The sequence below is a fragment of the Carassius carassius genome, chromosome 40 (assembly GCF_963082965.1).
Source record: "Carassius carassius chromosome 40, fCarCar2.1, whole genome shotgun sequence".
Classification (NCBI taxonomy): Eukaryota; Metazoa; Chordata; class Actinopteri; order Cypriniformes; family Cyprinidae; genus Carassius; species Carassius carassius.
The window spans coordinates 7,051,310-7,123,398 of record NC_081794.1 but is presented as its reverse complement, the minus strand read 5'-3'; the positions used below and the strand labels follow the sequence as shown (position 1 = coordinate 7,123,398).

At 36.5% G+C, this 72,089-nt stretch overlaps 5 protein-coding genes across 8 annotated transcripts in view; 3 read left to right on the top strand and 2 right to left on the bottom strand.

The window, feature by feature from the left end:
* Positions 1–23,076, bottom strand: part of kcnh6b (potassium voltage-gated channel, subfamily H (eag-related), member 6b) — a 24,816-nt gene extending 1,740 nt beyond the window's left edge. Inside the window, exons 1-11 of one of the 3 annotated variants that reach the window (XM_059531913.1) lie at positions 22,582–23,076; positions 21,238–21,419; positions 19,309–19,734; positions 14,629–15,025; positions 9,626–9,825; positions 9,241–9,493; positions 8,932–9,125; positions 8,301–8,397; positions 7,734–8,012; positions 6,886–7,057; positions 6,458–6,665 (exon numbers count right to left, since the gene is read on the bottom strand). In XM_059531913.1, the coding sequence (XP_059387896.1) occupies positions 6,458–6,665; positions 6,886–7,057; positions 7,734–8,012; positions 8,301–8,397; positions 8,932–9,125; positions 9,241–9,493; positions 9,626–9,825; positions 14,629–15,025; positions 19,309–19,734; positions 21,238–21,375 (2,364 nt within the window). In that variant the 5' untranslated portion in view covers positions 21,376–21,419; positions 22,582–23,076. Of the gene's footprint in view, positions 1–6,457; positions 6,761–6,885; positions 7,058–7,733; positions 8,013–8,300; positions 8,398–8,931; positions 9,126–9,240; positions 9,494–9,625; positions 9,826–14,628; positions 15,026–19,308; positions 19,735–21,237; positions 21,420–22,581 lie in introns of those variants that run through there. The other 2 variants (XM_059531912.1, XM_059531914.1) reach the window with 2 other exon arrangements.
* A 1,169-nt stretch (positions 23,077–24,245) lies between these two features.
* Positions 24,246–30,963, bottom strand: LOC132122050 (translational activator of cytochrome c oxidase 1). Its single transcript, XM_059531911.1, has 5 exons — positions 30,430–30,963; positions 30,160–30,266; positions 26,059–26,189; positions 25,808–25,970; positions 24,246–24,654 (listed from the first exon to the last, which is right to left on the bottom strand). The coding sequence occupies exons 1-5, from the start codon at positions 30,650–30,652 to the stop codon at positions 24,445–24,447; spliced, it is 834 nt and encodes a 277-aa protein (XP_059387894.1). The 5' UTR covers positions 30,653–30,963; the 3' UTR covers positions 24,246–24,444.
* A 2,824-nt stretch (positions 30,964–33,787) lies between these two features.
* LOC132122048 (parathyroid hormone/parathyroid hormone-related peptide receptor-like) lies at positions 33,788–51,271 on the top strand. Its single transcript, XM_059531907.1, has 14 exons — positions 33,788–33,928; positions 34,100–34,341; positions 41,655–41,760; positions 42,483–42,593; positions 45,654–45,775; positions 46,244–46,338; positions 46,813–46,966; positions 47,054–47,207; positions 47,350–47,410; positions 48,556–48,622; positions 48,821–48,915; positions 49,023–49,164; positions 49,689–49,730; positions 50,430–51,271. Exons 2-14 carry the CDS (start codon positions 34,276–34,278, stop codon positions 50,862–50,864), a joined length of 1,650 nt encoding a protein of 549 aa, XP_059387890.1. The 5' UTR covers positions 33,788–33,928; positions 34,100–34,275; the 3' UTR covers positions 50,865–51,271.
* Positions 51,272–54,977: 3,706 nt separating this feature from the next.
* On the top strand, positions 54,978–69,838 carry LOC132122047 (RUN domain-containing protein 3A-like). Its single transcript, XM_059531906.1, has 12 exons — positions 54,978–55,184; positions 55,365–55,487; positions 59,247–59,362; positions 59,461–59,588; positions 60,426–60,511; positions 60,718–60,807; positions 61,000–61,080; positions 62,164–62,326; positions 62,472–62,629; positions 66,305–66,424; positions 66,591–66,685; positions 68,580–69,838. Exons 1-12 carry the CDS (start codon positions 55,177–55,179, stop codon positions 68,720–68,722), a joined length of 1,311 nt encoding a protein of 436 aa, XP_059387889.1. The 5' UTR covers positions 54,978–55,176; the 3' UTR covers positions 68,723–69,838.
* A 1,940-nt stretch (positions 69,839–71,778) lies between these two features.
* LOC132122049 (protein FAM117A-like) overlaps positions 71,779–72,089 on the top strand; it is a 14,338-nt gene continuing 14,027 nt past the window's right edge. Inside the window, exon 1 of one of the 2 annotated variants that reach the window (XM_059531910.1) lies at positions 71,779–72,089. This exon is cut by the window's right edge and continues 37 nt beyond it. In XM_059531910.1, the coding sequence (XP_059387893.1) occupies positions 71,970–72,089 (120 nt within the window). In that variant the 5' untranslated portion in view covers positions 71,779–71,969. The other variant, XM_059531909.1, reaches the window with a different exon arrangement.

Below are 72,089 nucleotides of genomic sequence, written 5' to 3'. Positions count from 1 at the left end.
AATTAAGATATGAAGTACACTACAAAAGCACACTCAGTGTAATAAAACAGGTCTTTTTGTGTGGCATTGAAAAGGTTGGACAGTGTTTTCTCTACTTCCTGTTGGCCTTCTGTAGCAAATTGTAGCTCCGTGTAGCTGTTTTTATTTTATTTTTTCTCTAGAATCTTTATCTTACTATCACTCTCTGTTTTTTAAAGTGGTAAAATATAACTTAATTCACACCATATTTCTGATATTATCGATCAATCTTATCAGATTAACTTTGATCGTTCACTTTTATTTTATATCCGTGAGTGCAGTACACCTGCAAAGCGCTAGCACTCGTTAGCTTGACATTAGCGTTTTCATTCGAACCTATCGCTGTTTTCTTTTCTCCTCTCCCTCGCTCCAGTTTTTCACAAGTTCATCAAACAACCGCAGTAAGAATATTTCAATATTTCAACACGGTGAGTAATGGCTTCTCCCGTCATTGTTACTTGCACCTCTTGCCACATGTACAGTTTCTATCTATCTCTATCTCTGTCGCTGATGAGGGATTCACATGTGATAAATGCAGGGAAATAGTTAGGCTGACAGAGAAGATTTCAGAATTAGAGACACGCATCCAAACTTTAATTGAGGACAGTAAGAATGTTAGGGCTCTAGATACGGCTTTGGATGCGTCTAGCTCAGGGATTCCTGTACATTGTTCGGTTCCTGAAACAGAGCCCCAGCAGCAGGGCAACTGGGTGACGGTGAGGCAGCGTAGTCGTGGGTCAAAACACCGCTCTTCTGTTCCGATCAAAACATTAAACAGGTTCTCCCCACTCAGTGATGCACCCACTGAGAAACCTGATGAAAGTGCTCTAGTTATTGGTGATTCTATTGTACGGAACGTGAATATAGAGACACCAGCCACCATAGTCAAATGTTTACCGGGAGCCAGAGCGCCTGACATCTTGGCAAATTTAAAAGTGCTGGCTAATGCTAAACGTAAATACAGTAAGATTGTTATTCATGCCAGCGCTAATGATGTTCGACTTCGCCAGTCAGAGATCACTAAAAATAACATTAAAGAGGTGTGTGAACTTGCAAGCACGATGTCAGACACTGTAATATGCTCTGGTCCCCTCCCTGCTTACCGTGGTGATGAGATGCATAGCAGATTGTGATCACTCAATGGCTGGATGTCTAAGTGGTGCCCACAGAATAACATAGGTTTCATAGACAATTGGACGAGCTTTTGGGGCAGACCTGACCTGTTGAAAAGAGATGGTCTTCATCCCTCCTGGGGTGGCGCCACTCTTCTCTCTAGAATTATGGCAAATAGTCTTAGTGTTTATACTTGACTAACTGGGGCCCAGGTCAGGAAGCAGATAGACTGGCTAAACCAACCGTCTGCTAGCTGCCTCCCGTCACAGAGGTCAGTTAATTCTCAGCACATAGAGACTTTTTCACCTAGACATCACACTATAGAGACTGTGTCTGTTCCCCGAACTAGAAAAAACAAAAAACGTCCAAACCAAGTTAAGATTAACAATTTAATTGAGGTTCAACAAATAAAAAACAGAAGCAATATGGATAAACAAATGATAAAGCTTGGCTTATTGAATATCAGATCCCTTTCTACGAAAACACTTTTTGTAAATAATATGATCACTGATCATAATATAGATGTACTCTGTTTGACAGAAACCTGGCTAAAACCTGATGATTACATTATTTTAAATGAGTCCACCCCCCAAGATTACTGTTATAAACATGAGCCACGTCTAAAAGGCAAAGGTGGAGGTGTTGCTTCAATTTATAACAACGTTTTCAGGATTTCTCAGAGGGCAGGCTTCAAGTATAACTCGTTTGAAGTAATGGTGCTTCATATAACATTATCCAGAGAAACAAATGCTAATGATAAATCCCCTGTTATGTTTGTACTGGCTACTGTATACAGGCCACCAGGGCACCATACAGACTTTATTAAAGAGTTTGGTGATTTTACATCCGAGTTAGTTCTGGCTGCAGATAAAGTTTTAATAGTTGGTGATTTTAATATCCATGTTGATAATGAAAACGATGCATTGGGATCAGCATTTATAGACATTCTGAACTCTGTTGGTGTTAGACAACACGTTTCAGGACCTACTCATTGTCAAAATCATACTCTAGATTTAATACTGTCACATGGAATTGATGTTGATGGTGTTGAAATTATTCAGCCAAGTGATGATATCTCAGATCATTATTTAGTTCTTTGCAAAATTCATATAGCCAAAATTGTAAATTCTACTTCTTGTTACAAGTATGGAAGAACCATCACTTCTAACACAAAAGACTGCTTTTTAAGTTATCTTCCTGATGTATCCAAATTCCTTAGCATATCCAAAACCTCAGAACAACTTGATGATGTAACAGAAACTATGGACTCTCTCTTTTCTAGCACTTTAAATAAAGTTGCTCCTTTACGCTTAAGGAAGGTTAAGGAAAACAGTATGACTCCATGGTATAATGAGCATACTCGCACCCTAAAGAGAGCAGCCCGAAAAATGGAGCGCAGCTGGAAGAAAACAAAACTAGAGGTATTTCGTATTGCTTGGCGGGAAAGTAACATATCCTACAGAAAAGCATTAAAAACTGCTAGATCCGATTACTTTTCTTCTCTGTTTCGATTCAAGATGAATGGCATGCTCAATTCCATTTAGGTTTGATTTGGGTGCTCTTCGGTCCAAGGTAGAACATTTAAAAAGGCAGTGTAGAGAAAAGAAATCTCTGATAGCCGAGGCACTCCTTAATTAAAATGTCTTTAATGAAAAAATGACATGTCCTAAATGGACAACTTTAAAATGCCCACGCATAGCGGCATGAGGCCTTCTTCAGGGCATAGTGAAGCAGATAAAAAACTGATCTTATAATGATAAAGACACACAGGTAGACGCAAACACACAGGTGCTGACAATCAATGTTGAAGGTCTGCAGGTAATTGCTAGGACACGCCTCTCACACGGTTCTATGAACACAAATACGCAATTCGAGTCAATAACGAAGATTACCCTATGGCCAAACATTATAAAGAAATACACCATAGTGACCCTTCATCTTTGAGAATTCAGGGAATTGAAATTATTAAAAAATCAATACGTGGAGGTGATATTTTAAAACAGTTATTGCAGCGTGAAACCTTTTGGATATGGAGTTTTAAAGCAATGGACTATCCAGGATTAAATGAGGAGATAGATTATAGACCTTTTCTGTGATTTTTGAACATTGTTCTTTCCTGTGATTACTCACTTTTCATATGTATTGTATATGTATATGTGTATGCATTTGTATGCATGAATGTGTATACATGAATATATGCATGCTACCTGTTGCTTGTGTTTTTTCTTACATTGTGACCAACAGCTTTAGTACTGAGAATCAGGTGGGAGGCGTGCCCTAGTAATATATTGCATGAATGTATATGCATGCTGCTGCTTCTTTGTTTAGTATTGTGACCAATAGCTTCTGTGTTGAGAACCATGTGAGAGGTATGCATGAATGTATATGCATGTTATCTGTTGCCTGTGTTTCTGTTTATTATTGTGACTAATAGCTTTAGTGCTGAGAACCGTGTGAGAGGCGTGTCCTAGCAATTACCTGCAGACCTTCAACATTGATTGTCAGCACCTGTGTGTTTGCTTCTACCTGTGTGTCTTTATCATTATAAGATCAGTTTTTTATCTGCTTCACTATGCCCTGAAGAAGGCCTCATGCCGCTACGCGTGGGCATTTTAAAGTTGTCCATTTAGGACATGTCATTTTTTCATTAAAGACATTTTAATTAAGGAGTGCCTCGGCTATCAGAGATTTCTTTTCTCTACACTACTTTTCTTCTCTTTTAGAAGAAAACAAACATAACCCTAGGTATTTATTCAATACAGTGGCTAAATTAACGAAAAATAAAGCCTCAACAAGTGTTGACATTTCCCAACACCACAGCAGTAATGACTTTCTGAACTACTTTACTTCTAAAATCGATACTATTAGAGATTAAATTGCAACCATTCAGCCATCAGCTACAGTATCACATCAGACAGTGCACTATAGACCCCCTGAGGAACAGTTCCACTCATTCTCTACCATAGGAGAGGAAGAATTGTATAAACTTGTTAAATCATCTAAACCAACAACATGTATGTTAGACCCTATACCATCTAAGCTCCTAAAAGAGGTGCTTCCAGAAGTCATAGATCCTCTTCTGACTATTATTAATTCCTCATTGTCACTGGGATATGTCCCCAAAACCTTCAAACTGGCTGTTATTAAGCCTCTCATCAAAAAACCACAACTTGACCCCAAAGAACTAGTTAATTATAGACCAATCTCGAATCTCCCTTTTCTGTCCAAGATACTAGAAAATGTGGTATCCTCACAATTATATTCCTTCTTAGAGAAAAATGGTATATGTGAGGATTTCCAGTCAGGATTTAGACCGTATCATAGTACTGAGACTGCTCTCCTTAGAGTTACAAATGATCTGCTCTTATCATCTGATTGTGGGTGTATCTCTCTATTAGTTTTATTGGATCTTAGTGCTGCGTTTGACACAATTGACCACAACATTCTTTTGCATAGACTTGAACACTTTGTTGGCCTCAGTGGAAGTGCATTAGCATGGTTTAAATCGTACTTATATGACCACCATCAGTTCGTAGCAGTGAATGAAGATGTATCCTATCAATCACAAGTGCAGTATGGAGTACCTCAAGGCTCAGTACTAGGGCCGCTACTCTTCACGCTTTATATGTTACCCTTGGGAGATATCATCAGGAAACATGGTGTTAGCTTTCACTGTTATGCTGATGATACTCAGCTCTATATTTCTTCGCAGCCCGGTGAAACACACCAATTTGAAAAACTAATGGATTGCATAGTCGATATAAAAAACTGGATGACGAGTAATTTCTTACTGCTAAATTCTGAAAAAACAGAGGTGTTAATTATAGGACCTAAAAACTCCGCTTGTAATAACCTAGAACACTGTCTAAGACTTGATGGTTGCTCTGTCAATTCTTCGTCATCAGTTAGGAACCTAGGTGTGCTATTTGATCGCAATCTTTCCTTAGAAAGCCACGTTTCTAGCATTTGTAAAACTGCATTTTTCCATCTCAAAAATATATCTCAATTACGGCCTATGCTCTCAATGTCAAATGCAGAAATGTTAATCCATGCATTTATGACCTCAAGGTTAGATTATTGTAATGCTTTATTGGGTGGTTGTTCTGCACGCTTAGTAAACAAACTACAGCTAGTCCAAAATGCAGCAGCAAGAGTTCTTACTAGAACCAGGAAGTATGACCATATTAGCCCGGTCCTGTCAACACTGCACTGGCTCCCTATCAAGCATCGCATAGATTTTAAAATATTGCTTATTACTTATAAAGCCCTGAATGGTTTAGCACCTCAGTATTTGAATGAGCTCCTTTTACATTATTATCCTCTACGTCCGCTACGTTCTCAAAACTCAGGCAATTTGATAATACCTAGAATATCAAAATCAACTGCAGGCGGCAGATCCTTTTCCTATTTGGCGCCCAAACTCTGGAATAACCTACCTAACATTGTTCGGGAGGCAGACACACTCTTGCAGTTTAAATCTAGATTAAAGACCCATCTCTTTAACCTGGCATACACATAACATACTAATATGCTTTTATTATCCAAATCCGTTAAAGGATTTTTAGGCTGCATTAATTAGGTAAACCGGAACCGGAAACACTTCCCATAACACCCTATGTACTTGCTACATCATTAGAAGAATGGCATCTACGCTAATATTTGTCTGTTTCTCTCTTGTTCCGAGGTCACCGTGGCCACCAGATCCAGTCTGTGTCCAGATCAGAGGGTCACTGCAGTCACCCGGATCCAGTACGTATCCAGACCAGATGCTGGATCAGCACCTAGAAAGGACCTCTACATCCCTGAAAGACAGCGGAGACCAGGACAACTAGAGCCCCAGATACAGATCCCCTGTTAAGACCTTGTCTCAGACGACCACCAGGACAAGACCACAGGAAACAGATGATTCTTCTGCACAATCTGACTTTGCTGCAGCCTGGAATTGAACTACTGGTTTCGTCTGGTCAGAGGAGGACTGGCCCCCCAACTGAGCCTGGTTTCTCCCAAGCTTTTTTTCTGTCACCGATGGAGTTTCGGTTCCTTGCCGCTGTCGCCTCTGGCTTGCTTAGTTGGGGACACTTCATCTACAGCGATATCGTTGACTTGATTGCAAATAAATGCACAGACACTATTTAACTGAACAGAGATGACATAACTGAATCCAATGATGAACTGCCTTTAACTATCATTTTTGCATTATTGACACTGTTTTCCTAATGAATGTTGTTCAGTTGCTTTGACGCAATGTATTTTGTTTAAAGCGCTATATAAATAAAGGTGACTTTGACTTTGATTTAAAAGCACTTTTACTGGACAGCATTTTCACCTGAATAGTGGCATTTCTACTGTCCAGCTGAATGTTTGGGATCAGGTACATGCTGTGAAGTACTGGGCTGCCTCTTCCATACAGTACAGCAGGGTCAGGAGGGTGGTTCTCAGGTAATACAGTGCTATATGCTGGGGCCACTGGAGCAATCTGTCGCTGGAGAAGCTGAAGGATCACACTGATGTCTGCTGTCATTCTGGTCTCCAGTCTGGGAGAAACAGAACAGAACACTGCAGCATTTAAGTAGCTATTTGCTAGATACCTTCATCCATTCAAATATCATCAAGTGACAGCCCCTGGTAACTGTATGTCAATGAAATGAAGGGAGCATCATAGACAAAACGTTCTTCATTCTCGTTTCTTATGATGGGCAATAAATGACAACAGAACTGTCAGTTTTATTTAGTTAAAGTGTTTGCACCATCTACCTATTGAGTTGGGTCTGCAGTAGCTCCAGTCTGGACTCAAGTTCACTGGGTTGATGCTCAAATAGCGGTGGTGGGAATGAGGTCCGGACAGATAGGGGGCGCCGAGTCTGTTCAGTGAAATGAGCTGCCTGGTGGTCAGGCCAGTAATGGTACAATCCAGATGGAGGAGGAGCTTGTGTCAAAAGGAGATATTGAATAATAACAATCCAGCAAATAAAGAAAGACATTTGGATTTACAGTGTGCCAGTTAAAGTTCAGGTCTGTGAGATTTTAAAGATGCACACTTTCATCTGTCAAAATGTTATTACTAAACAGTAGTTGCAGTGACCTAAAATGGCCCAGTTCTCCATTCCAGTGCTGCAGTGATGTATTTTTTAGGCCAACCTGGAAATTTGCATCACCTTGGTTCCCTCAACAAAAGCCTATTAGGATTTTTTTCACCGGCTTTTGAATTATTGTAGAAACTGAGCTCTGTGACCAACAAGAGTTCGATTCGTTTGTTCACCATGAATGTCAAATTTGATGAATTTTGAGGCCTAAATGCAACCGTCAGTGGTAAAAAGCTAAAATAAAGGCTGTAAATGAACTACATGATCACATGACGTCAACATCATCACGATTAAGCTTCCAAAAACTCTTTCAGACGTTATAAAACATTTTCCATGAAAGCAAAAAATGAAATTAACAAGGGTGATTTACTGATATATTTTATGTTGTAGAATAAAATGCAAAGATTTCTTGAGATTGTTTTAACAAATGACCTTTGAGTTCAGGATGACGGAACTGGAAGTACTAAAATGCTTTTGAGCACCTTAATGCTAATATTTAAATAAATACTGTATACCCACCCAAATGCCCCATATGCATGCCAGGCTCTCTCCTGACCCCAGAAGCACCTCGCAGTGGTATTAGTCTCACAACAGAAGAGGGGTAGTCCAGATGATCTGCATCTGAGGTGTACAGCTCACAGGGGCTGATGGGAGATTTGCTGAGGTTTTCACTGGACTGCAGTGTAGAGCTTCCACAGCTCCACAGCTCCTCCCAGTGCATGTGAGCGGTTGGAGAATGATGGTGACCCAGGGCCGAACACATCCGAGATGGGTACGAGTCATTCTGGTCCATTCCATCTTGAAAAGCAAGGCAAGTGCAATTTTTAAGTAAAAAGTTGTGTGCTCTCATGATCTATGAATTCATCCTTTTTCAACTAAATTGACTGCTTTAGCTTTAACATGATCTTTAATATGTTCTCTGCAAATTCAATATCTGTCCTGTAGTGAAGCATCTGGCTCAAAAGCTAAGCTAGATGTGAACTATGGCAAACTGTGCATTAAATTATGCTGAAACATGTAATGTTTCAGTTTTTTGCTACATACAGTTGAGGTCCTTTTACCTTAACAATTGAGTGTTCTACTCACCTGGCCTGTTGCGTCTGTCTATTGAGTTTTGGTGGTGTCGTATGCCATTCATATTGTATCCACAGTCCAGATTTTCACTGGTCATCATCTGTTCAGCCTGATTGCATATCAGTTAAAACAAATATTACTGAACAAAGAGCTTGAACTTGTTTATCACATAAGCTGACATTTGTTATGGTGACTAGAATGTGTGATTCTTGAGATGCAGGACTCTATGGTTTGGATTTTAGAATCAGATTTTACATTTTTGTAATGCTGCATCCACACCAATATATGTCAGTATAATCCAAGACAAGAGCACCATCTAAACAACAAACTACATAGTGCATCTTTAGATAACTTTAAAAGCTTTTGAGCATCCCTTTATGCGAATATTATCATAAATATTGTATAAGCAACCAAGTGATCTGAGATGAACAGTTGAATGCTCTTCATCTGAATGCATTCACTTTATTTGATCAAAACCAACCTATCAGACAATACAGCACCTCTGAACATATTTAGCATTAATTAATTCAAATTAATAATTCATTAAGCCAATTCCTTTATACATAAAGGTCTATTTTATCTCAGTATTCAAGAATAAGTGAGGGATACGTATAAATGTGTGTGGGATGTGAGGTTTACACACGTCTTGTAGGTTAAAGGTGATTTCTAGGTTCCTCCGAAAGCTCTCGCCAAATGCAGGGTACATGTCCAGCACCTCTAGAAGGTCATCTCTTTGGATACGGTGAAGGTCACAGTAGGTGAGTGCAGTAACATCAGCGTTACTGTGACCAGGATCTGTATAAAGATTTATAGGCTCCCCAAAGACATCATTCTTCCCTGTATGTGAAACAGGAAGTCGTTTTTATTCGCCTTTAAAAAAGACAAATCAATCTAAAAAAATAAAATAAAATAAAACAATCAGTGGTTTGCTGAGGTTTAATTTTGATCTCACCCAAGATAGCCAGCACAATGTTATGTTGAGACACTTGAATGGAACCACGGGAGATGAAGTGGAGGGCTTTGATCACGTCGCCGTGGTGATAGAGGGTGTCACCAGGTGGCGAGTGAGTGGTTTTGAAGCGCATGGCAAGAGCTCTCAGACATGCTTTACTCACCCCCCGGAATACCTTACAGTTCTGCAGCAGACTACGATTCAGATGCAAGCAAATATCAGCTTGCAAACACTCAGGAAAACCTTTCAGGACCTGCAATTAGAAAAAAAGAAGTACGACTACACACATACAGTACATTCCTGTTATACAGATCTATCTATAATATAGACAGGAATGATATTGGAGTTATGGCTTGACTCATTTTGGCTCAGGTATGTGACCTACTGCATTCATATCGATGCCACTGGTGTAGGACCAGGCGTGTTGGAAATATTCCTCCAGTCTCTGCCTCAGTTCTCCAGGTATCTGATGGAAGCGGATAAACTCTTTAACCCGCAGCATCTGGGTGTGATAGCGTGTTGTTCCCAAATAAAGCCTCTGAATTATTGCAGAGACATTCCCGAATATGCTGGCATACATAAGAGCTAAGACAAAATCAATAGAAAATATTTTGTCAACAGCAGAATTTTTTGACATAGAGGTAAGAGGATTATTATAATTAATTAAGTCAAATGAAGTCAAACTTTTTTTTTTCAGCTAGTAGCAAAGATATAATTTCTTGTTCACATTTAGTTGAACTTGTACTGAAATACAAACTTGGTGAATACATACTATTGATACAATACAATAAATTATTTGTATTAATACAATAAATACTATAAATAATGAAATGATAATGAAAATAAATTAATTAATGAATACTAATAAAATTACAAAAACACAAAATTATTTAAACTTTAAATTGAAAATATAAAAATATAAAAACTATAATATATGACAATGACACTAAAATAATTTTAATACTAAACTGTGTAAGGTTTAGAAGTGAGGTTAGGGTTAGTTGATCTTCATGTTTGCCTTTTTCTAAAAACATGTTTCATAAACATGAAATTGCCACTTTGCAAAACTGTTAAGTTTCTCAAGAGATCGAGTTGCATATTCATAAATAGTGGGTAACAGACACGTCGTTTTACTGACATTGTAGATCATGTGACATTGTTGACAAGTTGGACGTACAGTCATGGCCAAAAATATCAGCCCGCTTGGTAAATATGAACAAAGAAGGCTGTGAAAATTCATCTGCATTGTTAATCCTTTTGATCTTTTATTAAAAGAATTCACAAAAATGTATCCTTTCATTGGATAATAAGAATTTAAATTGGGGGAAAATATCATTATGAAATAAATGTTTTTCTCTAATACACATTGTCCACAACTAATGGCCCCCTTTTATTGAATACTTTTTGAAACCTCCATTTGCCAGTTTAACAGGTCTAAATTTTCTCCTGTAATGCCTGATGAGGTTAGAGAACACCTCACAAGAGATCAGATACCATTCCTTCATCCAGAATCAGTCTAGACCCTTTAGATTCCCAGCTCCATGTTGGTGCTTCTCCTCTTCAGTTCACCCCACTCATTTTCTGTAGGGTTCAGGTCAGAGGACTGGAATGGCCATAGCAGAAGCTTGTTTTTGAGCTCAGAGGTTTGTGTTATTGTACAGTTGGAAGATCCAAACATGGCCCATTATAAGACTTGTAATAGAGTTAGTCACTTACTGATTTTTTATCTGTTGGTATTTTATAGAAACCACGATGCCATGTGTCTAAACAAGATGTAAAGGACCTCCAGCAGAAATATAGGCCCACGGCATCAAAAAATACAGCTTTATATTTCATTGTACACATGGGGTACTTTTTATATCTGTGTTCACCAAACTCATCTTGAGTGTTTGCTGCTTAAAAGCTCATTTTTAGTTTCATCTGACCATAGAAGCCATTCCCATTTGAAGTTCCAGTCATGTTTGATAACTGAATATGCTGGAGTTTGTTTTTGGACAAGCTAGGAGAATTTTTCTTGTAACCCTCCCAAACAACATGTGGTGATGAAGTTTCTGTTTGACAATTTTTTTAGGTTTTCTGAACCCGAGATTCAACTATTTTCTGCAATTCTCCAGCTGTGATCCTTGGAGAGTCTTTTGCCACCGAAACTCTCCTTCTCACCGTGCATTAGGCCGATATAGACACATGTCCTCTTCCAGGCAGATTCCTAACATTTTATGTTGATTGGAAATTCTAAATTATTGCCCTGATGGTGGAAATGAGAATTTTCACTGCTCTAACACTTTTCTTAAAGCCACTTCACCAATTTGTGAAGCTTAATTATCTTTTGCTGCACATCAGAAATATATTATTTGGTTTTTCTCATTGTGATGGATGATTAAAAGAATTTGGGCTTTGTTGGCTGGATAATTTCATGTTTATAATCAGGCTGGAGTGCTCAAAATTGTGAATATGAATGGGAATATACATCAGTGATTTCTTTACTCATAAGAATTTCTAGGGGGGGGCAATAATTGTGTCCAACGAGTATTTGAGAAAAACCTTTATTTCATAATGGTATCCATCCCCCCACCGTTTTAAATTCTTATTATCCAATGAAATTATACATTTTTGTGAATTTTTTAAATAAAAGATTAAAAGGATTAACAATGCAGATGAATATTCACAGCCTTCTTTGAACATATTTACCAAGGGAGCTGATATTTTTGTCCACGACTGTAACATGTGTGGACTGTGTTCATACATAGAACATAGTACATGTGAACATATTTCAAATATGTAATCATATGTACTACATTTAATGAGCTTGATATTTCAAGCTCTTCATCAAATGTAGTAAATATGATTTTAGATGCAATGTGTTCTACTTTGCTATAAACATCACTATGGCTAAAATAAAAAAAAGTTCACAAAACAGAAACGACTAGGCTAAGATTATACTGTAAGAGAATAGTTCAGATTCTCTTCAGCTCTGGGTAGGTCACCAACATTAGCTTTTTAGATATTTTTAGGTCTAAAATGGCCAGAATGATTAGTGGGAATGTTCAGGACAGTAGCACAAAAACATATTATATATTAGATTTATATTCAATATTATTTCAGCCTATTTCATAAGAAAACATCTCGGTTATGCATGTAACCCTCGTTCCCTGAAGCAGCAAATGGAGATGTTACGTTGACGGATGATATGGGTGTCACTCCCCAATCACCTCTAAACTTTAGAAGAAAAGGCCTATGAGAATTGGCGAGTTGAATTTGCATGCCAAGCCACTCCCCCGTACATACGTATATATAAGATGGCGGTGTGCAGCCACTCATTCAGAATTGTGCTGAGGAGCCAAGACGCATCCCGGCATTTAGCGCAGTTCGAGGTTGTGGCATGATGGATGTAACGTCTTTGTTCCCTCCTTCAGGGAACAAGTGTAACATACGTAACCGAGACGTTCCCTTTCAGTCAGTCACGTTCAACGTTAGGGGTCCCTATGGAAAACTTCATAACCCGATCTCTGTTATGTCATTTGAGGATGCAAATGCTGACGGACATGCATGTCAGTACAAATGTATCTCAAATTGCAACCTTCCCAACGCACTGTCAGCCAGATAAGAGGCCCAACAGGGGTGCCAGAGTTTTAATTGTCAACCGTTGGGGGGAGCACAATGACAAAAAAAGTAAGATCATGTGAAAAACTTGGAAATTAAGGAATTAAAGGGAACATGGTGGAATCCAGCCTTGGCAGAATCTGAAACATCAATGCCAGATACAGAGAGAAGACAACTCTCTTCCGGACGCAGTAACAGACTTCTCTGCCAAGTCTGCAACTGCAGAGCAACGGAGGTCCAAGAGTCCACCGGCGAAGAACAACTGGGAAAAGTGCACGTATCCTAACTAGCAATCGTGCCGCAAGCTAAACACTGAGCCTTCCTCTTTTTGGAAAGAGCAGTCCCCCCTTCTGCTGTTCTCCAAAGCAGACAAAGAGCTGCTTGGAGCGTCTAAAACTCTGGGTGCGTTCTATGTAAATGCACAAGGTGTGGACAGGACACAGCAACGCAAGGGCAATGTCTGCTTCATCCAAGGGCAGCTTTTGTAGGCTCACGACCTAGTCACAAAAGGGAGTGGTGTGAACCTTGACCAAACTCAAGGCACAATTTGTTAACAGAATGCCCAGCTTGAAGGTGGAGAGTTAACCTCCAGCCCGATGCTCTTGGCCACCTGGAGGAGCAAGGCCATCAACTCAGCCTTGAACTCCAACTGAGCATCTGTTGTAGTGGTGGGCTGTTCAGGAGAATCTTCAGCTTCCAAAGACACGTTTACTATTTAAACTGAACTGATCTGGATGATGACCACATCACTGAATTCAATGATGAACTGCCTTTAACTGAAAAATTTTACTATTGTCATTATTTACTATTGTCATTTTGGATTATTGATATAGATCACTATTTTCCTAATTAATGCTGTACAGTTGCTTTGACAAAATCTGTATTGTAAAAAGCGCTATATAAATAAAGGTGACTTGACTTGATAACCCCTCCTCTGATGCAGCGATAGACATCTTATCCTCTTCCCCGGTCCACCGTGGGATTAACCGGCGCCATCTTCCAGGAGCTTAACAGGGCTACACTGAGAGGGGCTGGACTTTCATGGGGGTTGGCCCGATGGACCATTCCTGACCATGATCCTCAGGTCACCCTTGTCCCTAACCAACACAGCCCCAGAATCTTTAGGACCCTACAAACTGGGCTGGGTAGAGCCAGAGGGAAGCCTCATTATGAATGAGAGACGTGACCTTAGTGTAGCCATGAACACGCACTCACAATGTGGGCTTGAGCCATCCACAAATGCCATCTGAACATGCTTATAGCCCAGACACGCGAGACAGGGATTGTGACCATCATCAGAGGTAAGGAAATTGCCGCACTCAGAAGCAGACGGTTGGAAAGACATCTCAAAAGACACTCTCAACAATCATCCATGCTGTAGGAAATTGCTCTTTTATTCGGTGTGCCCAGAGGAGGACCATAGCACTTATCTGTGCTCTAACAGGGCGATCTCTCCACTGAAATGCACGGGGAGGGGGGAAAGCAGAACTCGACAAGAGTAACACCCGCAAGTTCGATGATTTATTTTCTTCTCCTTGAGAAAAGCAGCACTCACAAAGCGATCGGCTCCGAAGCTAAAATCTGAATGACTGGATCCACGCCACCATCTTATATACCCGTATGTATGGCAGACTGACTTGGCATGCAAATTCCACTTGCTAATTCTCACTGGCCTTTTCTTCTTAAGCTCAGCAGTGATTGGGGCTCCCGAGTGAGACCCCTAACGTCAGTCAGAGTAACGTTGAACGTGACTGACTGAAAGAGAACAAGCTTTATGCAGTAACTTACAGCCAATGAGCATGACACAGATTGAAAAAATCTTCTCCGAGTTGGTGTTTGGAGAGATGTTCCCAAAGCCCACGCTGGTCAGACTACTAAAGGTGAAATATAGTGCAGTGACGTATTTATCCTGAATGGAGGGTCCCGAGCTGGCATCACTGTCATTGTAATGCTTCCCCAGTTGGTCGGCCAGGTTATCCAGCCAGCCTGTCTTCATGTAAGGCCTCTCCACATGACCAATGGCATACCAGATACACGCCAACCAATGAGCAATCAGCACAAAGGTGCACATGAGCAAGAAGAGGACTGCAGCTCCATACTCTGAGTATCTATCTAATTTTCTGGCTACCCGGACCAAGCGCAGCAGACGAGCTGTCTTCAGTAGGCCAATGAGAGTGGCCGTTGTCTGCAAATTGGATGATGGGGGACAAGGGAAGAATATTATCAGAGAAGTTTCAGTCTGATATGGTCAGTTTTTAAATTAATATTAAACCCTGTATTAAACAAAAAATGTTTTAAAACATAACAGTCTTAAAGGGGTCATATGAAGTTTAAAAAAAAATAACATAATTTTGTGCATTTGGTGTAATGAAATGTGTTTATGCAGTTTAAGCTTAAAAAAATACAAGGACATTATTTACCACTTAATGTACATTATTGTTTCTCCTCTATGCCCCGCCATTCTGAAACGCATTGTTTTTTCTACAAAGCTCATCGGTCTGAAAAGCGAGGTGTGGTTTGATTGGCCAGCTATCCAGTGCTTTGTGATTTGCCGAATGCCTCAAGCATGTGACAGAAATGTTATGACCCTTGCCTTACTGTGATGTGTGTCTTGGTCAAAACACTGGCGACAAGACAAAAACAATAAAAACCATTACAAACGAGCCATTTGTTGCATCCAGTGGGGACATAATTATGGATTATAATGACTTATACTCTGTTTTTATGCATTGCATCGCGCCTTGTAAACATAAAACCATTTCTGCATTTGTGATCAGACAAAAAAAAAAAAAAAAAAAAAAAAAAAAGCACTACTGCTCAAAACTCGTTTGAATCATCAGTGGCAAATCTACATATGTAAACGTACCTACAGTCAGAACAGCAGGCATTGTAGTCCTCTCTCCCAGGATCAGGAAACGGTCCTCCATAAAATGCGTTGCATACAGTACATCTAAATATTTGGGTTGACCCGTTCTTGGAAGGCCAAAAAAAGTATTTTCACAACGAAACAGCGTCTTCATGACATGGCACTGGTGGCAACAGCGAGAATCAAATATTAAACCTTCTTTCGCTGCGTGAACATTTGGGTGGCATTATGCAAATCTTCCCACATCGTGACGTAGACATGTGGAAGTGCATTTAAACAAGGCGTTTTAGGAGGGCATGGACAAGTCTTAACTTTAATAAAGAATATCTCTTTGGGTTCGAGACTTTAGTCTATGCAACTTTACAAATCTTCTTTATGCACCAACACTCCAAAGAGAAAGAAAAACTTGAAATCACATCGTATGACCACTTTAATAAATTTCATTAAGCAAAATTCATACACTTGAATACATGCAGATTAAAGCTGGACTATAATATAGCTTACATTTTGCGACAATACAAGCAATTAAGATATGCTAAATAGTACTTGTATATACACTGTGTACAGTATATTGCCATGAGTATACTGTATGCAGATAAAGTTGAACATTTATGATACAAATAAAGAGTTCAGATGCAAAAGCCTCTAAGTGCGGTTTGAAATTTTCTAAAATTAGCATTTTTCTCAGGCTCCTACGTTTAGGTTCAGTTATTTCATTTGAAATCACAACGAAGAGAACGTTAATGGCAATACATAGGTTATTTTCATTGTTATTAAAAGCGGTCTGATAAAATGGCTAATTTTAGAAGATATTTAAAACGGCACTTAAAAGGCTTTTGTATCGGAATTCTTCAAATAAAAAAAAAAATAAATAAAAAAAACAGGAAGACACTTTAATTTGTCCTTGAACTCCGTTTTTGAAAGATTCTGGATGATGCCATTATGATGTGGAAGCTTTTCATCACTATTAAGACTTTTTCTTGAAATTCTGATGTAAATTTGCAAATTCTGAGAAAAACTTGGAACTGATAAATAAAAACTTGCAATTGCGGGAAGTCAGAACTCAATTGCGAGATGCTGGCCATTCTAGAGGCCACAGAGGTGCCTTCGTAGGCTTGTCCCAGTTCCCCGGCCCGGCCACTATGGCAATGGATATCTGCACCCCCCACCCCCAAAAAATAAACAAATAAATAATCTTGCGGAAAAATTGTCCTTCAATGCTGGGAGGGATTCTAGAGGGGGCGCGCTAGAGGAGAGGGCGCTGGCTAGCACAGGGGGCTCAGGAGACGAAGCAGGGCTGGACGGGACCAGTGGAGGGGAAGGAGACTCAGACGAAGGGGTGTTTTCTGGAATGGACTCAGGTGAGCGGATAGGAGCTGAAAACTCTAGGGGTAGCGCCATATCCAGGGGTGCTGAGAGGCATGCTGGAGTGGACGGTGAAGGGAGGGCTGGTGCCTCTTTTTCTGGGCTGAGGGCAGGAATGGATCTTGGATGGGCTCAGGAAAGCAGGGGAGGAACGCAGGGAGCGGGCTCATTGGAGCAGTATGTGGAGGATGCTGGTTTATGGTGAGCAGGAGTGCCAACATGCCTCATGATAGGGACTGTACAGTTATCATTAAATTTACTTGAAAGAAAAAAAAAAAAAATCAAACTTAAATTGAGAACGAGATTAAAGACTGCTACACATCTATAACGATCATCAGGAGACAAGAATTGTAATAAATTATCATTGTCCAGTCCCTTCTGGAAGCATGCATTAAGAATATGATCACTCCAGCTCACCAGATGAAAGACATTTAGGAACTCCTCCACATATTGCTCCAAATTCCTTCCATCCTGCTGGATGTTTAGTAAAAAAAAAATCCTCAGCCCAGTCCATCGTCTTGTTGTGGTCCTGGATTCTGTCATGGTATGTGGTTGTAGAACACAAACTACGATGGAGTAAACGTTTATGATGTTTAATCCCAACTTCAACAGAAAGAAAAGGCGAACTAAATAGCATCAACATACGTGTACCATTAAATAAACATCAATCCAGGATGAAGAACAGACAGAAACTGAAGGCTTATAAAGACAGGGAAACAAAGGAGCAAACGAGATGATTAATCAACACAGGTGATCAGGATGAACTAATCAGGGGAACTAAGGGAAACTAGGTCAAAGAAGGTAGAACAGAAACACAGGAAAATCTAAACCAGAACAGAACATAAATGTGACAATATCAAAGCATGTGCGTGAAAAAATGCATGATGTTTCATTAAAGGAATTTTAATATATAACTTAAAAATGTATTTGTGACAAATATTAAGTAATGTAATAATATGGACATTTAGAAACCATGTATGTAGCCTAACCTGAAATATGCTACCACTTTTAATGCTCCGATGCAAAGTAAACCACCATTTCTTTAAGGTAATATAACACATGATTTATATTATATAAATAATGCTGAACACCTGTTAAATGTTTCAAATCTAAAATATGGTGTAATACTTAGCTTAGCGTAAATATAAGCACAGGGTCATATACTTGACATTTATCTCGCTTGAACTTTTTCTAAATGAGAAATGCACATAACTTCATAAGGGCTAAATTTGCTCTGTTGAATATGAAATATTTTATATAGGCCTACAGTTAGGGTGGCCATATGCACCGTTCATACAGCACACGTCCCGAACAGGATTTTAATATTGCCTGCCCTAAATCATCCAAAGCAGTTTGACCAATTACATTATTGTAAATAATCGACCAATCGTGGGGCTGCGCGTGAGAAGGTGAGATCTACAGGGAACGATCAAAGCGATGCAAATATGCGCATGTGTTTGTTCGTTCGTTTAACATAGCGTCACTGTGCACTGATCAAGAAAAGACACCAAAGTACGAGAGCGATTCTAAAGCATAAGGAGCCGTATGCTCTGATCTCATGAATGTCACACAACGATCGACCTGGAGTACATTTCCCAAAAAAAGTATAATAGTGTAATCTTTTTAATTTTTAAACCTTTTATCATCAACATATTTCCATATTATGATGTAATTTTCTTTAAAAAAAATATTATTATTGCAATAGTTCCTTTGTTTAAAAGGAGTAACAACATAGCCATAATTTATATTGCATATTTAGTTGAATTATGTCAACTAAAGTATATACACAGAGATAAAATTAAGACAAATGATAACTATTATTTCGATACATTTCACCAAAATGTGCTAAAATAGCAAGTGACATTCTGGGAAATGTCTGTGTCAAGAATAATAATAATTAAATGTTGGCATCATCTATTTAATGTTTAAGTCACATTTTACACAAGACGAGGCACAAAAATGGCTCTTGCTTTTAGAATGATATTTATATAAAAGAACCTGTTTTCTAGGTGAATACTACAAAATGCCTTAAAAGATCAACCAAACACATCCCTGGAAAGCCTTATGGGTATCACAAATGGAGCAAACATTCAATAAAATTTCATTTTAACTGTATAAATAATTTTTTGTGCTAACATTTTTATAGAACATTATTATATTATGTATATTCCCTGTTTGCAGGGATTACTGGCTTTTTAGTCTAAAGAGTCTAAAGAAGGGTCTGTAGTTCATTATACCTCATCTGATCCAGACCTGAAGATGAGCAGATCAAATGGAATCGCGGCCACCATGTCGATGAGAAACCAGCCTTTGATATAGTGGATGGCGATGAGCTTGGGATGGGTCACCACCTCATCGTTATGATTCACGTATGTCGTCCTGAAGGTAATAACGATGTCTATGATGAACAGAACGTCCACTATCACGTCAACTACATTTAAAGGGTTACAAGTGTAACCACAGATTTTTCTCTTCTCCTGCTCCAGCTCATTGAGGAGGAAAGCAGCAGAGTACGGAGTGAAGACTGCTGTGTAGAGCACTAGCAGAAGAATGATCCAGTCCCACATGGCCTTGAAAGGACTGTAGTGCAGCATGATCCACTTGTGGATGTCTGGAGCCTGGAGCTTGTACTCGGGCAAAACATCTGCACCTAGAGACAGGACCTGGACATGGAAAGAGATGATTAGCAAGAGTTTGTAACAAATGGAGATAGGTCACGTGCTTTTGCTCTAAGCTAAACAAAAAAGAATCAGGTGGGATTTCATGGAGTTTTAAAGGAATATATCAGGTATAGCAACAAGACAGTTAGTTAATACGGTTCTTAGGTTGGAAAAAGCAACTTTATTATTTTCTTACTCTTTCTGTTTAAAGTTATATCCAAAATCCAAACTTTGTTGCTAAACAATGCACAGTAAATGTGCATCACATTTAATGCAGTTCTGCAACATTTAGAGGCGAGTTCCATTCATTTCAATAGGAATCCAAGGACAAATAAAAAAAGCTCCCCATGCAAATTTCACTCAAGTCAGTCATGCAAAATTGCTGCTCTGACCGATAGAAAACTGCTTGGTTTGAAAGTGGTTATTGTGTGAGCAGTGTTTTTATAAATCACTACACTACTGACAATGGAAAAGGAACTGCTTTCTGCCCATGAAATTCCACAAATGTGGCCACACCTTAACACTATTGAACCCTAATGCTTAAAGTTACACCATGTAACTATTATTGTAAAACAATTAATGTCAGAGCAAAAAATCTTCCAAACCATGTCTTCAACCAAATTACACTTTGGTAAACCTATAATAATGGTTTATATAATGGTTTCACTTAAAAATAGATTTGTTAACAGTTTTACAGCTCAAATAATACAGTTTTAACAGATATAAAGTTGGCATGAAACAAAGGTCGTAAAGGGTAATTGTCCAACCCCTGCTCTGATTGATTAAACTCAACTGACATGGAGTAAAATCCCATAAATGAACATTCATTTTATGTGATGTTTTCAATTTTTCAAGAACAGAAGGGAAACTTACTACAATCTATGCATGTGCAGTGACTTTATATTATTATCAGATAAAAGACCAAAAGTTTAAATTGTCAACTGAACACTTGGAAATGTGACCGGTTTATGTTGTTTTTGAAAACATTGAGGAAGATAAGTGATGATTAGGGTAAGGTGCTTAGAGTTTGGGTAGACTGGCACATTAAGCTTTCCCGAAATAACCATCAAAACAACATGTGGTGTGTATAATGACACTCCACAGTTTTGGACCAAGGGCCACAGGGGTTATGGATTTTTGGCATTGCACTGAGGGTTCATGTCTCTGTCTTAACGATCTTTCCATGAGTTTTTGGCCACATTTTTTTTTCCATGTGACACCTGCCATGATTATTCCAACATCCACTTTCAAGCGCACAGTATGATTCTTTTAATATTTTATTTTTTACAACTTTTGGATGTGTGAGGACCTGAATTATTATTTTGTTTTTTAACATTACAATAGCTGGATGTTTTCACAAAAATTAAGGACCAATTTAACACAAACAAAATTATTTGTGGTTATACTTATATTTTTATACTACTTTACATAATATTTAGCTAAACTACCAAACGTAATCCAGCAACAAATCTACATCCAAGATGGAAGCCGAACAATGAATCTTACCTGCGTGACCTTCTCTGTCACGTTCTGTGTGCGCTCCTTCACCCTTGGAGTAACAAGCTCGATGTTGCAGGCTGCTGTTGAGTTATTGGATGGCCTGGGTCGACGCAGGTTTAGTTCGAATGAAGAAAAAGCTTTCATCCGCTCAGATCTGGAGGTAGAGTTCCACAAACTGGACTTCAATTCTTTATGATAAAAGAAAAAAATGGATTAGAAACCAGAGCATTTTTTTTATGGATTACATTTTATTAGGTCAGAACAGAAGACAAAATGAATATACAGTTGTTTCATTTAAGTATCATATTTGTTTCTCCAGAAGTAACAATACAATAGACATATGGGTTAATTGTTATACACCTGTAAAGTACATTAATGTAGATTTCATGGCTCAGATAATATGATCTTTTTAACGATTTGATGAGACATGCTTGAAATCTCTGACTTTTGTTCTTAGGCTTTGGTATCTTGGCAATCTAAGCACATTTTGATGAGTTATTACAACCTTCTGAAAATGTACTGGGTACACATGTGATTACTGGGGTTTTATTCTTCGGGAAAACATCTGAGAAGCAGGAGACTTTTCTGAAAGCAGTTTGCATTCCTTTTAATCTCATTACTGCCTAGGAGAGACAATTAAGATATTATGGAGATATCTTAGTGATTTTTATTTCCTATAGATGACCTGTAGACACATAAATCATTTTCATATGAAGATCCAGACTCTTCAACAAAGAAAATCTGCACTGCTTTGGACCCCAAATAGTTGCTGTTTGTCCAGAACAGTGTTATTTAATAGCACCTTCTCATCTAATAATATTAGAATGATAACATCCTCCTTTTATATTCCTTTGACTCAAGAGGTAGAGCATTGCGTAAGCAGCGCAAGGTTGTGGGTTCGATTCCCAGGGAACACGTTAGGTAAAAAATATTAGCCTGAATGCACTGTAAGTCGCTAAGCGTCTGCTAAATGCATTATTTTAAATTAATCCTCCACTCTTGAAAGCAAATCCTTTAATGCAAATTCCTGATTTCCAAAACATGAAGTAGCTTCCAGCATCCAACCAGAAAAAAAAAATCTAAAAATTACGGACGAAATGAATTAAAAACCGAATATCATATGAATCTTCAACAGTTTCTGTGGCTTGTAACTCCAGGCAAAAATAAGTTTTTTTGTAAATATCCTGCTGTGATTAAAATTCCTTGTGTAGTCTTGATGCAGATCTTTGCCCAAATGAATGTTTGTCGCTTTTATTCACCAATTTTTATGCCAACTTATTGCAGATTTTCTATTTGTGGTCATCGTATCAATGTTCTGCAGATTTCTCGCTATACATTTTCAAAACATACCTAATATCCACTGTAAATCCTTTAAAGAAACATTGTCTTGATGTGTGGAAGCTTCTCTTACGTCACTGTTGATGTCTTCATCCTTGCTTTTGTTCTACATCTGACCTTAACAGAAAGACACTGCACACTACAGTATAAACTCTCTCTTACCATGCAAGTGCTGCATTCTGTCCGTTCCCGCCGAGTTACCGCTGAGTTATGTTACTGGCCCGGCTTTATATGGTACATAATCCAAATGCCCTTCCTGTACAAACACTTTGAAATGTCTGATAGGGTCGTCCTCTAATGACTCGACCCAGAACATTGACAAACAAAGTCTCACGTGGACAAAATCCTGTCAGTGTGAACCAGACAGCTGCCACAGTGAAATAAACTCTTAGAAACAAATCAATTACATGAAGGCACAATTATTTCTTATTGGCGTTTTCAGACTGTTGAATCAACAGAGTGCTTTTGCCCTCAGGACTGACCTTTTAATGAAAAGATTGAATATGTCAGTGGGAAAAGAGTCAGAGGTGGATCAATGTTCACACCACATATAGACTGAACTCCAGGCCTGTACATAGAATTATGATTAATTATCCATAGGTCAGTGATTAATGACAGGAAGTGGGCTTGATCTATGAAACAGGCTTTCATGAGAACTGACTGACCTAAACCCATGACATTGGCTATGTATGGGATGCTAAGTCTGTGTTTATCATAGATACATATAGTACTATATGCATTAATATAGACAAAAGTCATAGTTAATGGTTTGTTAATAGTAAGAATTGGACCTTTAATTTTTTTTACCTTAATTTAATTTAAACATATCTCAATGACATGCTCCTGTTTATGGGCTTAGAATAAGTTCTGAGTTTCCCATTTGTAATTACACATTGTGCTGTTGCATTCAATTTGTAAATACGATCTTTATGACACAACTTGAACAAAGTATTAGCATTGGTGAGTTCTTTTAAAACAAAGCTGGTATGTAAATTTTTATTTTTTTATTTTTTTTAGATAAGGAGCAATATTTGATTGCTAATTACTTAAATTATTTAAAAAAATAAGAACTACTAGAATAATTATGTCTGACTAATAATGAAACTAACATCAAATAAAAAAAGTTGTTGAAAAAAATATATATAATGGTAAGTGATCTGCTAGAATCGAAATAATTGCCTGCTGACAATGTTAGGTTTTTATTTAAATTTAAAAACATTATTCCGAGGTTTTTTTTCTCCCCTACGTTCAATGGTTTTAGAGTTTTTATGTAAAGCTCATCAGAAACCAATTAATATTAATTATAGATGCTAGAAATTACATATTCCTACATTGTCTGGTAAATTCATAACTAGACAGGCCAATAATATAATGTAATATATCAAATGTTTAAAAGAGTAATTCAACCTGGGGACATTTTGCCCCCACACTTATATCCAGCTTTTTTTTCTTTCTCTTTTAACTTTCGGTGTCCTTTTTGCTCTTAAACAATGAATAGCTCACCCTCACTCTCACTGTTCAATAAACATTTGCACTGAGCAGCTATATATTTTTTTCAGATTGTGGGAAAAAGCCCTTGCAAGTTGCCTTTCTATCTCTTTTTATCCAGATCTGCATAAAAAAGGTGTTTATGATCACAACATTCAGTGCAAAATGCTAATCAAGTGATACACATCTATGAATATCTTCTTTATTGCCATGATGAAGATACAGTATATCATTATTTATTTACCATCACACAAAAAATCCAAGTGAAGTCCAAAAAATTTTGGCCAAGCATGACCATTTCTTTTAGTTGCTCTTAAGGCATGTAGATCACTAACTAGTCCATCTATCTGTGTGTTCTTCCATTTGTCAGTTGACTTATTGTGAACTCTAGGTCTGTGCATGGATGTTATCCCATACCCGGACCACATCAGGACAGTCATTGAGAGCCTCCAGCAGTGAGGACGCGGTCTCTAGCTGAGCCTGAGTCAGGAGAGACGGGGTGTGAGAAACAAACTCCAGAGCGGATGAAAGCGTGGGTACCCCCAGACTTTCTAGAGCACTCCGCACAGCCTTCATGGACGCAATGTCACAGATAAACTGAAAGGGAGAGAAGGGTTAACAATTGAGAGAATTTCTTAAAATCGATTCTACAAGTAAAATTAAAAGTAAAAAACACCTTCTTCACTGTTAAGCCTACCTATCTGCCATCTTACCTTAAATATTCTTTCCTCTCTTCTATTCCATAATTGAGCATGTATCCCGTGGTACGTGAGCGTTGTGTATGCCTTAACATCTCTCACTGGCTGCATCCAAAGTCACCCCATACTCTCACTCACTATTCCCTACATTAGTTACTACTTCAGTTCATGTTAAGGAGTGAATGAAAACGATGTGCCACTTATGCCTAATTTGTGCTGTTTAATAATCATTTGAAACTGGCAGCTCCGGTAGGAGGATCTATCTTAAACTCTTTCATGGAAATTATGTATGAGCCCTAGCTAAACCATTTTAATAATACATTTACAATTAATTTATACGTCTATTGCATTACGCTGTGGATGAGCACTTGAACAAATGAATAGGTGGATGATGCAGCTGAGGGAGCCATTTGGTCCAAAATGTAACCCTTCATATGCACTTGTGCTCTTACGGACTTACAATGGCTGCTGCGTGCGCGTGTTTGTTAACGAGACTGTAGTCTGTCCCAATCGTCATTTTAGCTTTCTGAAGGGTGCTCATGAGAGCCCCATTTGCGGCTGCTACATGCCCTCGATCCACACTTCTTGGAGCTCCGCAGCAGATTTCTACCCGACAGTCAAGCGGCATAACGTCACGAAAGTGCGGACTCAGAGGAAGTGCAAATTTTAACTGCAAAATATGGCATTACCTTTTTTTGTATTCTAGAGGGGGCACACACTGTATTTTTTTTTTGCCTGTGAGAAACACATGCTCAGTTGAATGTCATTTAAGAGTGTGATATAATTAAATGAACAGTATATTTCAGTATTTTGAGCATGTACCCCCCTCCGTAAAAAAATCTGCATAATAATTAGTCAAAATCATTGACAATACTTTTTGTCACAAAACTACAAAATATGAAATTTGAGCAAAATTCACTTTAAGTTACATGCTTTCAGAGCATGTTTGCCAAGTCAATTCAAATTCATACTCTGAAAACTAAAAGGCTTAATGAAATGCTTATACAGTATTTGGAATTTTGCATGATCCCACTAAGAGAGAGTGCTCAGACCTGTAGTATGGGTCGCTCCTCCTCATCCTCTATCTCCTGCACATCTTCAGCTCCTGCCTCAATGGCCAGCTCTAGAGCTCTCTCAGAGGAGATCCCATCTCTGGATGCGGCCACAACACCTTTCCTGTCAAAGTTCCGGCGCGCTCCTTCACACAGCCCCCCACTGTGGACAAACAGAGAAAAATGGTACACTAAGTAGTGCCTAAATACTATTACATCTTGACCTTGATCTAGTAAATATCAGTACTAACCCATGTTTCATCAAGATCCGTTTGATTTCTTGATGGGACCGCGTGTTGTTATCAGTCAAAACCTCAATGAGCAGCGTGCACCCGCCAGGTCCCGCGGCCTCATAAACATATTGTACTCCTGGCTTTGACTTCTATTATACATAAAAAAAAAGTGTTATTATTAATAATTATATGTCATCAATAGTCCAAGACTTTTTTCAGTGATGGTTTATAGTGACCTGTCAAGCTGCAAAAATTACATATCAATATTTAAGGATTAACAAAAGTCATATGTCTTCAAACATCTTCTGAAATCATATGATATGAGTGTGCAAGTGGTGAAAAGACATATATATAATAACACACATCTATCTTCCCTCCACTGATATACAATTTGTATGGACTGCATTTACTAAACTTTTATAGAGTCTTTGTGTGATTTATGGAGCTGACAGACATGAACGCTGCAAACTACAGTCGTGGCCAAAGGTTTTGAGAATTACATAAATATTGGAAATTGGAAAAGTTGCTGCTTAAGTTTTTATAATAGCAATTTGCATATACTCCAGAATGTTATGAAGAGTGATCAGATGAATTGCATAGTCCTTCTTTGCCATGAAAATTAACTTAATCCCAAAAAAACCTTTCCACTGCATTTCATTGCTGTCATTAAAGGACCTGCTGAGATCATTTCAGTAATCGTCTTGTTAACTCAGGTGAGAATGTTGACGAGCACAAGGCTGGAGATCATTATGTCAGACTGATTGGGTTAGAATGGCAGACTTGACATGTTAAAAGGAGGGTGATGCTTGAAATCATTGTTCTTCCATTGTTAACCATGATGACCTGCAAAGAAACGCGTGCAGCCATCATTGCTTTGCATAAAAATGGCTTCACAGGCAAGGATATTGTGGCTACTAAGATTGCACCTAAATCAACAATTTATAGGATCATCAAGAACTTCAAGGAAAGAGGTTCAATTCTTGTAAAGAAGGCTTCAGGGCGTCCAAGAAAGTCCAGCAAGCGCCAGGAACGTCTCCTAAAGAGGATTCAGCTGCGGGATCGGAGTGCCACCAGTGCAGAGCCTGCTCAGGAATGGCAGCAGGCAGGTGTGAGCGCATCTGCACGCACAGTGAGGCAAAGACTTTTGGAAGATGGCCTGGTGTCAAGAAGGGCAGCAAAGAAGCCACTTCTCTCCAAAAAAAACATCAGGGACAGATTGAGCTTCTGCAGAAAGTATAGTGAATGGACTGCTGAGGACTGGGGCAAAGTAATATTCTTTCCGATGAAGCCCCTTTTCGATTGTTTGGGGCATCTGGAAAAAGGCTGTTCCGGAGAAGAAAAGGTGAGCGCTACCATCAGTCCTGTGTCATGCCAACAGTAAAGCATCCTGACACTATTTATGTGTGGGGTTGCTTCTCATCCAAGGGAGTGGGCTCACTCACAATTCTGCCCAAAAACACAGCCATGAATAAAGAATGGTACCAAAACACCCTCCAACAGCAACTTCTTCCAACAATCCAACAACAGTTTGGTGAAGAACAATGCATTTTCCAGCACGATGGAGCACCGTACCATAAGGCAAAAGTGACAACTAAGTGGCTCAGGGACCAGAATGTTGAAATTTTGGGTCCATGGCCTGGAAACTCCCCAGATCTTAATCCCATTGAGAACTTGTGGTCAATCCTCAAGAGGCGGGTGGACAAACAAAAACCCACTAATTCTGACAAACTCCAAGAAGTGATTATGAAAGAATGGGTTGCTATCAGTCAGGATTTGGCCCAGAAGTTGATTGAGAGCATGCCCAGTCGAATTGCAGAGGTCCTGAAAAAGAAGGGCCAACACTGCAAATACTGACTCTTTGCATAAATGTCATGTAATTGTCGATAAAAGCCTTTGAAACGTATGAAGTGCTTGTAATTATATTTCAGTACATCACAGAAACAACTGAAACAAAGATCTAAAAGCGGTTTAGCAGCAAACTTTTTGAAAACTAATATTTATGTAATTCTCAAAACTTTTGGCCACGACTGTACTGGTGATTTAAAAAAAATAAAATAAAAAATAAAATAAAAAACACTGTATGCAGGTGAGTGAATAATGACAGTCTTCAGTGTTACACAATCCCTCAGAAATCATTCAGATTTATTACCAACATGCTTATTATCAAAATGTCAGAAACAGTTTTATTCAAAATACAAATCTTTTCTAACAATATAAGTCTTTACTATCACTTATATTACACATCCTTGCTAAATAAAAGTATTAATTTCTTTAAAAATATATATATATACTGCCCCCAAACTTTTGAAGGGTAGTGCATATTTTTACAAAGAATTGTAATAATATTTCACATTACTGTTTTTTTTCCTGTATTTTTGATCAAATAAATGCAGCGTTGATGAGTATAAGAAGTTTATTTATAAAAAAAAAAAAAAAATGTATTCCTGAATCCAAACTTTTGTAAGGCAGTGTGCACAGTGCCTTGCGAAAGTCACTTATGTTGAAGTATTTTAAAATAATTTTTTCCTCCACAATCTACACTCCATATACCATAATTACAAAGGAAAAAAACTTTATCAAAAAGAAAACTGGAAACAGTACATTGCATAAGTATTCATATCCTTAACTCAGTTCTCAGTAGTTGAAGCACCTTTCAAGCCTCAAGACTTTTTGGGTATGATGCAACAAGCTTTCCATATCTGCGATTGGCAATTATCTCACATTCTTCTCCTCATCTCTTCACCTCTTAAGCTCTGTCATGTCAGAAGAGGGCCAACAGAAAGTTTCAGCTTTCTCCAAAAATGTTTGATTGGGTTCAAGCCCAGACTATCAAGGACATCACAGAGTTGTCCATAAATCACTCTTGCATTGTCCATTGTCCTGCCTATCTCAGGCTCTGAATACTCTGGACTAGGTTTTCATTATGACTATCTCTGTATACGTATTGCTGCATTGAGCTTTCCTTCTTCTCTGAAGAGTCCCTTCTGTACGTTTCTCCCATCCTCATATATGATCATGGAGCTCACCTGAAGTGACCTTCAGCTCTAACTCCTAAGCACATTCTCCATTGAGTGCTCTGTTTGGCCAGGAGGCCGGCTCTAGGAAGAGTCCTGCTCATTCCAAACATCTTTCATTAAAGATAATTCTTTCCTAGATCTGTCTTTCACAATCCTGTCTCTGAGCTCTACAAGCAGTTCTTTTGACCCCCCCCCCCCCCCCCCCAATGTTTCAAAACATAACTTGGTTTGGTTTTTACTCTGATATGCATTTTCAGCTGTTAGGCCTTTTGTTGAGAGGTGTGTGGATGAGATCAGATCTCTGTGTGCAGCACTGGCTCTTGACAGACTCCTTGTGCAAACAAAAATCGTACTGGATTATTACATTTAATGGCAAAAAGGAAAGTTTGTAAATGTAAACTGATATTTCCTACTGACACACTACAGCAAGAGTAATTTTTTGTTGTTGGTTAAAATACTAATGACTAATAGTAATACAAAAAAATACTAACTAGGAGCATGTTATTATTCAGGAAAATAAGATTTTTTATTATCAAGGAAATAAAATGTTATGTTAAAAAATTAGTAGGCCTAAACCTTCCTGTTATAAAATAAGATAAACATTTTTGCTGCAAGCTGGAAGGCAATTTTTCTCAACATGCAGGCATGTTGAACAAAAATATTTAAATATTAAATTCTTCTCAATTAAAAGTGTTACAAAGCCCACTGAATCATTCAGACATGATGGAATATAACCACTTTATAGGACATACAAAGTACAAGAAATATAATGTTTGTTGAATTTAATCAAGGGTGTACTCATTTCTGCAACCATTTATTTGAACAAAATTGGCTAATTGTCTTATTTTAGAAATATTACTGACATATTTTCTATATATTTATTAAACATATGTTTGATATATTTCAATCCTCTCTTACTGATGGAATGTGAAATCAGTGAAGATTTACAAGTGTAAACCTCCAGCACTATACTGGCCAGCGTTTCGGTTTCATTTTCCAAGCCCTGTATGTGAGTGTATCAATTTAAGCATGTAGAGTAAGTCCATGTTAATTCTGTAACAAAATGACAGTTTCATTAGCAATAGATGGGCTATAAACTTACGGCTCCTTTTATAGCTCCTTCTACGGTGGCTTTGGGTACATTCTTGTTCCGACACTGCTCTAGAACTTGTGCCAAAGCAACATTAAATTCTGGATTGGGTCCTCCCTCTGAAACATAAGCACAAGGTCACAGGGTATCAGATGTTTAACATAGTAAATACTTTGTTGTTTTTCATGGTACATGGTATTATTTTTTTACCATGGTACATATTTGATGATTAGTACGAGATCGGATAATCACTGTTCTTTCAGTCAGATTTTATGGATTCACCTCTTACTGCAATCCTGATCATCATGGTGTACTTGACAATCATTCGGGATCGAGCAGCATCTTTGGGGATTTTAATGTCCTTCACTTTGGACCATTTGTTGTGTCCTGCCCAGAGCGCAGAGCTGGAGTGCAGTGCTCTGTGTGAATGGAGGGCTGGACACTGAACCACTGCAGACACTCTCACTGTCAGTCTGAAAGCCCTCAGAATCATGTCTCCTAACATTACGCGACTCTTACTAAACAGATGCGTAGCTATGTAAGTAACCAAAGCAAATGACTTTGGTCAAATGTTAAAATGTCATGTCTTTGACTTCCAAGTCTTAACTTTCTAGCATTCACGTTTTAATCGGATTGTTTCAAGAACACGTTTACGACCATGATTCAATATATTCCGTGATTGTTACCTGTGAAAATGAACAACAACAACAAAAAAGTCAATTTATACCGTAGTTATTTTGCAATGCAGAGCTAATTTATGACCCACGAGCCCAAGAAGCAGCAACACTATAAACGTCACTACCGCTGAACAAACTAATGCCAAAATAAAAGTCCTTAGGCGCGATGGGTCTGAGGTTTTGAATGTATTTTGAATTATTTTATCTCTGTTCAGTATAATATTATAGTCTTTTGTATTTTCTGCAACATGTTGAATATGTATACAACATGTTGAAAATGTATAATATAATATAATATAATATAATATAATATAATATAATATAATATAATATAATATAATATAATATAATATAATATAATATAATATAATATAATATAATATAATATAATATAATATAATATAATATAATCAAAAACAGCATGATGACGATGATAATGATAATAATTTCTGAATGTTCAGTTTCTTGTGAAATATATGAAAATAATAACGTTCAAGAAAAATGGTATATGATTAACGGGCCGGCCTATATATTTATTCCCGTGGCATAGGCGACATAGGCAGACCATTGTGCGCTCTTACACCCATATATAAAGGAAATAATTTCTGACAAATAACAAAATTTTAGTACTGCTCGATCGTCGAACTGATTAAAATAATTGTTAGAATAAAATAAAATAGACATAAGCGAAAAAGCATACGATTTGACGTCATGTTGGTATAATTCAAACCCTTTCTGTGTCATGACATAGACTAATTATAATAGATACATCCTCATATATATTGCTCATATTTCTCTATGTTGTAATAAGTAGCCTACTTCTCATGGTAGGCATAGTTGCGAGAGTAGCTCATTGGTCTCTTCAATAGGCTATTTCAACAGATTCACTCATAAAATACCACTTGAACATCTCCATTTATTTATTATCACAATTTATTTACTACTTTTTATGTTAATACTTATCAGTATTTATGTTTTATTATAATAAAGTTTTGAAAAATCTGCATTCTCAGAATTTTATTAGGTGGGGGGCACCAAAAGTGGATACATACAGATATATACATACACACAGGGCTCGAACTGAAGTGGGATGAGGGGAATGGCATCCCCCTGGTTAAAAAAAAAATAGACAAAAGCATCCATTCAGTAAAACCAAACAAACACGTCTTGAGAGTCCAAAAGCATTTTCTGCTCGATGAAGCCTAGAAGAATAACCTTATAATTCAAGCAATTAAAGAAAAAATACCCACTTATGAATTTGTTTTTATATTCATCGCAAAAGCAGTGTACTTTTCTGAATATCAGTAGGCCTACATGCGCGAGCACAAATGTCCTATTAATTTTATACAACTATATACATTACATTGTAACACGGAGTTTTGTTCCTTTAATGAATCAAGTGAGCCAGTGATTCAATGGTACATTCAGATGGACACTTTCCCTGCGTCCCAGTGTGCATCCTATCTAGCCTACTTGCTATAAATAGTATTGAAATTATTAATATTACGATTCAATAAATCATTTATCAAAACAGGGATTTGCTGCCACCTACTGGTGGTTTTATTGTCATCATTATTTATCCATGACAGACCAAAACCAGCCCAGGTTTCACCACAAAAGCACATTTAGCAAAATATAGTTTAATTATCAGTATTAACTGAAAATTCCTCCATTTCAGGCCCAAGAAAGAAAAAAAAGCTTATAAATAATAGTTAATTTAATAAGGCTAATTTTTCATTAAATAAAAACCTTTTTAAAGGTAATTTTGTAATAATTATGTAAAATTAGCTACAGGACCAACATACCCACCTGCCACCCCAATATATATATTCTGGACTACAAAAATGGATTTACTTTATTATGTGTTTAATTCAATGCTAGCTTATTATTATTATCCACAGTATATTGTGTTCCACGGTTATAAAATGAAAAAAAAAAAACTAATTAAAATAATATTATATATATATATATATGTTTTAATGTTTAATGATTTGTAATGTCTTTTACAGGAGTTTCTTATGCTCATCAAGGCTGCATTTATTTGATAAAAATACAGGACAAAATATAATATTGTGAAATATTGTTACATGATTATTTGATGAATAAAAGTTTTTAAAAAAGAGCATTTAATGAAAATATAAATATTTTCAAACAATATACACTACTGTTCAAAAGTTTGAGGTCAGTAATTTTTTACTCGTTCTTTTTTTAAAGAAATTAAAACTTTTATTCAGCAAGGATGTGTTAAACTGATAAAACATGATAGCAAAGATTTATATTGTTAGAAATTATTTATGTTTATATTCCTTTAAACTTTTTACTCATCAAAGAATCCTGAAAAAATATCGCAGTTTCCAAAAAAATATTTGGCAGCACAACTGTTGCCAATATTGATAATTCTAATAATAAATCATCATATTAGAATGATTTTATAAGAATTAGACTTAAGACTGGAGTAATGGCTGATGGAAATTTAGCATTGCATCACAGAAATAAATTATATTTTAAAGTATATTAAAATAGAAACCATTGTTTATATTGTAATAACATTTAGCAAGATAACTGTTTTGTGTCTGTATTTTCCATCAAATAAATGCAGCCTCAATGAGCATAAGAGACTTCTTTAAAAAAACATTACAAGTCTTACTGTTGCCAAACTTTTGAATGGTAGTGTATATATCTGGTTTCATGTGTCAAACTGTTTTTCCTGTTTATTACACTGCAGCATATACCAAATCCATACATAGATGTTCATGAAATCGAACTGAATTTGTGATGTTTGTAATATGTGTGCATGAATAGGCTTAGAAAAATAGCAACTCTGCAAAAGAGGTTTGTCAGGGCTGTGTCTTCTCATGACAATGAAGGGTTAACATTTTTCATGCCCACCCCACATAAACAGTGGTGGAGCCCAACAGCCAAGGGCCGATGATGACCACCATGCTATTAACCTCACTGAACACTCTCACACACAGGAGATCATGTCTCTACAATGACAGATGAGTCTCTCCTTAACAGGTCTCCAAATGGATCAACAAGTTTCATCTTCAGTCAAGGATAAGAGACCAAGAATCTGAGAAATGGAAGAATATCATCTGTGATGGGTAAAGAATATTCAATTGTCATCTTTCCCTTCTTCTATTTTTACTTTAAACATTTTACAAGGAAGCGGATTTTACTCTTCTGAAATATGTCAATATATTGAAATGGAAGTGTATCCAGGTAGTCCGTAAATTAACCTCAGCTAAAACAAACTATTGATCACACGCCAACAGATGAATAGCTGGTGGACGCAACAACATCCGAATAACAACAGCTTTAACACAACACAGCAGTAATGACTACACACGTCACTTCTCTGCACCTCAATTAGACCACCATGTCCTGAAGAGAAACAGGAGCTCTCTGGTGAGCTGAAGTTCTGGAAAAGGTCAAAGGTCTTGGGTTAAGCATGGTGTCAGTGGAGGTCTCCGTGGCTTTTGTGTTGTGCTGTGTGCTGATGAAAGCCAGAGCTCTGGTGAGTATTTGACTACTGGCATGAACTTACTTTACAGCGTTAACATTGATCCAGACTTAACCTTGTGAAAAAGAGTTAACTGAGTTAAGTGTGCATGTGAAGATACAAATTCTTAAATCAAGAAGGATTTTCTAGACTAGTAAAAATTGTCTTGTTTTCAGAAAAAAAAATTAGTCAAATTAAGTCGTTTTTGCTTTAACAAGCAAAATAACCTGCCAATGGGGTAAACAAAATAATCTTATTTCAGAACAAAATTATTTTTCTTACCCCACTGGCAGATTATTTATCCCGTTTCAAGCAAAAACTCATTTAATGTTGACTTGTTCTTCTGAAATTTTGGCTGGAAACAAGAGAAAATATTATCTTGAAAAGCATTTTTTGCAGTGTATTACTTTATATATTACTTCATTCAGATAATATATTGCTTAAATAAAAGGCCACTTGAATGTACTTAAAGAGAGTACACTAATGTACACGTTTAAAAAGAGCATTTTGTAATGTCACATATTTATAAAAGCTTTACTTTAAAAAACTTTCCTCTCTAATTAAAAAATTTTTTTTATATATTCTATTTGCTTGTTTTCTTTTTACTCATTATATAAAGCAATGACCCTCCAAGGCTAGCATTCTCTATTCTTTTTTTTCTTTCTATTCTATCTACTTGTTTCTTTTTATACATTATAAGGAAAAAAACCTTGCTACGCATACTGCATTAGACTAACCTGGACTTGTCAAGGCACTTACATAATATTGGTCTTTTTTTTGTTTTGATTGCTTGTATTGTCCTCATTTCTAAATTGATTTGGATAAAATCATCAAAATTAATTAATGTAAAAGTATATTTGAAAGACAGAAGGATACGGAATTATAAAACTGTACTTAAAGCTATAGTGGGTAAAACACTGACATTTTGCTCTTATACTCTTATAAAGTATATACGTTTTGTAGTAATTACTCTCTTTAAATCTATGCAGAAGTCTATTTGTTTTTCATAAGGGCTGTATAATGTTGTCTGCTGCTTTGCCTCCTCATGCAAAATTATAAATTAATACCTGACTGTATGAAATAGTTGTTTATTTGGTTAAGATATAGTTAGTTTAATGGCTCCTTCATATTTATTCTTGTCTCTATCAATAGTTAACAGTTTTGCTTCACAGAATTGCCTAAAAATACTTTAAGTTTATACATTTATGTGAAATTAATTACATTTGAATGAGACCAAATTAAGTGCAAATATACTGTGAATATGCAAACACTTACCTAAACTATTAGATCAGCATAAATGAACACAAATATATATATATATATATATATATATATATATATATATAAATATAACTTAATCAACAAATGTTATTAATGACTGTACATGCTTTTTTAGAGATATCTCTAGTGCTTTTAATCTTCTGTATTGTGACTAAAGTGTAAATGGATTTTTACTTTAAATCCAGCTTTGAATCCAATTTAGAATCCAGCGTCATTGACTGGTTGAACACAGATGATCATCTTCAGTTGATCAGTTTTCCCAATTGTCTATTTGAATCGATGGCTTATCAGCCACATACATATTTGATTGGTCCATGAGACTGAGAGGACTGTGTGTGTGTGTAAGATTCCCCAGCTGAGAAATCACTCGGGCAAAGGGAAAATGACCCTTTTCACCTTTCATTCTTTCATGACTGTTTTTTTTTTTCATTTTTGTTAGGTATTATTGGTAGAAAGTATCTTAGTCTTTTTCTTAAATTGGTATCAGCAAACTACAAATTGGTTTGCAGGGCCCCGGTGCAGGATGTACCCATGGGCCCTGTTTGATATTGTGTAAATAGCACAAATTAACAAATAGAACAAAAACAAAAATTCTGGGTTCAGCCTGTTGAATCATTTTGTTGGGTTGTTTTTAATATTGCAAACTGCTGGGTTGAGCCGAGCTGACTCCAACGAAACAACCCAGCTGCTGAGTTACAGTCAGATCGCAGGCTCTTTGCATCCTCTACAGGAGAGAGCAGTTCTGTCTGCACTAACCATTAAGTGCACTTCTTCAGCAAAATAAAGGTTCGTATGCATTTTATATCATTCATAAAGTCTTTACTGTGCTGTAAATTGTATTATTTTATGCAACATAACATAAGGATGAGATGTCAGTCAGCTGCGTCCACTGCTTTTGCCTTGCATATCATAAATGGATTCTATTCATTATAATACTGAGTTTAATTTAATTTGATGTTAAAATATGTTCTCTAATTTCAGTATTGTTTGTTTATGGGCAGGTTATGGAGTCATTTATGGCATCTTTCAGCTACAAGTGAAACATGAGGCCGCGGTCTGAAGCTCTGATTTCGGTGACACACCGGCATGCAAATTAATGCTTTTTTGGTAAAATGTGATTAAAAAGACCAGTTGATCACACTTAAATTAAAATGCTAATTTTAAATTTGACAGCTTTTTAATATATATATATATATAAAGTTTTTTTTATTTCTCTCTCTCTTTTTTTTGTATAGCGCTTTTTAAAATACAAATCATTACAAAGCAACTTTACAGAAAATTACGTTTCTACAATATTTAGTAGTAGCTTATCAGTGGTGACTGTCAGTTTGTGCGCATATGACAGATTTTTCAGAAAAATTAATACAAGACGTAGTCAGCCAGACGATGAACATTATTAACAGCAATTATTATATGATATGATTATAATTATAAAATGCTTGTTAAACAAGTTTAAATGTATGCAGTTGTAAACTGAATATGAATTCACTTGAATAAATTCATAAAATGTCTTATATTTTGTCCATCTGTTCTTGCTTAAAGTCACCATGAAATCAAAATTGAAAATTCATATTTTTTAATGGAATACTGTAGTGTTTTTGTTTGTTAGTTTTTTTTTTTTTTTTTTTATAAATAATTTATCTGTGAACTTCATTATTATTATTTTCTAATTCATGCTCCCTCTTAATCTTTAATCAAAAACGTTCCCAAGCTCCCCAAGCCCTCAGAACAACTCATCTTCTCTTCCGGTCACGTCCGGACGTGAGGGGTAAACGCTGGGGGAAAACTGAAGCTGATGCTTCACTTTATAGAAATCAATGCATTGACCAGTGCTGACGCAAGTCATGGGAGTGACGTATTCGGCGGCAAACGTTTCATCCCCGCCAGCGGGACGCACCTATAGCCGACAGCTTAGGGCCGGCGGCAAAAAGAAGCCGTGCGGATATTTTTTGCTATCTGGGTACTGGTGAAAATTTACCACATTACCCAACGCTGGGTTGCCAAATAACCCAAGTCGGGTTCTTTTTAACCCAGCATTTTTAGAGTGTAGGTGTCAAGGTACAGAAACTGAATAATCAAATGTAAAAAAAATAAAAAAAATCTTTACTGTATAAATTAAATATAGATAGTTATTGTTAAAACTACAAAGTAATTCAGTAAAGAGCAGTGAGTGATTTTCTCCCATTTATTTATTTTTTGATTAACATTAAGGTAGGGTGACCATATTTTAGTTTTCCAAAAAAGAGGACTAATTAATATAAGTAGCAAGGTTTTTTTTTTGAATAAATAAAAAGAAAATAAGTAGAAAGAATAGAGAATGTTAGTGTTAAAGTCTATTTTCTTTTTAAATAAAACAAGTAGTTAGACTAGAAATATAAATATAAGAGAGTAATAGAGTAAGAGGGTCAAGTGAAGATGAAAGAGATGTATTTTTAGCCGTTTCTTGAAAATGATTAAGGACTCAGCAGCTGGGATTGAGCTGGGCAGGTCATTCCTCCAGGAGGGAACAGTTAATGAAAAAGTTCATGAAAGTTTTATCACAGGTTGAATGCAAAATGTTTCAATATAGGCATTTCAGTCGAATGTATTTTATGCAACATTTTATATCTGTAACACACTTGGGAAAATCAACCCATGACCACTGTTTAAAAGTAGCCCAATTCCCTGGAAAATAATGCAGACTTGGCAACCCTGCATCCAAAAAGAGCTGCAGGAGTCAGATTTGACTGATCACAGCCAGGTCAAGAATAAGGAGAGATGACTGACAAGACCATGCTGGAGTATTTGCTGCTTAACAGATCCTGAGCTTACTGACAAATGTCTTATCTTGCAAGATGTGCTCCCTTTAAACAGAGTGCACATGATCACGAAATCTAAAGTGAACGCTCATTCCAAAATGATTTAAATACTCTGCATACAGAGAGCATCCCTGATGTATGGTGTCAAAATTATACACAATATAAGAATGTTTAAAGGAACACGTGTTGTGGGAGCAGGCAGCAATGGTCAGAAATTCAGTGGAAGCGGGATAAAGAAAACAGCCGAATCCAGGACATTTTGGTCGATTAAGAAATCCTGGCCAGGCGCATTTTTTAGGCCAAAAAGAGGACATGTCCAGGGAAAAGAGGACGTATGGTCACCCTGCATTAAGGACACCAACAGCAGCTAGTAAATGATATGCACGGTCACTTTAAGAGACCATAGATCCAATATAGCCTAATGATACACATTTGATTATTTCTCAACTGTTTGCTTTCACATAACTGACATTTTTTTTTTGAGGAAACTCGCAAAGCCAGATATTGTGACATAATTTTGTATGTATTTGTTATTTCAAGAGCAAGAAGAGTCAAAGTAAAATGTTCAATATGGTGTTGTTCGTTCAGGCGCGGGAGGAAGCAAAGGGGAGCTCGGTTCGCTGTTTGCTTGGCTCTCCGTGTAGCCCACGCACAGAGGCGCGAACACTCTTTTTTTAATGTTTAAATCGGCAAGGCTTAAAATACATGCAAGTTTAAATTTTCTTGATAACGCGAACCCCCTCCTTCACAGCCGAGGGCCTTTCACCTTGATTCTTAAAAAAAAAAATTCTGACATTTAGATTAGGTGCAAAAAAATGTATATATTTTTAAGGGTTGTGCATATGTCTGGCTATTGAGGAAATGAAAGTGTCTCTTTGTATGTCCTGTCAACCTCAGAGAGAATTACTGGTTAATGCATGTACATGTTCAATGAAGCAGAAAATGAGTCTGTCAGAGAGAGATGAACGCTCGATAAACAGACAGTTTAGAAACGGTATTAACATGACCCCGAGAAGCACTATTGATCAAGCACACTGCCATGCCACTGATTGCACCTTCACTGGAGAAGACAGGTGTTTGAACATCCTAGTGAAATGATTTTCAGAATTACTCTGATGTCTTTAGATTATTTGGCAAGTTCAAAAGTTTACTTCTTTGCTACTGAAACAGAATAACCATCTTCCAACATGAATTAAATGTCTAATGAAATAAACATTCACTTATAGCCTATCTATCAGATGACATCCTTACAACTGTTTTAACACTGGACAGTCACACAACCAGTTATTACGAATCAATGGCATTAGATTGTGTGAGAGTGTGGTTCATTGATGCCTGTGTCTTCACGGGGTAAAAAACTAATCAAATGAGACAGATGGTTAATTGACTTTTTGCAGTTTTAGTTTAAGTCCTTTAATGACTAATGTGAACTGTAATGACGACGCTGTGATTACAATGTTATCTCTGTGTGTGTATGAAATTGTAAAGCATTTAAATAATGCATTTACAATTGCATTTTCATTAGAATTTTTGTGATGCTATTACAGAACAAAAACAAAAAAATGGTAAGTTTTAGAAATACATTCACAATGTAATATTTTACAATAATTATCAATATATTCATTATAATTAAATGCAAGCATTACTTTTACAGTTGCTTAAATTAAGGGTTAGAGATCTAAACAAACCCAAATCATAAATTTTTGGCTAGTAACGCTTTCCCAATTCTCTGTGCTACTGTGAACAGTTCTTGAAATCATGTGGCTTGTTCAGGGATGATATTTTATTGCTTGTCTAAGTGACCGGACAATTTGGTGGAAAGCATAAACATTATATAAACAAGCCATAGAGACCCAAATATCATAAATAATTGGATGTGGATTTCATTTTCAGTAAAAAACAAACAGGGCAATTTTTGATTTCATGGAGACAAATTATAATTTGTTTAGCACCCTTTTCTTTCTTTCTTTTCTTTTTTTCTTTCTTTCTTTTCTTCTCATGGTCAGTGTGTGAGCTTGTAGTTTTGTTCGGTGGTTGTGAATATATTCAGGGCACAAATGCTTCTGTTTCTCTACTCGTGAGGACCCAGAGATGGGGCTCATAATGTGGGACAGTGAGGGATGGCCATGGGTGTGGGGTGTGTAAAGTTGGATATACTCTCTCATCCTGAAGGCTGAAGAGAGCTCGTCACATACCACAGGACTGTGCAAATATTTCACAACAATGAGAGACAGCACATCAGCCTAAAAGAAGGTGCGCTAGATAGTGATAGATGGATGATATGTCAATGATTTCAGCTGATTGTGGAAAACCATAAACCATATGCATGGAAACTAAGGGAGGTTGTTGTTAGTCTTTTGTAATCTCACATGTAGATGAAATGGTAAAAGAACCATTTTTTTCAACACGTTTATGTATATTATTGCATTCTTTGATGAGATATTTAAACTTGTGAAATAGATTTTTATTATGTATTTTAATAGTTTAAGTTTTAAAGTCTTGAGAGAATGCCAGGGACAATAAAAACATTGTGTAAACATAAAAGGCATTTAAAAAAATAATTTTTAATGTGACATTAATATTCCTTGACTATCTACTGACAAACATAACTTTAAAAACCTAACTTTAAAATATTAACTCTAAATGTAATACTAATCAAGTATTTTATACTTTAGTATAGGCTATTATTTAGCAAAATAAATGTATATCATGAAAACATTACAAATGATTATTTAAAAAGTGAATTAAAATGTACTTTAAAGCACAACTTTTGATTTCACATTATTACAAATTGGACTAAAGTGGATAATAAACTGTCTCTTTTATTGAATGAATATTAAATGATCTGCAATTAAAGTTTATAATTATTATTTTTTTTACATTTTAAGAACATTATAAATGCACATTCAGTACAGTTAAATGCACTTGCTTTGGGGATAACAAAAAGAAAACCACACCACGGGACATAAATTAAAGTGTCTAAAAAAAAAAAGCATTATTTTAATAGCCTAAATAAATAATGCAAAATATAACTTTATCTACCATGTAATTGCAATTGCACAATAAGCAATCTAGCAATTGCACAATAAAATTAAGAAAAAAAATACCACTATCTCTCAGAATCAATATTCATTATATGTTGATTATGATGATACTGTGCTGTTGGTGAGGTGTCTAGAATTGTGTAAATTGAAAAAATGTGAAAGGGAGAAAGTAATGTTCTGTCTTTCTGTGCTGCTGTTCTTACAGATTGATTCTGATGATGTCATCACCAGAGATGAACAGATCTATCTTCTGATTGATGCACGGGCAAGGTGTGAGAGAAGCATTCGTGCACAATTAGATGGTGTCAGAGGTATTATAGTGTATTTCGTACGATTTGTGCACTTTATTGTACGATTGCTTCAGTGAGAAATGTGCATGTAATTATTGTGTGAATAAATGACTGTTCAACAAAGTTAATTCTGAAACACCCCTAACCCTAGGTATTAACAAACAAATTATAGGGCCTGTTGAGGAGAAGCATGCAATTCATTTTTAAAGCCAAACAAACTTATGATTTTTTGACTTGATAGACGACAGAACAGAAAAAGAAATCCTCATATATGCTGATATCTACAGTACCATCTCTGTCTATTTAAATTAAATGTGTAATTTGGCATAATATAAAGCTAACAAGAATTGTTGTGACAAATGGACAACTATACTGATATCTACTATATCTTCCTACCCCCACAGATCCAATTTCCTGAAGACAGCGAGATCTTATGATTATGGCAAATTAGACTGTGGCCCTGTTTATATGAAGATTTTAAGATAGGATATATTGATTTGAGCTCAGGTTCCTTTGTTATACATAGTGATGAGTCACTTCATGGCAGGATATAGAACTGCAGATCCACTATTGTTGGGTTATTTCAAAAATATACCGGATTTACTACAGTACATGTTGAGGAGATTAATTTGACTTCAACTTCAAAGATTTTGTAAGAGAATACTTTAAATGCATGTTTTAGTTAAATATAGATGGATTTCATGTTATACTTTTGGTAAAAAATTATACTTGTGTATTGTCAGAGGATCACTGTGTTCCTGAATGGGATGGGATAATTTGCTGGCCCATGGGAAAGCCCGATCAGACGGTTGCAGTTCTCTGTCCTGAGTACATCTATGACTTCAACCACAAAGGTCTGCTAAACCCCCCAGAACAAAATGGAATTAAACCTGAAGTACTGTATGTAATTTCTCCAGTTTCAAGAAAATGAACCTATGAATGCCTTACATTACTCTGTATTTTAAGCTGGGAGAGTAAAATGTGTTTTAAAGAAGTTGAAAAAAGAAGAAAACTGAATATTTAACCCTTACAAACAAGTAATTTATTTCAAATGTATTTTATTAAGTAAACTTCGGCAAAAACATACTTTATGCTAGGGCTGCACAATTAATTGAATTTCTAATGTATCCCCCAATTATGTAATCGTTCAAAGAGGCAATTAATTCTTCAAAGTCCACTTAAGTTATTCTGCGTGCTTAAGATGTGTTTTTTTTTTCTTTCTACATGTTAGCTTAAGGGGTTTTCCCATTGTTTTTATTTTAGTATAACATTACAATACCATTCATATTATTTATTTTTTTATTTAAAGAAGAAACCAGTCCAATGTATATTTGACATTTGAGGCTTAAATCTATAGAAAAGCACCAAAAGTTTTTCAGTTAGAGTGTTTTCAGCTTGTTTATTTTTATACAAAAATACGGCATTTTTGTAATAATCATGCAGCCCTACCTCTAAGCTGTCAATATTTGAAAAAGTATGTAATAAGTTGCTATATCAAAAGAGTAAACACAACTACAAGCCAAGTATACTTAGAATATTTAATTACACTTTTCTTAAGTATATCTAGATCAAGGGTGTCAAACCCTGGTCCTGGAAGTCCTTCATAGTTTAGCTCCAATGCTAATTAAACAGACCTGGACCAAATAATCAAGATCTTCAGGATTACTAGAAATTTCCAGGAAGTTATTTTGGAGCTGGTTGGAGTTACAATCTGAAGGAAAGTGGCCTTCCAGGAGCTGAGTTTGATGCATGTGATCCAGATCCAAAGATCTACATATCTAGGGGCATCAAGGGCACAAATTCTGCATATCACTCTTGAATGGATCACCTGCCATGGGTTATTACCAGGAAAAGCTTGAGCAACAAACAAAGAATTGTTGACAGAGGTAGGTGCCACGACCACCTTAGTTGACTGATCCAGGTCTCTGTGAGCTGGTTTAAGGTTTTCAATTGAGACACAGTCTGACCTCCCACCTACATCAATTACAAATGTTTTATACGTGGACTCCAGAACCCGGAATGGCCCTCAGAATTCAATGGCTCTCTGTGTGCATCCTGTCGAATTACCACATATTTTGCAGAAGACAGATCATGGGGAACCCAAGCCTTGTTAAGTTCATGCTAAGAGGTGGGTACTGGAATGAAAGTGGAGTCTTTGCAAAGTGGGATTGTGTTCTGATCCAGACCATGGAGTGTTGAGACCAGGAAGAGTCGCCATGGACCCTAAGTGTCTGCCCATAAACAAGCTCTGCTAAACAAGCCAGTAAATCATCCTTGGGCCATCTGAAGTCCCAGCAGCACCAAAGGGAACCAGTCATTCCTGTCAAATCTGGCACTCCAGGTGTCAATAAAAGTATGTGCAATGTCCCCAGTTGTTGTTGAGAAAAAGGGCACAGCTCTTGGCCACCTAGTAGTCCAATCCACCAGTATGAGCAGGTGAGCGTACCCCCGAGACAGAGGAAGAGGACCAACAAGGTTACATGATCGAAACGATGTTCCAGTACCTCAAAACGTGACGCCTTAACGTGACTCTGCATTTTTGGTCATTAACAGGTGATGCATGAAACTGACCACAATCTCACAGCTTTTTTTGAGGCCACGCTAGACAATTTTTCTTAAACATTTATTTTTAGCATTTTTGTCATTATTTAGATAGGAAAGTGTAATGACAGGACGTAAAGTGGGAGAGAGAGGTTGGATGGGATCGTGTACGATCCACACACCGGGATTCGACCTTGGGATGCCTTTAGCACAGTGGTGCTGTATGTCAGGGGAAAGCCCCAACGGCGAAATCAGAACCATCTTTAGAACGAGCAATTGGAACATCTGGAAGTGGATGGACCAACCTGGCTGCCTCTGCTAGACCCTATAACACAGAGTCCATGAGCCTCTGAAAAGTCTGAGTGGCATTTTTCAGGCCAAACAGCATTCACATGAACTCAAGTAATCCAAAAGGGATGACAACAGCATTTTTTTGGGATACAGCTCGGCTGGTCTGACACTTGTTGGTAACCTCGCACACAAGTCAACTTTGGAGAAAATTGTTTTGCCAGCTGACCACGCTGAGAAATCTTGAACATTCAGAACAAGGTAGCAAATAGGAATTGTGGCATCATTGACTCTGTGACAATTGCCCCAGGGACCTTAACTGCAATTCAATTTAGGCACTGTGTGCAAGGGAGAAGCCAAAGGACTATTTGAGCATTGTTCAATACCTAATTCTCTGATGTATGCAACATCTCCTTTAGCAAAAGCTAATTTCTGTGAGTCAAGATAGTGAGTGTGAGAATACACAGGCAGACCTGTAATAGAAATTTGAAATTTGATTTCTTTGTTGCAATGGAGAAAGTTGACAGAGTTGTCAACTTGCAAATTAGACAATTCAGTCTATCCAAAATTTTCCAACAAGTATGTTTTTAGAATGCCATACTTGTCCCTCTGCGGGGGCTCGTTTAACAGCGTTACCACTTGCAGTGCTGTGGAGCTGCTGAGCAAAGCTACTAATACTTTGTGTTATCTGCAGTGATGTCTCACAGCGTGAATTGTGCCTATGCCTGTGCAAACTATGCCATGGCTTGCTGTTGCCAAAATTCTCTGGTAACTTGAGAGCAACTGCGCTGGCCTTCATCTTGTCAAACCACAGCAACAAAAATCTCTGGAAATGTCCAAGAGTACTGAGATCACTACATATAGGTATTTGTGCAATTAAATTAACACAGACAACATTAAAATTGGATGAAAAGCTGTGAACTGGCTATTGCGTTTATGAACTTTGGTGGAAACCCCCCACCACAGGCAAGTTAACATCCTTAAAGGTGAAACATATCAAGCACTGTATATGAATTCTGTCACATTTTTAAGTGTATGCACTATATACTAAAGTATTTAGCATTACGGTTTTATGTGCATTTTAGGATACGCATATCGCCACTGTGATGCGTCAGGTAACTGGGAACAGGTATCCACTATAAACCGGACATGGGCTAACTACACAGAATGCACCACGTACCTACACACTAACCACAGCGATCAGGAGGTGAGTATTTTTCATAGCACACAAGCAGCTATTATCCAATTTATGGCATGCATTACATTTCTATTGCTCATATTATACTACATATTGCTCATATTCATACTATATAATTTTAAGAATGTAATTCAATGCAGAGTCAAGTAATTGACATCACCTGGTAGATGGCTAAACAAAATTGGAACAAAATGGTTAAAAATTCCATATTAAAAATTCTATAGATTAAACTGAATGAGGCACCTGAACAATTTCTTTAGACCAGAATATCATAGATAGTTTGATATCTAGTCTTTTTACATGGTTCAGTTACCAACCACCTATAGCAACCACACAGTAACATCAGCATAGTAAAACACAAAATGTATTTATTTTTTGTCCAAAAGGTATAAAAGTATAGACTAAAATGTACAGTCATTTACAGTCACATGTACATACATTCAATAATATGTGTACTATTTTGCTGTGTTTATTTAGGAGGTATTTGAGCGACTTTATCTAATGTACACTATTGGATACTCCATATCATTGGCGGCGTTACTGGTGGCTGTCTTTATCCTTTGCTATTTTAAGTAAGTGCAAAATTAATACAGGAAATAACCATTAGACAAGATACATATCAAGTTTTTAATGTAAGAATAGCATTGAATATGATATCCATGTGTTTGGATACAGACTTATGAGATATCTTTGCTATGATTTGACCAGACAGTCAGCAGGTCCTTTGTTTACTGAGGAAGCAAGGAAAAGTTATAATTTACAATTTGTATATTTCACACTAGTAATTAATAACAAGAATCAAGTAATTATAAAATTACTTATGAAGATGTACTTATGCCATAATTTAAGTGGGTCAGAAACTACCGTATGTTCAATTAATTGCACTTAAAAAAGTTACAATTCATCATTAATGCAATCTGGATGTACTGCATCTACATTGTCGTGTGACCTACTGTACAGTATGAGACAATGAAATTAATCATTTTCCACAACTACTTCAAAGTCATTTTGATTATTCTCCTTTCTCTGTTTCTTTTTTTCTATAGACGTCTCCATTGCACCCGTAACTACATCCACATCCACCTCTTCACCTCATTCATATGCCGAGCAATCAGTATATTTGTGAAAGACGCCGTTCTTTCTACTGTCACAGATGAAGGCAAACTAGAAGATGGGGCCATTGGACAAAGACCATACATGGTACTTACAAAAACACATTTGCAAATGAATACATAAATAACATAAAGTGTCTGCAAAACACAACATTGGTTTTATTGTTTTGAACAGGTGGGCTGCAAGGTTGCTGTAACCCTCTTCCTGTATCTCTTGGCAACCAATCATTATTGGATACTGGTGGAGGGTCTGTATTTGCATAGTCTGATCTTCATGGCCTTCCTGTCTGATAAAAACTGTCTGTGGGCTTTAACAATCATAGGCTGGGGTAAGTTGTAACTTTTGATTTGAAGATTGCATATGATAGTAACATTTTTTGGAGCAATACATTATGGCATTGAGGGTGTAAAATGTAGATAGTATTCTCCTTTAACATCCTGCTTCAGTCTCTCTTGCTTCCTCTTACATAGGAATACCTGCAGTGTTTGTATCCATATGGGTCAGTGCCCGGGTGTCTCTGGCAGACACACAGTAGGTTTACACACACACAAACAGGTGGCACACATGCATGCAGTGCCTACATGCTAATATTTCTGTTAAAGCTCTAAATGTTAACACTTTGGAATATGATCTACTGATTTGCGTGTCTTCGGCCTGAGACTATGGGATTGGCCCTAACATCCCCACAACCCTATATAGGTCATGCAGTTTGTAGAATAAATGTATTATTTTCTGAGTGTTGAGATTTGTTTGGCTTTAACTTGCATTTTTAGGCCAAACAGGGTCCATCAAACCACAAAACTTGTTTCCAAAAGGTTTATGTGGTTATCACATAGTCTTTAGCAAATTCCAGGCAAGACCTTATATTTGCCTTTCTAAAAAATAGTCTCTGGCTGAACCTGTGAAGTCAGGATATTTATGGTGCGGTCAAGCAGTTGTTTAAATATTTCATGTTTTTATTCATGTATTTATTCATTGTCTATATTAAACAGTGGTGTGCTGCAGGGTTCTATTCTTGGATCAATTTTATTTTCACTGTATATGATTCCACTAGTTTACTTTTTTTTTTTTTTTTTTTGTAAAATCAATATTTCATATAATTTATATGCTTATGATACGCAGCTTTAAATTATACTCATTCCAAGTGGTTATTCCTTATTCAGTTTCTTAGTGGGACCTTCATTGTTTAGGTAAGATTAAAGCCTGGATGTCTAGTAATTTCCACCATATTAACACAAATAAGGCTTTTCCTAGTTAAGAACTTTGGTAACACTTTACACTTTACAATTTGTTAAAATCAGTTATCTATATTTTTTTAACATAAACAATAGTTATATAAAAGTTGTATCTTTTACTATTAGTTAATGCACTGTGAACTAATAACTAATAACATTAATATATTTTTTATTAACTAACATTAACAAAGTATAAATTATTTTATATATTATTAATAATAATATATTATTAATTGTTAGTTCATGATTTGTGAGGAAAATATTCAAGAAAAACTTTTGAATTTTATGTTTTACCCTGAATTGTGTAATGAGTGTCCCTGTGTTAAAAAAAGTTTTAAATAATTAAATATTCATTTTACATTACAACACAATAAAAATACAGATAATAGATGATTGAGAGTGCTTTCTAAAGCATTGAATGCTGGATTTCTTCATCTCTAGGTGCTGGGATATTAGTGCCGGCAATCTCAAATGGATTTATCAAGTACCTATCCTGGCAGCCATTGTTGTGAGAAAATATATATTTTTCTCAAATTAATAATATTAATAATTCAAATCTTTAAAGTAAACATAGCCAATGCAATAACACAAATATGTACTTTATAAAATTGGAAAAATATTATCCATATTTTATAAACACTAAATGCTTCCTATCAGAAAATCCCTACTGAAAAGTCACTTATTTTTGTGTGTTTTATTTATCTAGGTAAACTTCTTTCTCTTCCTCAATATCATCAGGGTTCTTGCCTCTAAGTTGTGGGAAACAAACACTGGAAAACTAGATCCTAGACAGCAGTACAGGTCATAAATGACTACACACACACACACGCACACGCACACACACACACAAGCACGCGTTTACTCATGTAAACACATATGTGATTTGTAGTGATTTGTTTGCTGTATAGGAAACTGCTGAAGTCAACCCTGGTGTTAATGCCACTGTTTGGAGTTCATTACATGCTGTTCATGGCTCTTCCATACACTGAGGTCACAGGTCTGCTGTGGCAAATTCAGATGCATTATGAGATGTTCTTCAACTCTTCACAGGTATAGTCTAGTTAAAAAAAAAGAAGAAGACATTTTTAAACCTATAATATGTGAGTAATAGATATGAAGGAAATTACTTTGGGACTAAGTGGCTAAAAATGGAATAGTCTTTGAAACAGTTATGTTCAAAGTGACAATGATTTAAACTTTCCATAAAAGCTTTATTAATTGATTGATTTGCAATAAGAATTGATGAATTAAGATTACAGGGTTACACTTTACATGCATTAATTTACATTAACTAACTGTTAACAATTAATTGCTTATGGTTTTTATTCATATTTATTTACATTAGTCAATAAAATATATTTTTTTTACTGTTACTGTAGTTTCATGGTAACTAAGGTTCTTAAAATAAAATTAACAGATGCAACTTTTAAACATACAAATGACTTGTCAATGGAGCTTTTTGTGTTGCTTTAATTTAGTTAAAGTTAGTAAAAGTATAAATGGTTGCTGCCCTGAAAAATTGCATGCTTTTTGTGGTTATGATTTCATTGGATTTTTTCATTTCATTTCCACAGGGGTTCTTTGTGGCATTTATTTACTGCTTCTGCAATGGGGAGGTGAGTGTTTCACAATTTAGATTTATATGTTTACTTACTGTATTTACCGAGTGTGACTTGATGGTGTGAACTTGAACAGTTGAATAAGCTTTCTTTGAAAAATGCATGTATAAATGATTAGTTCACTTCCAGAATAAAAGTTTCCTAATAATTTATTCACCCCCATGCCATCCAAGATGTTCATGTCTTACTTTCTTCAGTTGAAAATATTTTTTTTTTCTTTTTTGAGGAATACATTCCAGGATTTTTCTCCATTTAGTGGTTTCAATGCAATTTCAAAAGGCTCTAGTCTACACCATCCCACCCGAGATGTAAGGGTCTTATCTAGTGAAGTGATCAGTCATTTCATCTAGTGAAGTGATCAGTCAAATTAAATGTATATACATTTTAACCACAAATTCTCATATTGCACTAGCCTGACTTCATGCATTACGTAGTTACTTTGGAAAGGTCTCACATGACGTAAGCCGAAAGTACCCAACCAGTGTTTACAAAGTGAACATGCAAAGAAGGTCAAATGACCTATATAAAAAAAGGTAAATAAAAGGTCTATATATACATATATACAGAGAGAGAGAGAGAGAGAGAGAGAGAGATCGAGAGAGAGAGGAAACCACATAAATCACCTTTAAATTTTTGTGTGTGCCAGTGTCTTAACCCTTTTTCTTTGTCTCTTTTTTATCTCTCCATCATTAACAGGTGCAGGCAGAGGTTAAGAAGGCTTGGCTGAGGCGCAGTCTTGCAATAGACCTGAAGCAGAAAGCTCGTGTCAACAGCAGCGCGGGATGTGGGAGCAGCTACTATGGAGGCATGATGTCACACACCACAGCGCAGAGTGTGTGTCTCAGTGTGAGCGGCACTAAAGGCCTGCCTCTGGCCACTATGGGGGACAGAGGACAAACACGTCTCCACCATTCAGGAAATTTAAGTCATGTGCCTCACGACACAGAGACTGTGTTTTTTAAAGTGCGGCAGCATGAGCTGGTTCTGAGGCAGAATGATGGGAAAAGGTCTCCATGCAAGCAGACCAGCGGGAATGCAGAGGAAAGTGAGCATGATTTTGAGCCATATTTTGTAGCAGATGATGAACATTCAGGTTCCATGTCTTGGAAAGAACTGGAAACAATGCTCTGATGGTCTCCTGGCTGAATATTAGTGGTGCTTACTATGGTTAGAAGCCCTTAGTATTAAATAGTCTAGAATTAAATAAGTTAAGCTCAGTTAACAGCACTTGTGGCATATTGTTGACCACAGTAATTTTAACTCAGTTCTCATTTTCTTAAAAAAATTAAGGAAAGAATGATATCTAGAGGCGGAATCATGGAGGAGTGCAATTTTGACGTGGGCCCATCTAGCAACATGCTAGAAAACAACATTTAGAAAACACTGTACTACCCAACCTAGCACACTTACATTGTAGCATTGTAGAGTTTGAGCACCACTCATTTTCTTGAGACAATTTTGAGTTTTTAGTATTGTAATTATAGATGTCTGAATCTGAGATGTCAAGCAAATTCGTATACTTGTGTGTCATGCATATAGAGAAAATGTTTTATGACACAGGATTTTACTGGACATCAGTAGAAAGGTTGATCTCCTCCTTATACTTTCCTTAGTTGAAAGGTTTATACATAACTTAAAGATTGATGTGGATTTAAAGGGGTAGATGGGTCATTTAAGAATTTCTTTTTAGTTCCGGTGTCATTCCTTTTTGAGTCTGAAAATGAAACCTTTAATAAGTCAAGTTATGAACCTGTAGGCCACTAGAAATTTGCATGATAAAAGCTTCACATTTGAAATGAACTTTAAAAAAGAATGCTGACTATCAGTTGTCTCTCTTTATCATTTCAAATATTTGTTTAGTTAATATTCAGTAAGAATCTCAAAATAAAGTCCATGCATTATAAACCTGCATCAGTATTTGTGAGACAGTCCATGTTGTGCCATCTCTTCACATTTCTCCCCAAGCCAATAGGATATTATGATGCTTCCTTTAATCTGCATTTAGAATATGAGCTCTAATTTCGGAGATATTATGTTTTATTGCACAGCTAAATGAATTATTAACCAAAATCATAAGATTTATATGGTTATTATGATAATGATATTTGGTGACCATGTGGTGTTTAATGTAAAAATATTATTTTTTGATGTGTGGTGAATAAAATCTGTACCGTCTGTAACAAGTTTAATACTTATTAAATATGTGTCACTGGAATATGTGCTTCATTAATGGCAGTAAACTTCACCAGGTTTCACCAGGACACTAAACCAGCACTCACTTTAAAAATCCTTTTGCAAATCAGTGACAAAATTATGTCCACAGTGTAAGTGGAGATATTAGTTTTCCTAAAAATGTTTGATGTAAGGTTTAAAAAATGGATGTGAAAGAATGCATGGGTTTGTGTTTGATTGGCAGATATTTTTACTGCTATCAAACATTTTTCCCTTCTGTTATGGATCCGCTCTTTCCCTCAGTCTTTCTTCTACTCTAAAACGATATATTTCACATTCTTTCAGCACCCTGCCCTAGATGCCCTCTCACTGCAGTCAGGAATTTCACAGCAGAGCTTCAGGTCTAAACCTAGCTCTGGACATAGACAGTCTCTTCCTGCTTCACATACAAATGCGCTAGAGCATTAAACTTAACATTAGCATTGTTGGTTATTTTTTTTCCATTATGAATCTGCATTACACATCAAGTGTGCACAGTGTTCGAAGTGCAACACTCTCAGTACTCACTCTCAGGCTCGCCAAGACAAGATGTAGATGAGTTTGTTTCCTCATTGGAAAATATTTTGAGATATTTTTTTATAACATCACTTGTTCACCAATGGATCTTATGCAGTGAATGGGTGTCGTGAGAATTAGATTCTTAACAGCTGATAAAAAACATCACAATAATCTACAAGTAATTCACAGAACTCCAGTATAAGTCTTGTGAAGCGAAAAGATATGTGTTTGTAATAAAGAAATCTATTAATAAGGCGTTTCAACATTTTGAACCATTGTTTCTGGCCAAAATACCAGCTATAATCCAAAATAAAACTTCAGAAAGTAACCCTCAGTAAAAAAAAAAGTCTATATTATTTTTTTCAATAGACAAAGCAATATTATGGTTTGACAACTCATGTTTTAGCTGGAGGAGTTTGAAGTTAAATACATATTAATGATGTAATTGTTTATCAAAAAAAAAAAAACAGCTTTTCATTTTACAAGATGGAAATTGATGGATTTGAGTCATATGGATTACTTGTGAATTATTGTGATGTTTTTGCCATCTGTTTGAACTCTCATTCTGACAGCACCCATTCACTGCAGAGAATTCATTGATGAGAAAGAGATGTAAATTTCTCCAAATCTGTTTTGATGAAGAAACAAACTCATCTACATCTTTGATGGCATGATGGTCATTATATTGTGACTTTATATATCGGAATTCTGACTATTTCTTAATTGTGACTTTACAACTCACAACTCTGACTTTTATATCTCAATTCTGAGTTTATATCTCATAATTCTGGGAAAAAAGTTGTGAGATAAAAAGTTGCATTAAATAATTTTTTTTTACAGTGGTGGAAACAGGCTTCCATAGATATTGAATATCTAATATATAAATTTAGCTACAAAATTAAGACTTTCTGGTAAAGATGTATTTTTGTTGTATAAAAATAAGAGTTTGGACCATAAACACAAACAAAAATGGATTAATAACAAACCTAACATTACATTATTTAAAAATGAACTTAAGCTATACAGTAAGGTGTAAAATATCTAAGTAATAAAAGAGCAAAAAGGAAATTATTTATTTATTTATTTATTTATTATTTCTGTTGGTTCCTTATGCTTTTATTAATGTATGTGATAATAGTTGAATACACTGTGATCCTCTATACATGTACACTCACCTAAAGGATTATTAGGAACACCATACTAATACTGTGTTTGACCCCCTTTCACCTTCAGAACTGCCTTAATTCTATGTGGCATTTATTCAACAAGGTGCTGAAAGCATTCTTTAGAAATGTTGGCCCATATTGATAGGATAGCATCTTGCAGTTGATGGAGATTTGTGGGATGCACATCCAGGGCACGAAGCTCCCGTTCCACCACATCCCAAAGATGCTCTATTGGGTTGAGATCTGGTGACTGTGGGGGCCATTTCAGTACAGTGAACTTATTGTCATGTTCAAGAAACCAATTAGAAATTATTCGAGCTTTGTGACATGGTGCATTATCCTGCTGGAAGTAGCCAACAGAGGATGGGTTCCTGATGGTCATAAAGGGATGGACATGGTCAGAAACAATGCTCAGGTAGGCCGTGGCATTTAAACGATGCCCAATTGGCACTAAAGGGTCTAAAGTGTGCCAAGAAAACATCCTCCACACCATTACACTACCACCAGCAGCCTGCACAGTGGTAACAAGGCATGATGGATCCATGTTCTCATTCTGTTTACGCCAAATTCTGACTCTACCATCTGAATGACTCAACAGAAATCCAGACTCATCAGACCAGGCAACATTTTTCCAGTCTTCAACTGTCCAATTTTGGTGAGCTCGTGCAAATTGTAGCCTCTTTTTCCTATTTGTAGTGGAGATGAGTGGTACCCTGTGGGGTCTTCTGCTGTTGTACCCAATCCGCATCAAGGTTGTGCGTATTGTGGCTTCAAAAATGCTTTGCTGCATACCTCGGTTGTAACGAGTGGTTATTTCAGTCAAAGTTACTCTTCTATCAGCTTGAATCGGCCCATTCTCCTCTGACCTCTAGAATCAACAAGGCATTTTCGCCCACAGGACTGCCGCATACTGGATGTTTTTTCCTTTTCACACTATTCTTTGTAAACCCTAGAAATGGTTGTGTGTGAAAATCCCAGTAACTGAGCAGATTGTGAAATACTCACACTGGCCCGTCTGGCACCAACAACCATGCCACGCTCAAAATTGCTTAAATCAGCTTTCTTTCCCATTCTGACATTCAGTTTGGACTTCAGGAGATTGTCTTGACCAGGACCACACCCCTAAATGCATTGAAGCAACTGCCATGTGATTGGTTGATTAGATAATTACATTAATGAGAAATTGAACAGGTGTTCCTAATAATCCTTTAGGTGAGTGTATGTTATGTTACTCTTCTTGTTATATAAAGAAAGAAAGAAAGAAAGAAAGAAAGAAAGAAAGAAAGAAAGAAAGAAAGCTAGATACCAAACAAGCAGCATAATAGTAGCAGGGTTTCAGAACCTATTGACTGAAGCCCTCTAGCGGCCGCTTTGCTTCACTGCGTTCCCAGCGGCACTGGAAAGGTCTGTGCGTCCTTCATGCGCATCTCACCCACCTGGAATAACATTTCCACGTAACTAATCTTATTAATTTGACCTCATAGTTGTTCCACATGAAGGGCTGGGAGTTGAAAGAAACGTGAACCATCCTGAAGCTGACCCGGTGAATGCTGAGGTCAGTATAGAGGAGGGGTGCAGACGGTCGCCATCAGTGTCTCTTTAACAGCGCTCAAGGAGAAAGCCTCAGTTCATCTGCACTGTAACATAACAGTGGAGAATGGCGTTTTCAATTGAACTATCTTCACCTGTCGTACCTCGTCTCTGAATGCGGTTGTGTGTGTATTTGTGGCGTAAGGGAGGGGTCCAGTGGGATGGAGCACAGTTTCATGCAGTCCGCTATGGCTATGGGTGCACAGTCCAAGAAAGGCTTCTCCAGGAGCATCGCCGTGGAGAGAAAAAACCTCATCACGGTTTGTAGGTGAGTGAGAAGCCTTCAGAAGCCACATAACGTTATCGTTACGTATCATTCCATATTAATGTTTATGGCCTTCAGCGGAGTCGTAAACAGGGATGCGTCCGAAAATATCATTTGCTATTTTATTTCATTTAGGAAACGCGGAACGTGTGCACTGTATGAAGAGCCTCGCTGAAAACAAATGTGACGTTTTCACCATCATCTTACAGAAATCTGTAGATTCGGAGTTCGTCAGGTCTGTGGCTGACATACATCGTAAATAACGGATCGCTAAAGATCATTAGTTTTGTTCACTTCGTTGTGTGTGTGTGTGTGTGTGTGTGTAAAAGCATTCTTACTTGGGTGTTTTAACAAATGTGTGTACACAAATTGTTTTTGAAACCGTATATTTGACGCGCTGTGATGTGTCTTCGTTCCCCGGATGATGTTGCTGCCTCCCGTGAGGGCCTCCTGTGCTCTACAGAGAACAGGACTAGCAATGATCCAAATATAAAAGTAATACTTATTATTAAAATACTGAGGAAATTTAAATACATGAAAGCAATTCAAATTTGTAATTTTATTTCTGTAGTTACACATATATTTACACTGTAATACAATAGCAGCAAAGACTTTTCAGTACAATATGTAGCCTACACAAGTACTCTTTTTTTGTGATATAAGTGGTAGTTAAGGCACCTAATAATGTTTGACCAAGGTTTTTCTCTCCAGCTTCTGGCTGTCATGCCATACTCTGCCTATTGTACTCCAGTGGAGGGCTGTACTGAAAGACTCATTGTTGTGATGGTGAAGTCACTGCTGGTTTGGTATTGGCAGGAATAACATTGCTCCATGTTTGACTATGCCATATTATGTGTTAAATGAAATTATATTATGTGTACTGTAGTTTTGCATGGACACTGTAAATGGTACAGTATATCTTCTTTCTAAAATGGCAACAGAATACATTAAATATTATTAATTCAATATGATTATGTTTGGATGTCACCTGTCCAGTGTATTTCAGACACTGGATTATGTTCAAGCATTCCTATGACCATAAACAGAAGATTAGAATTTAGCACTCCGTATTTAAACAAAGAAATAAGAAAAATATATATTTTAATTGTTTATAATATGTTAATTGGAATTAAAGGGGTCATGAACTGAGAAACCAAAATTGTCTTTTGACATATAAGAGGTCATCAAAACACCTGACCACTGTATGAGCATGTGATATGCAAACTAAAGCTCTCAGCTGGATAAATCAGCCCAATGTCATGCTGGTAATGTTTTGATAGATGACAATTGTAATCAAGGTAAAGACGATTACAGTGATATATAAGAGACATACAGTACGTAGGCGTGTTTATCTGTTATTTTTGATGCGCAACCAAACCGTGCAACGTTATTTGCTATCTCGGGGCACTGATCGCTAAAACATCATGTTTCTGCTTGAACACAGTTCGTTATACTGATGTAGTTGTAAAAGTAATGTACAGCGAGTGTTTTATAACCGATGCTCACCAAACAGGCATGTTTTGGTTCCAGTGGTGTTTATGTACGTATGGGCATCAGACATTCCAGTCCAAACACAGACACAATCGTTTGTTCTGACAACTTTTTCATCACTGTTCACTAATAACGTTGAGCCGCCTTCAGATTGCTGAGTCTCCACACATGCAGAATGTTTCCATTTTTCATTTGTATTTTGGTGTGTTTAGTGATTCTGAATAGGGCCATATAATAGTTTATATGCAGTCCTTTGGCACCTCCCTGTGGTCTTATTTGGTATGGCAGGTTGACTTGTGCTTATTTGTTAGTTACTTTATACTTGAGCTTTAGGTACTTTTAAGTACTTTTAAGTTAATGAATGCCTGCAGTGACATTTTTTAAGTATGCAAAAAGAACACTGAATATTTAAATCTATCTTGTATTTAATTTTCTTGAATACTTAAATGGAATTGAAAAGTAGTAACACGAGAATGCAATGGTTTTTGTGTATAGAACATGATGTGTGTGTGCGGGGGTTGGGCTTGTGGTATTGATTCAGAGAGTAGGGGGGCCTCGGAGTAAAAAAGGTTGAGAACCTCTGATGTAGTGTTTACGAGAGAGGCGAACGCTCAGGTCTACACAGAAACTAAACGATAAAGATGGGTCTGAAGATAAAAAGTCAGAAACTAAAAGACAATGCTGCGCTGACTATATTGGGTCCAACAGTAATGTCACAACACACAAGTGTAACTGTTTTTATTACATGATCACTATTAGTTAAGAAGAGGTGGTTCATGGCCCCTTTAAAAGAACCATCATGTTTATAAAGAAGTAGTAACTAATTTTTGTAATTGTAACAATTACATGCTTAGGTGAAGTAACTCTTATGAAATTTATGTCGATGAAATTTGTTCCCTCTAATTACTTCATTTTTCCCAATATTAGGTGCTTCACAAACCCAGGGTAAATCCAGGTGGAACTCCCTTTCAAAAATGTGGTACATTACGTAATCCAGATTTTATTCTAAGAAGCCCCATTTGATATATTTTTTCTAAACACATTTATAGCAAGAAAGGTGACATTGGGTCCTACAAAATATTTTTAAAGATAATTATTATGTTAATAGCATGACAAAATAATATCATGTTGTGTAATACAGTTATACATTAAAATTCATATATAAAACATTACGTACTGTAATGCATCTCACTCAGTTGGAAGCAGTTATATTCATGATTTTTCTAAGGATTAAGTAAGTACAGTAAGTAGAAAATGGTTTAGATATTTATCAGAACGATTCAGTTAGTGCATTGATCCAGATTAGTGCTTCTAGCAACAGATTTTAATGAGTAGACTTAGTGTATTAAAAGAATTGATATCTTATCTTTGTATCTGAAATAGATTTTGTTAAATGCATTGACAAATGTAAAGAAATTCTCTTTGATGTTGATTGGGGTAATTTTTTACCTATAGATTACCTTGTGAAACCATGCTCTTTTTTTATTTTTTATTATCCCTTGTGAAAAGGAAGTGCATTTGTATTGACTGTGGACTTGTAGTGAACTTGCAGAAGATATAATAATACAAAATAATGGCCACTTAAATGCACTTAAAGAGAGTGCGTTTTCATGATCATGTTTCTTAGCAGGTTTAAGTACACTTTTATATAGTTCACAATGTCAAATTAAAAGTTTACATTTTAAATTATGTTTTAATAATCTTTATTATTAGCTATCTAACATACTAAAGCACATGTTATTATATGTTATGTTATTTGATAGTACATTTAAAGTTAATATGTTTTTAATGTACCAAATTGCAACTTCATCATACAAATATGTCATTACAAATATAAGTCAAGTTTCAATAGATATGACATTAAACACAACAGTACTATATTTCAAAGACAATAATGATATAAGTTCTAGTTAATTGGGTCAAAAACATACTTAAGTTCAACTAATATAATTTTTTGCAAAACTCAATTGTAAATAACATGCCAAGTGTCTGAAAATATATATATAAAAAAATATTACTTTTTAGAAGTATGCTAAAGTGTACTTCTTTTCACTTGAAATTTCAGTCATGGTCCACAATACATACAATATAGAGTTAAACTTATTGAAATATAAAGACACTTTCTTGGATACAGATGAAATCAACTGGAAAAACAAGTAGAGAAATAAAATAATATGGAATCAGTGGTGTTCTCTAGGTATTGAAGCAAAATGGAAACCAGGTATTTTGTCTATACTGAAGTAGATTGTATTGTTTGTGTTTGTATGGCAGGTTTTCAGTGAAGACACTGCTAGAGAAGTACACAGCAGAGCCCATCGATGACTCGTCTGAGGAGTTCATTAACTTTGCTGCTATTCTGGAACACATCCTCAGCCACCGCTTTAAAGGTAAGAAAGTATTGCATTTTAACTGTAGAAGAACATTAGGAACATATTTAAGCCAGTGATATAAATGAAGGCCATCTCCCACATCATGTCTTTTGCAGGCTCTGGCAGCTGGTTTGATGGTCAGCGCAGTTTTTGGGACTTCATCCGAATGGCCTGCAGTAAAGTGCCCAATAACTGCATAAGCAGCATTGAGAACATGGAGAACATCACCTCCTCACGAGCAAAGGTGGGAACACAAATATCTGTACCTAGTTAAAGTAGAACGGGTAAATAAGACCATAATCATTCAAGCCTTGATTTAATACACAAACAAAAAATCCATTGTACATTTTTGTGCCACAGTTATGGTAAGATACAAGTATATTGTAATACATTCAGTAAGGTTCATAGTTCACTAAAAAATGAAAAATCTGTCTTCATTTACATTTTGTTCCAAATTTGAACGACTTTCTTTTCTGTTTCTGTCTTCTTTTTTTTTTTGCTGTGGAAAATGAAAGGAGATATACTAAGAAATGTCTCAATGGATATATATATATATATAAAAAAAATTTTGCCCACATATTTTAAGTCAGCTTTACAAAAACAGTTAGGTTACCAACTATCTTCAAAATATTCTTACTATAAATATCTTTAATATCTTTTTTTTTTTTTTTTTTTTTTACAGAAATGAAATGACATGAATGTGAATAAATAATGACAGAATCAACTTTTGAATGGATTTTTTTTTTTTTTTTTGGGTGGAATACTTTTTAGGAATCAATTCATTTAATTATTTATTTGATGTTTGGGATAAAAGAGCATGATGTACATACAAAAACATAATGTAACATGCAGAACTGCGATAAAAATGAATCATTGCCATGAAATACCAAAATATGATTGTTTTTGGAAATTTTCATTTTGGTGAATTCTAAAATTGTTTCTTCAAAAAATATGATTTTGGTGTTTTATTTATAATGTTTTATTCTCATTATTTACAAATATTCTTTAATGTTTCTCTGCAGTAAATGCATATAGATGTTTGATATGGTTCGTATGATGAAGCTTGCCTTGCTGTCTCTAGGGCAGAGCATGGCTACGGGTTGCACTGATGGAGAAACGGCTGTCTGAATACATCGCCACAGCTTTGCGAGATAGCCGTACCACCAGGTCAGACTGAAAGAGAAAAAACTTAATATTAATCAAACTACCAATATGTTCCTTTTATGCAGTCATACGCAGTCATCAATGCACATATCCAGTGTAAGCATAACAATTGAGACAGCCATTACACTACTGCACTATCGAATACATAAAATGGTGCGTTTATATAATGTAACTGTGTTCATGTATTGCATGTGTGTGTTTGTCTACAGGCGGTTCTATGATGAAGGTGCCATAATTTTGCGAGAAGAAGCAACTGTTTTGACAGGAATGCTCATTGGACTTGGAGCGATTGATTTTAGGTAAGAGAAGGGTAATGGAAGGGGTAATAGCACACAAGCTATGTTTCAAAACTAACTGAAATGGAACCTTATAATTGATTGATGTGGAATGTTTTTAAATAGCAGAAACTCTGCACACCATACTCATGTAATGCATATGATACTTTAATGCAGGTTTTGGAACTCAAGAATAATGTTATGCAATGTTGTCAGTTTCTGTTTGAAAGGGGAGGCTCTGGATGGGAAGTCTGAGGCTGTTATTGACTACACTCCTTATCTGAAATTTACACAGAGGTGAGTAACAGTCATTTCTTATAGTATAACACAGGATCTTTTAGAGAATGGTGTGGGCTTTGATGTTTAGACATTTCTTTATTCTAGTGCTGCATAATTAATCAAATTTTAAACATATGTGACCCTGGACCACTAAGTCTTAAGTCACTGGGGTATACTTTTAGCAATAGCCAAAAAAACATTGTATGGGTCAAAATTATCGATTTTTCTTTTATGCACAAAATCATTAGGATATTAAGTAAAGATCATGTTCCAACAAGATATTTTGTAAATTTCCTACCATAAATAGGTCAAAACGGAATTTTTGATTGGTAATATACATTGCTAAGAATTCATTTGGACAACTTTAAAGGTGATTTTCTCAGTATTTCGATTTTTTTTTGCACCCTCAGATTCCAGATTTTCAAATATTGTCTGATCCTAATAAAACATACATCAATAGAAAGCATATTTATTCAGCTTTCAGATATATATATATACAGTATATATATATTATATATTATTTTGTGGTCCAGTGTCACATATTGTTATTGTTGTATTCATTTGACATTTCCTTTAACCTGTGTTGTTAGCATGCTACCACATGATTGTGGTTGCCAGATATTATGAGTTGAATCCCTTAATTTATCTTCCCATTCTTCCAATTGATTTTTGAGAGAAGCCTCTGTTTTATATACTTTGACATTTTTTATAATGTAGAGAGTCAGTTATAACCATTATTGTGCTGTCCTACTGTAAACTAATGGCATGCTCGATATTTATATGGTTTTCTGAAAGAAAGAAATATTTTCTGTTGCTGCTAATACTGCATTGTAGTTAACGGTCAACTGATATCAAATCTGATCACATTGGAATATGAATACTATTTTATTATATAAAAAATACACAAAAATGGTTCAAATGTATTAAATATAATATTCACTCAATATTTTGATTTAGTAAATGTTCAGACAGTTTCAGCAAGTTTTTTGATGACTCATGATTCTTTGGTCCTGGTCAGTGCTGGTCAAATTGACCAAAATCAAGAATTGCTGCTGCTCTGTTTCCAAAGCAATGATATGTTGTGTTGTGTGTGTGGTTCAGTTATGATTATCTGAGTGATGATGAGGACGGTCAGAGCGTGGACAGCAGTAACAGTGATGACAGTGTTGAGCATCCGTACGTCCCTCTGGTCACAGATGAGGAGAGCTGGAGGAACAAGTGCCGCAAGATGGAGCAGAGGTTCAAGATCATCAATGCGCAAAAGGTTTAGCACACACACACACACACACACACACACACACACACACACACACACACATACAGGACAATACAAGATTTTCTTTACTGGTTATGTAACTCTTTAATGAATATGTCATGTGCTGAAGTGCATTTGTATTATTTGTGTTCAGGGGTACCTTGAGGAGCTGGTAAGGCTGCGGGAATCTCAGCTGAAGAATGTGCAGATGGAGAATAAGAAACTAACAGCTGGACTAGAAGAACTGCAGCTGCAGAGCCAGAAAGAGAAGAGAGAACTGGAGAACATCATTCTGGAGCTGCAGGAACAACTGTGAGAGAAATACACCCACACACCACTGATTCTTGAGACATGGGAAGTTTATGGAATTATTTTAGATTAAACTGTTCAGACATGGTCAGTTGGTGAAACATTTTGCTTCTTCCATTTTCCCTATGAATTATTCAGTATGTATTAAAACTGTCTGATTCAAAAACATGCACTGTTACCATCTACAGCCGCGAGAGGGCGCTCTGTGCTGCTCAGTGTAGACTACAGGAGCACTGAGCAGCATAGAGCGCCCTCTCGCGGCTGGAGACGGTAATGTTTTCTCTTGGTTCATTTCTCTTAGTTAATTTCTCTTGGTTCATGTCAAATTAATTTTGATAAAAAATTCCTAAATGGTAGTTTACCTTGTCAAAAATAGCTCTGTTCACAGCGACCCATTTCGGTGAATGTCCCTTTAGCCCCTGCCACCAGCCAAATGCGGGTTATTTTGTGTTGTGGCGGGTAAACTCGCTTCACCTACAGGCCACCGTAGTGGGTAAATAAAAATAGCATACTGTTTCACCCAGCCGGTGGACAAAAAAGTTAATTTCCCTGGTGTGTGTACAACACACAATACAGTGTAATATCATCCGAAGCAGCTTCGTGGAGAAAGAAACGGCTGCGTTGTTCGCAGTGCAGTGTTTGCAGCTGAAGTTAGTGCCGCTGGCGGAGTGATATATTTGTTGGTTATTTACAGTACGTTTTATGGCACACGCTCATGATATACAAGATCGCATGAAGAGTTGAATTTGTTATCGCGCACAAATTTCCGCTTACTGTCACGTCTCTGTCAAACCTCTGTAAGTTCATTCTCCTCCAGCATTCTGCAACATTTTAGATTATATGGACAGTTTGTGTTTGTCTTATTGTTATCTTATTGTTTTTAACCGAAATGTTCCGACTTTTAAAAAATCTGTTCCTCCCTTCATTCAAAATCACACCGCTCCACTCCATGCTCCGCTCACATACCCTGGTCAGGAGTAAATGACGACTGCTATGTTCATTATTACATCCAACAACAAAACACCTCAATTGCTCAAGTGTGCGTTTCCCGTACAATGACGTAACTCGCTGATTAACCACCATTGTACGATGCATCGTTATGGAAACGAAACTACTCACGACTGTTTACCGAAACCATGGTATCTGTGTCGCTGATCCTTCGTTCAAACTACATTGGTTTGAGCCGTCGTCCTTCTTCTTCTTCGATCTAATGGCTGACTGGAGCCATGAGCACATACCACCGCCTTCAGTTATTTGGTTTTAGTTTCTCTTTTCTTCGACTCGAATTATGCTTTTGAAATTATGTTATGTAGGAGTCGAGTAATAACGAATCATTCATTTGTTCTTCAATACATTATATACACACACAGAGTTAAAAATGTGCTCTTTTCTGATCCCAATGTCAATAATGACTACACTGCATTATTATGCTGTTGGAAATGTATGGAGGAGGTGGGTGATGGCCTGATGGATGGGTGATGGAAGCACACATGACTCTTTTGTGTCGGCCACTTCTGCAGTTTGCAGGTGGCTGAAGAGGGTGCATGGCTTTGGTGATAGCTGGCTACTGGGAGACAGAGGATATCTTCTTCACCCACCTCCTGTCACCTGTGCAGCATCCAGCCACCATTGCAGTTTAAACCATTTCTTTAATCTGACATAACATCTGTTAAGTATTTGGTTTATTTGCTGATACGCATTAAATGAACACTTAAACACACACACACACACACACACACACACAATATTTGCAAACAGTGTCTATACTGTGTGTGTCTGTCTGTCTGTCTGTGTCTCTCTCTCTCTCTCTCTCTCTCTCTCTCTTTCTATATATATATATATATATATATATATATATATATATATATATATATATATATATATATATACGTACATTCACACACAAACACATTTGTAGAAAGTATTCTATTTTATAATTCTGTAAAAACAACAAAATCACTCACTTATTTATGCATTTTTGTTACTTTATTTTGGTACAATCATTTACTATAAAAATACTGTGAATTGAGTGTTAACATTTAATGTAAGTGAAAACCTCTAACACACTGTTTTACCAATATTGTTATATGACAAATATGTATTTTGGAATGTTTTTACAAAGGTAACTCACTCGACAAACTCACCGTTTCTTCGCACAAACAATACAATGGCTGCGTTCCAATCGGCATGATTAATGCTTTCAGAGGGCACTTCGAAGGGAGAAAAATTGCGAGGGCCACGTTGCTATATACTTTCAAACTGCATTTGTAATAAAAATAAAGGTGCGGCGCAATCAACAACATCGACACAGCAAACTAACGACGAACTATGCTTCTAACTGCAGGTGAAGAGCTGTCGTTCCAACGACACAAGTTTGCAATGCAGTTTGCGAATGTTCGTTTGAACTATGGTTTCGGGAAACACCAAATCGTTGAACTACGTTGGTAACGACGGAACTTGCGAACATAGTTGGCAAACGACGCTAAAACAGCAGTGACCAATAACAGTCGTGGGAGGGGCCTCTGAAAAGTGATGTCAGTTTGACCAGAATCTGTGAATAGCTTGCTCTGAGAAAGTGCTTATGATTTGTGTGGGGGAAAGAAAATGGATTTTTATCATTATAGGGTGGTTGTGTACACACATTGCCAAGACACATTTATGTTCAAACACCATGTAAAAGTTCATTTTGCATCCAATGTCCCCTTTAAGGACCAGTTCTCACTAGTTGCTTATTAGCATGCATATTACTAGCATATACTGTTTATGAGTACTTATAATACACATATCAATGTGTTTTTCTACATGACCATATCCCTACCCCTAACAACAACCTTACTATTAATATGCTGCAAATTAGGAGTTTATGGAGGCAGAAGTCATAGTTAATAGTGAGAATTGGTCCCCAAACTAAAATGTGATTCAAAACTTCTTGACTGTTTATGTTTAATAATAAAATTTTAATACTACTATAAATCTCACCAGAGCCTTGCTGAATTCAGAATAAGTTAAAGTTTAGAAAGAGCACATTCAGAGTGACAGAAAACTTTGATATTTCCTTACTTTTTAAATATAAATATCTGATTCAAAGCGTTTATTGTCATGTACCCAGTGAGGAAAACAAGTTTCCCTGAGCAAGGAAATTCTTACTCTGTTGTCCACAATGAATGCCAAGACAGTGGAAAAACTAATCACACACAAACACAAACTATACACACATACATACATACAGTGTAAGAAACATAATAATAAAACTATGCTACAGTATAGGATGACTGCTAGTAGGACGACTCTGATCATGTTTAACTAAAAACATGGTTTGTTTTAAAGATTTATTTGTAAATATTTTAATTATTTAATTATATGACATATTGTTTCATGGTGTGAAAACAAATGATTTTAGGGGTTGTGAAGGATGATGTAATCCCATACTTGTAATAAAATAAGAATAAATACAGTAAACTGAATATGTAGAAATAACTCATTACAGTAACAGATGCAGGTTGGCACTACATTTTGCATTTAGAACATTCTAGTGATCATCTCGAATTCATTTCCAAGTGTTGCTATTTTTAATAGTATTGGCTGCTAAAAACTGTGACAAAGACAGTATCGAATAATCTGTGACATACACTTACACACCAAGAACATACAATGTTTTTGTCTTTAACTGTATCCCAGGACAAGTCTGATTCCAGGCGAATCACATCCACTCTCTAAGGATTTGTCAATCCCTCTTGTTAGCCAATGGCCATCACTCCAAAACTACAACAACCAGGAGGACAGGAAACTGTACCACAGGTGATGAGAGGCTCTCTTTTATGTGGCCCAACAGTTTACTCAAAATCCCACGCATTAGCCCAACAACTGGCTTTTGTATTGCATCTAGTCTGTATTGCATCTAGAATGTGACACAAATTCAGCTGCAAGATACACTTATGCCTTTGGGTCTGTTGTTGTCTTTTAGGGGTAGTTTCCCCAGCCTGGAGCCACATATAAGTTTAACCACAGATTCTCAGAGGATGGAAAGGAAACAGAATTTAAAAGCCTGGTGCACAGCAGGTACATCTTAAAATCTGGTATGTGGTACTGTAGCTTTGTTTTGACTTAGCTGTCTAGTCCAAATTGGTTTTGGTGGCTGATCAATTGAACTAATGGCTGTTAGATGGTACAGCAAGTTTTTGAAGCATTTTAAAGTTTGCCCAAAAGTCTTAACGTTAACAGACTTTTGACTATCAGCATGAGGTGTGGTCCTCCTTACATCTTATTTTGGAAGGAATTATTTAGACACGAGGAAACTGACAGACCATATTAGACCTACCATAGGGAAGTATGCAATTGTAGATGCAGTCCTCTTCTCCTCTCTCATGACTCCGGTACGCTGGTGTGAGGGCTGGACTATAGTTATTCCTTATCAGCAATAATAAATGACAACACACCAATGATCCAGTCAATTCTCAATGGCCCACAGCCATTTCAGTCTTACATACATAACATTAGAAAAAAGATAATTGCAGCTTCTGTTTCATGTTGACTCTAAAGGAATAGTTCACCAAACAAACAAAGAAAACAAATAGCTTAATTTACTAATATTTGACCATTTACTTATGTGTCGTGAATGTCATTTCAAACCTGTTTGAGTTCCTTTTCTATGTGGAACATAACAGATGACATTTTGAGAAATATATGTCATTTTTTTTAGTCCATATGATGGAGGTCAGTGTTAACCAAAATAATCTGGTTACCAACATTCTTCAAAAGATCTTCTTTTATGTTCTGCAAAAAAAAAAAAACATGAAGGAGAGTAAATTATGTTTTCTTTTTTTTAAAGGGGTCATATGATGCTTTTAAAAAAATCATTATTTTGTGTATTTGGTGTAACAGAATATGTTGACATGCTTTAATGTTATGTAAAAAAAAAAATATATATATTTTTCAAATACTGTACATTATTGTAGGTCCTCTATCCCCCGCCTCTCTGAAATGTGTAATTTTCTACAAAGTCCCTCCTTCCGACAAGCGCAGTCTGCTCTGATTGGCCAACTGACCCAGTGCATTCTGATTGGCCGAACATCGCAAACACTCGTCGGAAATGTAATGCCCCTTTTCATAATTGTAAGCTTTATCTTTCAAAATAAATGTAAAGACAGTTAATAATGTCCTTAGATTTACCATCAGTTCAAGCCCGAAAGGGGAACAAAGAGGCATGACAGACACAGTGACGAAGCTTGTATGTGTTTGCAGTACACAAGCCACAGACGGTTAAGACAGCTGACTCCACTGTGTCTCTCTCTCTCTTCTCTCTCTCACACACACACACAAACACACAATGCGCAAAACTCTGCATTTGAACAGTCAATAGGAAATACTTTAATAACAAAACGTTCTTACAGTAGCTGATTCAGAAGCACCAGATTGTTGTAGCAAAGTCAGAATGACCTCCTCTCCTAGGATCACGAAACGGTCATCCATAAAATACATTGCTGTTCTGTTGTAAGTAATCTTAAACATTCCTAAATGTATCTAATTTCGGAAGGACACATGAAGTGCATTTGCTTTCTCCTAGATACACACAGCATCTCCCTGACATGACTGCTTCAACACTAACTGCGGTTACTGAAACCACGCCTTCTTTCTTTGCACGAACATTCAGCATTATGCAAATATTTCCACATAGTGATGTAGACGTGGGGGCGTGTTTGAATGAGCTGTTTCAGGGGGGCGTGGCAGAGTCTTAACTTTGATAAAGAATATTTATTTGGATTTGAGACTTTAGTCTTTGCAACTTTAAAGATCTTCTTTATGCACCAAAAGCTTGTAACACTCCAAAGAGAAAGGGAAAATTGAAGTCGCATCATATGACCCCTTTAAATATCCCTTTGAGTTTGTCATTTTTTCGTTTTTTTCTATTATTGGTGTTTTACAATAATCCCTATTTCTTCCGTTTTCCTTTCAGAAAAAGAATACACTCCCTCTATGTTAGGTCTGTGTGGTTCTCTGTCCTCTTTACCCAGCTGTAAGTCCCTGCCAAGCCTGAGGTCGACAGAGTGCCTGGTAAACATCAGCGCAGAGCCCAGTCCTGCTCTAACCCCCAGCTAGGGACCACCAAATGAGACCAAGCAGAGAGAAACTGCACAGTCAGCTAAGACATCCAAAAGATACCATGGCTCGGCTAAAGCCTGTGTAATACCTGTTACACCAATTCTCATGAAAGTATCATTGATAAGATATAGCTAGACCTCAGTAGTTATGACAAGAGATATTTTTTCACAGATTTACCGTCAGAACTCTTCAGATGCGGAAATCTTTGAATGTCTTTGCTGGTCAAACCTTTCTCCTGACTTGTTGTTATATCCAGTGAAGGCAAAGTGTGGACTATGCACTGACAGACTTGAGTCCTGAAACCAGTTTTCACTACAGCTTCATGTATCAAAGCCCAACACAGCTTTCCCACATCGCTTGCAATTTAAAATCTCTTATGGGAACATACATACTGTACTTACAGAACACATATAAACAAAACCGGTCAGACACATACAGCCAGAAAATAAACAATGAAAATTTGTGAAAGCGTATTAGTATTTTGACATAATCATCACTTATTTTTTTCAATACTCACATTTCAGTCATCTAAACATCCTTCCTCTGCCAAACGTCATGCAAGAACTAAACAAGATGTGTATGTCTTTAAGTCTGCTGTATAATTACAGTGGTAATAAAATGAAAGACATTTCTGTAATTGCTGCCTTATTCCTCTTTTCTTGCCTCTTGAAGTAAGTCTGAAGATGGGATTGCTATGTACATGATGGCAGTATAATATTGCTGAATGACAGTGAGTGAAGTAAACATATGGACCAGTGTATATCTGCAAACTGTGGTATAGTACTGTATGTTTGAAATCTATTTGGCATCTGTTATTGCATTATTACAATATGTCTGCAATGTGTGGGTCATTTTCAGTATATTAGCAGCAGATTTGAAACCTTGCATTGATTTGAATCATATTAGCAAGCTAGATTCCCTCCCTCCATCGTCAGTGTAATTGAAAGTCTACTTGTTTAAGAATGTGTGTGTTGTGTTAGACAGCTGTTCACCTTCAATTAGCGTTAAATAATTTTTTTAATTCATTGCTCATTATTTCTTTGTTTAAAAAGCCATTGGAAACTATGCTGTTTGTCACTTAAAATCGCAATAAAACTGCCTTTTTTGTCCTAATGTTTTTCATTGAGTCATATTTGTTCACTGTGTTTATTGTTTGTCCCCTCTTTTCTTGTTTTTAGAACTGTAACTTGACAAACACTTGATCCAAATACTTAAAAAGCTGTGTCGTTCACTTCAAACAAACATGAACAAATAGCTTCAGTGTGATTTTTAGATTGTCTTTTAAAATCTAATTTTATTTTACATGACAAGGCAAATCAATTTGGTTAACTGTACCTTATGCACTATGCCAGCCAGGCCAGTAGATGGCGATGTCACTTTGTGCAGAAACAGCTATTTGGCATAGGCCAATTTGTGTTTTTGTTGTTATTACATAGACGATAATGGGAACAATTTTAAAACGTTGCACTTTAAAATTTGTTTTTGCACTTGTAATTTAAAACTTTTTTTTTTTGGTTTCAGGCCCCCAAAAGAACCGTTGTCATGTAAATGAATGGCCAAAACCTTTTCTTTTTTCTTTTTTTTGTTGAAAATGGTGTTTTGTAAACGCCCTCTTAATGTAAACCATCAAACCATTTTAAGTCAAAAGTAGGCAAAGGAGCCAATGATATAAAATCTCATAACCGCATAACGTTCTGTAGTCTCACATGGACTGAACTCATAATTTTAATATATTTCAAACTTGTGCCTCCTCCAGATGTCACGGTGGAACTCGTTACAAATTGACTTGAATTTAAGGTCACCACGACCCAGGGGTCAAGCAAAGAACAAATGTCAATTATGGGTCAAAGGTCAGCATCATTTGTTCACTTTGGACTGCTGCAGTAAAAAGAACATAACAGAGGTGTCTAAATGCAAAATTGGGACCAGTAGCTGAAAATTTGCTTGCATAAAAAATGGGACCATTGATTGATTTGACAGCATGCAGCAAAGTGAAGCGAAAGAATGACTTTTGAACTTCAAACTGACTCAATTCTAAAAGGTTTACAAAAGACAAAGGGCAAAACAAAAGCCCTTCCTGTTGGATGTGGATGGGGTCAAAGAAAGGATATTTTCTTCAAGTGAAACTCAAAATGGAATAGACCAAAAAAAAAAAAAAAAAGCATTCTTGGATCACTTTATATCACTCTGTTTCAAAATATTCTTTGAATGGTCAAAATGTCTCTCAATATTTCTATTCCTAGAACACTCTGCAACCCCAAACCATGAAAAAAAGCAAATACAGTATATGTAAACCATAGATAACAAAATATCAATAAAAGGGTACTTTTCAAATAAACATATGACAAATATAAGTGTCAGAACACTGACCACAAAACAGCTCTTCTGCTGAAATGACTTAAGATAACAATTAATTTACAAATTCAGAAGGTGTTATCTCACACAAACTCCACCCTGCACAAACTACCACTGATGGAAGTTTATCTCCAACAATAAATGCTGAAGACACCCACAGGGACGTGACTGTTACACCCGTGGAAGAAATACCACATCTACTGTACATATAGATATGAAATATGTCAAATAAGTTGTTTAACTTACAGTTAAGTATTAATAAACCCCAGGGTGCCCGGTATGCCAGCCATTGTTTAACTGTAGCATCTACTGTATTTGCACTTGTACACATTCGTTTAAATTTTATTATTTCAACTTTTGCTAATTTGTCAGTCTGAGTACTTACAGTACAGTGATTAATTTAAAACTAAAAGAAAGTGACTAAGACACGCAACCCGGGACACGGTTTTGATTTCATGAGGTTTCTTAGTACAATACTGCACCCTATTAGGGAATAGGCCAAATTTTAGCACACTTAAAAGTATTAGACTCGTTAGAATTTTGTTGTGCGTGCAAATGAGTAATCATTAAATTAGTTTGGGATGAAGCCAAAAAAAGTTTACGTTATTTCTGGATTGATGTCTTATTACCCAATTACCTTAACGCAGCTATTTCTTTTAACGAATCAAAAGGCGAATTCTACATGGATCCGCCTACTTCCTAAAATGAATGAAAGATCCTACACATACTAGCGTTTTGAGAGGTAGAGATCAGTCTGAGCAGCAAGTAGCTCTCTTACCTTTTATAATAGTTTACTTGAAAGCGATTAAATAAGTATATCTTCTAGTCGTATATCAGGTCTAGTTAAGAAACTAGAAGAGACACATTTAGAATGGCTAGATAGCTGGAAATGGCCAGTTGGAAAAGGACAAAAATCGCTCACGACGCCAGAGTCCGTGTTTGTGGAGAGATGAAATTGTCCAGGAGCGGATCAGGTCTCCAGCCTCTCAAAGCTACTGTTCCCTTCACG

What these genes read in the sequence shown, in the direction of transcription:
- LOC132122050 (XM_059531911.1), bottom strand. Translation starts at nt 30,652, where the DNA reads ATGTTAGGAGACATGATTCTGAGGGCTTTCAGACTGACAGTGAGAGTG. An exon ending in CGGATCTTGATGAAACATGG is followed by an intron (nt 25,971 to 26,058) that starts GTTAGTACTGAT and finishes GTTTGTCCACAG; the next exon opens with TGGGGGGCTGTGTGAAGGAG. An exon ending in AGGAGCGACCCATACTACAG is followed by an intron (nt 24,655 to 25,807) that starts GTCTGAGCACTC and finishes TCTCCCTTTCAG; the next exon opens with TTTATCTGTGACATTGCGTC.
- LOC132122047 (XM_059531906.1), top strand. An exon ending in CGAGATAGCCGTACCACCAG is followed by an intron (nt 60,512 to 60,717) that starts GTCAGACTGAAA and finishes GTTTGTCTACAG; the next exon opens with GCGGTTCTATGATGAAGGTG. An exon ending in AGATCATCAATGCGCAAAAG is followed by an intron (nt 62,327 to 62,471) that starts GTTTAGCACACA and finishes ATTTGTGTTCAG; the next exon opens with GGGTACCTTGAGGAGCTGGT.
- LOC132122048 (XM_059531907.1), top strand. Translation starts at nt 34,276, where the DNA reads ATGGTGTCAGTGGAGGTCTCCGTGGCTTTTGTGTTGTGCTGTGTGCTG. An exon ending in ACAATTAGATGGTGTCAGAG is followed by an intron (nt 41,761 to 42,482) that starts GTATTATAGTGT and finishes GTGTATTGTCAG; the next exon opens with AGGATCACTGTGTTCCTGAA. An exon ending in TTGGACAAAGACCATACATG is followed by an intron (nt 46,967 to 47,053) that starts GTACTTACAAAA and finishes TGTTTTGAACAG; the next exon opens with GTGGGCTGCAAGGTTGCTGT.